The sequence below is a fragment of the Acinonyx jubatus genome, chromosome B1 (genome assembly GCF_027475565.1).
Source record: "Acinonyx jubatus isolate Ajub_Pintada_27869175 chromosome B1, VMU_Ajub_asm_v1.0, whole genome shotgun sequence".
NCBI classification, from domain to species: Eukaryota; Metazoa; Chordata; class Mammalia; order Carnivora; family Felidae; genus Acinonyx; species Acinonyx jubatus.
This window is the reverse complement of record NC_069382.1, coordinates 80,836,518-80,908,606: the sequence shown is the minus strand read 5'-3', so window position 1 is coordinate 80,908,606 and position 72,089 is coordinate 80,836,518. Positions and strand designations below refer to the sequence as shown.

General features: G+C 37.9%; 1 protein-coding gene and 1 pseudogene across 1 annotated transcript; both read right to left on the bottom strand.

Moving 5' to 3' along the window:
• Positions 1–13,485: 13,485 nt before the first annotated feature.
• LOC106983796 (protein SEC13 homolog) lies at positions 13,486–14,814 on the bottom strand (annotated as a pseudogene).
• Positions 14,815–32,872: 18,058 nt separating this feature from the next.
• Positions 32,873–68,129, bottom strand: GYPA (glycophorin A (MNS blood group)). The gene is made up of 8 exons (XM_053216917.1): positions 67,913–68,129; positions 64,544–64,614; positions 54,718–54,730; positions 44,600–44,638; positions 41,557–41,592; positions 39,626–39,711; positions 37,245–37,320; positions 32,873–33,299 (listed from the first exon to the last, which is right to left on the bottom strand). Exons 1-8 carry the CDS (start codon positions 67,953–67,955, stop codon positions 33,292–33,294), a joined length of 372 nt encoding a protein of 123 aa, XP_053072892.1. The 5' UTR covers positions 67,956–68,129; the 3' UTR covers positions 32,873–33,291.
• Positions 68,130–72,089: the final 3,960 nt, after the last annotated feature.

The window sequence follows — 72,089 nt, the reverse complement described above, 5'->3', positions numbered from 1 at the left end:
CAGGCATGTGATCCCTGCTGGTCAACGAATTGTGTTCATCTCTCTGGTCAGTGAGCTCAGTTCTGGAAGAGATAGGGGACCCCCGTCAGCACTGGACTTCTTTCACAACTATTGGGACAGAAGTACTGTTTCCACTGAGGTTGCGTAGCTGGTGGATGTGAGGCCGGAGAAGCTGGTGGCCTTACTGCCTTCATATGTGTAGGGCTTGCCAGTGAAAAACGGCCTTTGACGGAGGCAACAGAGTGAGGACAGTGTCATTTGATCTCCCGAATGCAAACGTGCCTCAAGTTAGATTTACTTCTGAAAAATTTTGATATACATAAAAAAGGCCTGACTACACGGAGAGTACCAGTGGGTATGAGGTGAGGAGATGAAGTGACATTTCAGGAGTAGCATCGGGAGGACTTGGCCATTTGATGGGCTGGGTTTGGAGGGTGTGGGAGAGAGAGGAGACAAAGGCAGATCTGAAGTAATTTGAGTGGAGTTAACCAAAGGAAAGAAGCAATTTTTCCTTTTACATATCCACTCCATGTAGAAAAACATATTCAAATAATAAACTATAAAATTGTAAATTAGAAACATGTGGCTGCTTTTTAGTAGTGTGTTTTTCCTTGTGTTACTACTGGCTTACATTTTTTGATAGGTTATATCTCTGAGGTTATTAAAAGTAATTTATTGAGTTTGTGCAATGCTTCATAGGTTTCAAATAATTTTGGAATTTTTTAAATCTCATTTAATCCTCATAAGAACTGTATGTGGTAGGTTGGATAGTTACTATCATCCCCCATTTACCAACAAGGGTGTTGAGGCACAGACAAGTTAAGATAATTAGTTAAGGAAACCGACACATAACTTGTAGGATTCCTATACATCATCCAGCTTTACTATTCCTAGTAGTTGTAGTTAGTTATATTCAGTAATAAAATTATAGGCAGCGACCAACGTATAAACAGGTGGCATTCCAAATATAGCATCTCATTTTCTCCAAAACATTACAAAATACATTTAATCCAATCAGAACTATTCTAAAAGAATACTAAATTAGAGCAATCTTGGGTGATTAGCCAGAACCCTGATGTGTATCTGAGGGATCACTGTGGGTCAAATTCACCTCTGGAATTCTGAAAATGAGGAGGACCCTGGCTTTGAAGAGAAGGTCCTATAAATTGGGAAGTGCCACTCTAGGGGGTGTAAACATTTCCTTTCTCGAGAAGTAATACTGATAGTCTCTTATTTTTCAGTTTCCAGGAAATGGAAATTGTTTTAATCTCATTGAAGGAAGCATACAGAGGCCTCAGGGAAGAACAAAGATAAGAGTCAGTTGCCTGTCAAATCGATGATATGAGTCAGCCATCCCACAGCCATTTGAATAAACAGGAGTTATTATATATATGATCTTTTGGCCAAGAAGGAAGTGTAGTTAGATTAAGTAGAGTGATAAAGAACAATGTACTGGGCCACTGGGCAAAGTTCATCATAACAAAACATCAGCGTCAATGGAATTCATCTTCCTAAATAGCCACACACATACTCAATTTTCAAGTGCTAACAAAATGGGGCTTGATTGCAAGTAATAATACTGAATAATTTTATGTCATTTCTAATTCTCATTTCTCTGTGGAAATGTAGGAGATGTTGAGACTAACACAAAAACTTTTTGGACATAGAAAAAGACCTCGTTTTGTAAAATTATGTGGCTTAATACTCTTTTGCTTTAGTGAAACTGTTGTTTATATTCTGTGGCTTGAGAGCCAAAATACAATGCTGAATTTCATCCAAGTCATGTAGTTAAGCCCATGCTTCCAAATGAAACTAATGGTCTGGCTGTATTTAAATGTATTGATTCTAGATTCATAAAGTTGTATCAAAATGTGATTATACATTCTTTAGTTTCTATATAACTCCCCTACTCTTACCCCTGCAAAGAAATCTTTGATGTAAAAATTCTTCATTTCATCTTAAACTAGTAATTAGGTAAGAAATATGATCATGATTATTTTTCCCCTCCCGAGAAAAAAAGGAAACAATAGACAAATCTGATAAATCAATGCTATTCTAAACAAAAACAAAAACCATATTCTAGAAATGTGTCTGTTCTCTAACAAGAGGAAATCAATGTTAGATTCTATAACACCTTCTGGAATTTAGGATGACTGAGATCTGTCTAGTATCTCAGATATCCTCTGGAATTCTTGGAGGAGGAGAAGGTGGAAATGGAAAGAGGACTCTGGTTTCAAAGGGGGAGGGTCTTACAATTTGAGAAGTGTTAACCTACATAGTTTTGAACACAGATAAAGCCTTACTTTGTAAGATCTATGGTTTGATACTCTGTTGATTTGTGAAACTGTTGTTTGTAATTGTTAGATAATATGATGTGTACATAGGTTCTTTATCACATATATAATGTGTATAAATACATTTGTAATTGTTAGAGAATAGAATGCATATATATTTTCATCACATATGTAATGTATATAATGTATATAATGTGTGTGTGTGTGTATACACACACACACATATATATGTGTGTGTATATATATATATATATATATATATACATACATACATACTGATACTCTGGTATATATATACTGATACTATATGTCTTTTCCTCCAGTTCCTGTAACAGAACGCCTAAAACCCATGTAACTTCCTAAAGTGATAAGAGCACTAGGATCATCTTTTGCTCCTGACACTGGGCTCCTGAAACCCTTGTAATTTTCTGAATAATGAGAATATCTTTTATTCTAATAAGGTGACTCTGGGTGAATTCCTGGATGGCTCCTGGATGAGGGCTGGTCATCAGTAAGTCCAAGCCATGATTAGAAGCTTGGAATTTTCAGTCTCCCACACCCATTCTCTTGAGACAGGAGAAGGGCAGAAAATGGAGCTAATTGTGGATGCCTATATGATGAAGCTCTATAAAACCCAATACTGTGGGGTTCAGAGAGCTTCCAGGTTGGCAAACACATCCACAGTGGGAGGATGGCACACCCCAGCTCCATGGAGACAGAAGCTCCTGCAACTCAGGACCCTTCCAGACCTCACTCCAGATCCTATGTATTTCTTCATCTGATTATTCATCTGTATCTTTTACCATATCCTTTAATAAGCCGGTAAATGTAAGTAAGTATTTCCCGGAGTTTGTGAGCTGGTCTCACAAATTAATCAAAGTTGAGAAGAGGGCCATAGGCACCTCTAAGTTTTAGCCACATGCAACAGAAGTCATGGGTAACCTGGGGACATACTACTCGAGACTGGCGACTGAAGTAGGTGGGGTCAGTCTTGTGGGACTGAGCTCATAACCTGTGGCATCTGACACTATCTTAAGGTAGATAATATTAGCACTGAGTTCGATTGTAAGATATCAGCTGGTGTCACAGAGAATTGCTTGGTGTGGGGAAAAACCTCCACACATCTGGTGCCAGAGGTTTGTGAATGTGGTGGCTGGAGAGCATAAAGGAGACACACGGGAAAGAAAGACACAGGAGGGAAAAACTGGGTGTTTTTTTCCGTAACTCAGTTCTACTCAATACATAGGTATTATACATCCGTAATATATAGAATTCTATATTATGTTATGGGAAGAGGGTCAGGAAAAGAATTGCTTTCTTATCAACCAACTGTCCTACACAATTCTCCCTTCCCTACTTCTTCTGAAATCAACTGTGTGAGGGAGCGGTAGAAGACGAAGCAGGTGGGAAAAGTAGAGATGGGGGACAAGAAGAGGAAGGTGAAAGCAGGTGATACTTTTCTTTTCGGTGCCTGGTTCAGAGGTAGAGGTACTGAGATTGCCAAAAAGATTGGACTTCAAGCTCCCCTACCACAGTTTAAAAAATAAAACATTCTTGTTTTAAATTTTTTTTTTCAACATTTATTTATTTTTGGGACAGAGAGAGACAGAGCATGAACGGGGGAGGGGCAGAGAGAGGGAGACACAGAATCGGAAACAGGCTCCAGGCTCCGAGCCATCAGCCCAGAGCCCGACGCGGGGCTCGAACTCACGGACCGCGAGATCGTGACCTGGCTGAAGTCGGACGCTTAACCGACTGCGCCACCCAGGCGCCCCAAAACATTCTTGTTTTATACGAAGTAGGGCACATCCCCAAAATACCTGGGTGTCCAGGTACTGGGCTCCTGCTACTCAGTAGGTGGGTTAATTGTAACTTTAGGAGATACCTCCATGAGACACCCCCTTCCCCCAACCAAGATGTCCATAGTAGCTGCTTCTGATTTTGCTCTAATCCTACGTATTTCTTATTCTAATAGAATATTATATATATATATATATATATATATATATATATATATACATATATATATATGTATATTTTCATTGTTGGCTTTGTCCACTCCATGATACATTTTACACGTGATACATCTATGATATAAATCTATCTTCTCTTAATTGCATATAATGTTCTATCATAAAAATGTACCACGTTTTATTTATTCATTCCCTGTTAACCATTTCCAAGTTTTGAAATTAGCAAATATGTCAATAAATAAATAAAAAAGATTGAAATGAAGTTTTTTTCTGTGTATAAAATCCTGAGTGTTTTTTTTTTTTAATGTAGATATCTATCTGAGTGTTTTGGATTAATTTTTAAAGGATAGGTATCTAAAACGTAAACTGTGGGTTCCTAGAGTAGAATATTTTCAAGTGTGCTACTACTGAGGTGACTTCCCTATTCCACTCTCATCTTCCGTCAGCAGTCTTTGAGGGATCTGCTTCCTCACAATCTCATCCTTGACATTTACAAACGATGTAAGTTTTGCAAATAAAATCAAATACGTGCATGCTGTTACCTAGTTTACACACAGCTATTTTGATGCTCTGGGCATTTGAAACCTCACGTCTTTGTCATCCTATTTTCACTTTGTCAGATTCTGCTCCTCTAGCTCACAGGCTCACTTACCTCTGTCCACACCTCACTTACTCTGGAGACTCCGGAGCGGCTGGTGCTGGGGAGAAGTTTCTATAGCATAAAGACTATTTTTTTTTTTTTTTTTTTTTACAAAGATGAAATTACCATGACTTTATTTAGGGCCATGGAATAGCACTCAAATCAAAGAGGGCATATCCAATATGACTCATAAAACAGTTATGTGAAATTCTCTACTTTAATCTTGAATATTTCTTTTATAATAAATACACTTCTCTGAGATAACCTTTAATGGTTGCAGACTATTTCATTTTATGGATGTTCCAGAACTTAATAAATAAATTCCTATTTATTTATTTGTTTGTTTTCCAAACAGTTGGATAGACTGTAATTGTAAAAAATCTCAGGACACATTCAACACTGGACTTACTGGTCAGGAGACCCTGGAAATACATTTCTCCAAGAGTCTCAAGAAAGTTTGGACTCAAAAGGAAATGGAATATTTTTTCCATGTGTTCAGGAAATTATATTTCTTCTTTTTGTGATTTTTCTGTCAATATTCTTCCTCTGAATTTTCATTAAATTAGAACAATTCTTTGGATTTATTATAAAAACTGAACAATTAGATTATGAAGCAAATGGATTTTGAGAAAGATATACTCGGTTTCATCTTTACAGAATTTCTTACCCAGAGCATAGTATTAACTGGACTAATTTACAATATTACTTTAGTATTGTTTCATTCAGGATAATACAGCCCACTTTGCTTGACCTCAACATGGCATTTTCTATTTTTACTGCCTTTATTTCACTCTTTAGGATCTCACTAACTTTTCCAACTTAGTTTTTTGCTTCAAAAGTAACATTTGCCATCATCACGGTAGCAAAATACAAGAAAATGCTTTTCTCATTTTTGCTGTTAATCACAGTTGGAGGTGATCCCTGAGTTAGCCGGAAAATATACAATTAATGCTATCTGTAGAGACTGCTATCTTTGTTCTTTTTTTTTTTTTTTTAATTTCTTAATGTCTATTTATTTTTGAGAGAGAGAGAGAGAGACAGAGAGAGAGACAGAGACAAAGCACAAGCAGGGGAGGGGCAAAGACAGAGGGAGACGCAAAATCCATGATGCAGGCTCCAGACTCCGAGCTGTCAGCACATAACCTGATGTGGGGCTCAAACCTATGAACAGTGAGATCATGACCAGAGCCAAAGTCAGACACTCAACCGGCTGAGCCACCCAGGCACTACTGTAGAATCTTCTTTGTAAGTAAAGCAAGCAACGGACTCTATTGGGTGCCTGACAAAGTGATGTGCCTACATGTGAGAATATCAGGACTTGTGAGTTCCAGACCCTGGCACTAGAGATTTTTTGCAGATGAGAGTGGTTTTGTTTGTTTGTTTGTTTGTTTTTTGTTTTTCTGTAAACCATAGAAGGGTAAAAAGGAGAAGATGGGTTTCTGCAGTTTAGTTTCATGACTTTAAGAAGACCCAAATCTCAGATTTATTTCTTCAGGGCAGGGAGCATGACATAGTAATCATCTAATTTTTTTTCTCACTTAACCTGATCTGTGATCTGTTGGACCTTATCTGTTCTTGCAAGCAGAGTTTTGTTGCCACAGTTCTGACATTCAATTAGAAAAATTTTATCCCAAAGCTTCTAATACTTGGGAGTTGGGCCAACTCCATATTCTATTTTCACAAGCACTTCTACACAAATCTTCATAAATCTAAATAGAATTAAAAGAAAAGAAGTATCCCATAGGTACATAACACCTCATGATGGACTGTCCTTTTATGAGGTGGGGGTAATTGGGAGCGTGGGACAGTAGGAGGTCTGTTAGAATAAAAAGTGTGAATAAGTATTATTTTTAATTGGGGCCACTTGGACACTAGGCTATTGTTGCCTTTTTAAGGGATATGTGTTCCTTAGAGCTGCTTTCCTTAAAGAACTCTTGCCTGTGTCGGTGTCTCCACCCACCAAAGTACCATAAGTCCTAGAGAATGAAGGACATAAAAACAGGGTTTAGTCAATCACTGTTCTTTTATAAACTAGGTCCCTGTTCTTCTGGTTTTGTTTTGTTTTTTTGTCTCCAACAGAACATATTTTGAAATTTCTGTTTAGACTATTGACAGATAGTAGAGTCTTTATAGTCTGACTGACAGTTTGAATCCCTATCAATCAAATATTTAAGGTACTTCTATGACACAGGGGAACGACGGCATTTTATGTTATTTACGTGTCTCTGGAAGACAAGAACATTTCTGTACACTGACAGACTACATATGTAAAAGTAAAAGCATCTGCCCTCTAGCTGGCCTAATCCTAGAAAAAATAGTAAAGAAGACCAGAATATTTCAAATTGGTAGTATAAGACATATAAAGAAAAGGCATGATCATCTAGATAATACAGATCAATTTCCTATCCGTGTTGTACTAAAACCTAGACCCCCCACAGCACCCTGAGGTAATTCAATTACCATGCTAAATTACTTGGCACTTGCATGGCCTTTTTATTTTTGTGTTACTATTATTCCTGGCAAATGAATAAATTTTGCTCAGCAGAAATAAATTAGACAGCTTGTCACTCAAGCTAATCACTCTGGAGCTTTCCTTTCCCAGTTCAAAAGATTGGTTGACACCTACTGGGCATTTATTTAGTCACTTCTTGATAACAGAGCATCTATTTGCACATGGATATGAGTAGAGTTATAAAGATTTAAAAAGTAATTATCTTCGGGTCTCTTTAGGATTTGAAAGTCTAATTAAAGAAGTTTAAGACACTATAAGTCTTAAAGAATTAAGTTTATAACATCCAATCCAATCAGAGTTTGCAATTAAAGTGAGAAGCAGGTATGTTAAAGATTGCAGAAACATAAATCTTAGCCAGGATTTAGTTGCTCACAAAACTGAAGTTTCAGAGAGATTCGGGTCTATAACTGTGCTGAACAAAGACAGGTAAGTCCAGATCCCCTTTTCTAGCTGGCATTAGGAATATACCCTGGCACACACTTTGCATTAATGATAAATGCTGCCTTGTTGGGTTATACTGGGTAGAAAATGGCCGTGAGACACAACTGGCAGAAGTCATGGAGAAGGGCAAGGACATGGGTTTTGAAACATCTACTCCTTTAGATGACATCTATACTTATGCATAAAATTCACTCCATCCTGTTTATTCCTATATCCTCTCTTCGCTTTGTTTCTTTCAGGCTATACATTTTCTTAAAATACGTGAACAAATTTATTGGTTTTATGTATGCATCAACCCAAGATCTAAAGGATATGAAGATATGAGGCTCCTGGGTGCCTCAGTCGGTTAAGTGCCCAACTCTCAGTTTTTGACTCAGGTCATGATCTCAAGGTTTCAGGAGTTTGAGCCTCACATAGGGCTGTGCGCTGATGATGTGGAGCCTGCTTCAGATTCTCTCTCTCTCTCCCTCTCTCTCTGCCCCTTTCCTACATTGTCTCTGTCTCTCTCAAAATAAATAAATAAACTTAAAAAAATTAAAAAAATAAAGGATATAAAGATCGACAGAATTTTGCTGTGTACTAAAAATTGTCCATGTTTTTCTCTTGGGAATGAAAAAGTTTTAAAGGTGAAAAATAAACATCTGAGAAGAAAGGGTAAAGGAAAAATGCTTTTGTTGATTATATGTCAACATCTAAAAACAAATCCTATCCTGAAATATCAGCAATTCAAGTAAATTGGCATAGGATGTGTCCAGAAGAACACGTTCTAGTAGGAAAAAAAATCAATAAACTTTATCTTAAAAAAATCAACTTTAGGATCATTTTTTGGAAGGTGTGCCTTTGAGATAGCTGAATATATTTCTTTCAGGCAGATGAATTATGACTTCTTGGGTAAAAAATAAAAGCTGTAGAAGTTTGTGACAATCACTAGAAGGGAGAATGGTGATATTCATCACTTTGGCTTTGGCCAGGGTAGGTAAACAGATCCATTTAAAATTTTGGTGGCAGAGGGATATTTGAAAAGCACTTCTAAAGTTATCTATTTTTCCAAACAATTTTCTTCATGTTCTACCACCTTGGGGGAGCTTTATGGAAACGAATGAGCAGTAAATAGACTCTGTATTAGAGAGGAAGAGCTTGCTACTAGCATACTAATTTACTTGTATTACTGAGATTTCAGGAGAGAATTTGCTTTTAGATGTTTACATATGATCAAAAAAAGTATTTTTCCTTTACTCCTTTCTCTCAATTATTTTTCACCTCTAAAGTTTTTACATTCCTGAGAGAAAAATATGGACTGTTTTCAGTATACAAAGCAAAATTCTGCCTTCTTTTTCAAGCCTGGCATTTCAAGTTTGACCCATACCACAGTGAAGGAGATATGTTTTGTCTGACATCCCTTTGGCAGCGCTAAAAGATATACCAAAAGTCACGTGAGCAAGTTAAGCCTTGTAGAATTTATTTCGATGTCTTCGAAAAATGGAAAAATGCTCACCAATCATGAAAAAAGAGACCAAAGGAGAATTATGATTTCCCCTTCATAGGTAGTTTTTAAAAAATGTTTTTTTTTTTAATCAAGCTCAGAATTATTTTGTTTACACCGAAGTGTATTGCTCAGTGCCATGGTAATAATCAGATGCAGAGTTCAACAATATGTATGATTCCTTACCGGATATAAATAAGAGCTTAATATCATTTCTATCTCTGGGTGAAAATAAATAGCTCTGAAAAGTCGATTATTCTCATTTTCTTGCACACTTGGCCTCTAATAGTCATTTTGTGTCATTCTTGTCAGGGTCCTGATACGAAGTTGGACTGTATGTGTCATATTAGCTGTAAGCCTTTACTGAAACTGAAATGAGAAATGCCTTTGCCAGCAATTCAGAATTCTAAATTGCCAGTCTTCCTTGGTTTTAGTTTGCCCCTCATCAACCAGCCTGTGATAGACTCACGCATGGATTTTGGAGTTAGATTGCAGGTTGAAACTTTACGCAGCCCCTTATATTTTTATTTGGCCTGTTATGCCCAGAATTCGTGATCCCCAAAGACCATCAGGGAGCCGAGTCTGATGCAAAAGCAAAGAGCCTTTATTCAAGCTAGCTGGAGCTCAATCTCTTACCTGCACCGATGCAGCGGTGAGATACCAGAGAGAAAGAGCGAGTTTCAAAAGCACAAAGGTTCTATAGGGATCTAGGGGTAATGGTTGTGGCCTTAGCTGATTGGCTGGGGAAGGGTCAGAGTCCCCTTGCGCAGGTTGCTGGGCGTGGTTTGAACTGGAAGTTTGAACAGGTGAGCGGGAAGTTACTCAAGGGGAGGGAGCGTGGTCTGAGGTTTGAGTGGGAATTTCTTTCTGTGGTTTTCCTGGAAAGGGGCCATGTCGGGGACATAGTCACTCAAGATGGAGGACACAGAACAAAATGGAGTCAGCCGGTCTAGGTCCGCTCTTTCAGGCCAAGTCCCTTTTGAAGCCTCTCCCCCACTGCCCGCTCCCCCCCCCCCACCCCGACTATTGGTAGAATGGGAATAATGAATATACTAGCTTCGTGGAGTTGTGAGACACAAAGGAAGTAACATGAGGGGTGGATCTAACTCAGGGTCTGTTACTGGCAGTAGCAGTGCTCCATGGAATACTGCAACTTTTTGTGACACTGCTATTGGTATGATAAAGGGGTATTTCAAGTCTCCTCTGGTTACCACAGGATATCTTCCCTGGGGATGAGCAACAAGCCAGAGGACTCAGAAAGCCAATGAGCTCTAATACTGAGATGTGCTCAGGAGGTGTGGTCATTGTCATTGGGTTTAATAATCATTAAAGAGAGTGACTCACTTCTTAGAAAAAGTGACTTCTAACTCCAAGGCCCTCAAAGACTGTGACCAGTAGGCACTGCCCTCTGATGTGCTTATCTAATTATAGGTTAGCTATAGTTAATTAAACACCTTAAATCTGATCATTTCTACCTAGGAATGTATATTACCTAGGCTAATATGCTATAGAAAACCCTGAGCCTGATACAGAACCTGGCAGAGGGTAAGCAGGTATTTAATATATATGTTAATAGCTTGTGGAGTAAACCCAGATCTTTCCTTGGTGCTGGGTTAGAACTCTGGGAGCATACCTTGATGGACCTTAGCTAATCTAACCTGCTGAATAATCCTTGAGGTGAGCTGAAACAGTTTGTTATTCCTTTATTTCTACTAACGTTTATTGAGTTTATATGGAAATGCTATAGTTGGCAGTCATATTCACAATTTTGCTTAATCCTTACCCTATTCCTTCAAAGTAAATATTATTCTTAGTTTCACATAGGGGAACAGAGACTTAGGTAAAATGACCTACTGACAGTAGCAATGTGTAGACTTATATGACACCTTGGCTACTATCCAGATAGTGGTGTGCCTTGCCCAGAGAGGATTTGGGACACCAAGTGCTGTCATATTCAGTTGCTTCCAAAATCTTTCTTTGAGAGTGTATTATTTAAATACATTTTTCGTTTTAGGCTTGGGCCATGTTATGGACTGAATGTCCATAACAAATTTATATGTGGAAGCTATAGCTCCTTATGTGACTGTATTTAGAAATGGAAGTAATTAAGGTTAAATGAGATCATAAGAGTGTGACCTTGATGTGATAGGATTAGTATTCTTATAAGAAGAGATACCATAGAGCTTGCTTTCTGTTTTTACCATATGGGGACACAGAAAGAAGGCAATTATCTATAAGTCAGGAAGTGAGCTCTCCCCAGGAGCTAAACACTGTTGGAAATTGATCTTGAACTTTCCAGCCTCCAAAACTCTGAAAAAAAATAAATTTCTGTTGTTTAAATCATGCAGTCTGTGACATTTTGGTATGGCAGCCTGAGCAGACTGAGACAGGCCAACACAAGGCACAGATGCTTGGATAGTCTCTTGTATGCTTGCTGGTTTACTGGTTGACAGAAATAAGGTATGCAAAAAAAACTAAAGGCATATTTTCCTTTCCATTTGTTTATTTAGACTTAAGATTTAAAAAAAATTTTTATATATAATTTATTGTCAAATTGGTTTCCATACAATACCTAGTGCTCATCCCAACAGGTGCCCTCCTCAATGCCCATCACCCACTTTCCCTCTCCCCCATCCCCCATCAGTCCTCAGTTTGTTCTCAGTATTTAAGATAGACTTAAGATTTTTTTTAAAGCACTTTTAGGTTCACAGAATAATTAAAAGGAAAGTATAGAGATTTCCTCTGCCCCCGCAATGCATAGCCTTGTCCCTTATCAACATCTTCTAACAGAGTGGTACCTTTGTTACAATTGATGAACTTACATTGATGTATCATAATCACCTGAAGTCCAGGGTTTACATAAGGGTTCACTGTTGGTGTTGGACACATGGGTTTGGACAAATGTATAATGACATGTAGCTATCATTATATAGTATCATACAGAATATTTTTATACCCTAGAAATCCTCTGTGCTCCACCTATTTATTCATCTCATCTCACTCAACCCTGGTAACCACTGATCTTTTTACTGCCTCCATATTTTTGCTTTTTCCAGAATGTCATGTAGTTGGAATCATATAGTATGTAGACTTTTCAGATGGGCTTCTTTGATTTTGTAATATGCATTTAAGTTTCCTCTATGTTTTCTCATGGATTGATAGTGTATTCGTTTTTAGCGCCAAATAATATTCTGTTGTGTGGATATACCACAGTTTTTTATCCATTCACCTAGTGAAAGACATATTGGTTGCTTCTAAGTATTGGAAAGTGTAAACAAAACCGCTGTAAACGTCCATGTATAGGTTTTTTGTGTGGATATAAGTTTTCAACACCTTTGGATAATTACCAAGCAGTGTGATTACTGGATCAGAGGGTCAGAATATATATGTGTTTAATGTTTTATAAGAAACTGCCAAACTCTCCCAAAATGGTTGTATCTTTTTTGCATTTCTACCAGCTCTACATCCTTGCCAGCATGTGGTGTTGTCAGTTTTCTGGATTTTGCCATTCTAAAATATATATATATATATATATATATATATATATATATATATATTTTATCTTTATATATAGATAAAATATATATATTTTATCTATAAAATATATATACTTCGATGAAGTGTCTCGTAAGGTCTCTGGCCCATTTTTTAGTTGGGTTGTTTGTACTCTTACTGTTGACTTTAAGGGTTCTTTGTACATTTTGGATATCGTCCTTTATCAGATGCATCTTTTGCAAATATTTTTCTCCCAGTCTGTGACGTGTCTTCTCATTCTCTCGACATTGTCTTTTTCAGAGCAGATTTTTTTTTATGAGCAATATGAGTTGATTTAACTATTTTGGAAACAACCCCTTCCCCCCCAATAATGTCTGAACCTAAAAGGTACGTAAAAATGGCAAAACATATTTTAAAATGGTAGATTTGAAGGTCATTGTAGCTTTTTCCTCATCACATGAACTCTTTCTGCAGGACAGTAAATTACAAACCATTTCAAACTGTGTTAAATCACATAATCAATCTGGCTGCATTTGTAGCTGCTTCTGGGAAAGTAATCTTGTTGGAGCTATTCCTCTGGGCTGTTTGGTCAGTTGGTCCAGAAGAAGAAGTCCTGGAGACAGCAGTGGGCCTCACCTGTCTTGTCACTACTCATTCTGCTCGTCCGCTGTGATGGAAGCAGGCACAGAATCCTGGGCCTTGTTGACATCACTGGTGCACACCCACTGCCCATTGATGGACTCCTTCCACAGGGCCTCCTTATTATTTCTGCCTGAGAAAGGCAGGATGTTGGCCGTGATGGACCAGCTCACATGCCACATATCATTGAACTTATGCAGCAGTTTGAGCAACCACATATTGCCTGAGGCATCGTCATGGGTCCAAATGAACATGTGACCATCCTGGGAGCTGCTAGTGATGGTGCTGGTGAACAGGCTAATGGAGAGGGCCCAGGCCACATCTCGAACCCAGTCACTGTGCACTTGTAGCTTCTGTTTCTTCTGTTGGCTGGTCTCCTCTTCCTTCCACAGCTTGATGAGGTTGTCACAGCCACTTGATGCAAACTTCTTAATACAGTTGGGCTTCTGCACCGATAGCTGGACTATGAGGCTTCCAGGTTCAAAAGGAGGGGGTCAACTGACTGCTTTGCAGCCAATAATGTGAGCGTTGTTGATCTTTTTCACTTCCCACTGGTCATCTCCTGTGTACGACAGCAGGGATATGGCCCCATCTGAGTTGATATAGGCCATAGTCATGGAAGGGCCCAGCACACAGAATTTACTGGGAAGTCGTATCCTATATGCTTGTCCATCCGTCTTCTCCCAGATGCCATTCTCCTCTTTCTCAATAAGGATTTTTTTGTCAAAGGAGCAGCATGCCAGGATGTTGACATACAGAGAGTGGTCCCAGGCCACTTTCCACACAGGATCCTCATGACCCCTGAGGTCACCAATGAGGATCTTCCCTCCATTGTGCACATTGAAGATTCTGATGAACCTGTCTGATGAGCAGGTTGCCAGGCAGGTGCCATAGTAATCCATTTGGGCATCGTGAAGCATGTCCTAGTAAGAGGTGTCTACAGTGTTGATTGCTGACACCATGGCCCTGATGGCAGCGGCTCCCGGTCTTGGATGTGGCAGCTCCTGGTGGTGCCCCTGAACAGCTCCTCCAGAGCAGAAAGTTTTAATTTTAGTGAAGCCCAGCTTATCAATAATTTTTTTCATGGTTTATGCCTATGGTGTTTTATCTATGAAGTCATCACCATACCCAAGTTCATTTAGGTTTTCTCAGGGTTTTATTGATTTGCATTTTACATTTATGTCTATGATTTATTTTGAGTTAATTTTTGTGACAGGTTTAAGTTCTGTGTCCAGATTTTGTTTTGCATGTAGTATGTCCAGTTGTTTGAGCACCATTTTTTAAAAAGACTATCTTTTTTTCCATCATGCTCCCATTGCTCTTTTGCCAAAGATCAGTTGACTATATTTATGTGGGTCTATTTCTAGGCCACTTATTCTGCACCATTGACCTATGTGTCTATTCTTTCACCAATACTACACTGGATTGGCTACTATAGTTTTATAGTAAGTCCTGAGATCTGGTACTGTCAGTCCTCCAACCTTTTCTTCTCCTGAAATATTGTGTCAGCTGTTCTTGGTCTTTGCCTGTCCATACAAACTTTAGAATCAGTTTGTCATTATCCACAAAATAACTTGCTGAAATTTTATGAGGATTACATTGAATCTTTAGATCAAGTTGGGAGGAACTGTCATCTTGACAATATAGTGTCTTCTTATTCATAAATGTGGCATATCTCTCCATTTACTTAGTTCTTACATTTCATTCATCAGAGTTTAATAGTTTTTCTTATATAGATCTTATACTTATTTTGTTAGAATTACACCTAAGTATTTACTTTCCTTAGGTGCTAATGTAAATGGTATTGTGTTTTTAATTTCAAGTTCCACTTGTTCATTGCTGGTATACAGGAAGGCAATTGACTTTTGTATATTATACTTGTGTCCTGCTCATTAGTTCCAGGAATATTTTGGTCCATTATTTTGGATTTTCTACATAAATGTTTTCCTTTTATTTTTAAGGTGGAAGTTTTAGGTCATTATTGACTTATTTGCTGTGGGAAATCATATTAATTGTGTGTATCAGTGTTGGTAAGAACTTATCTACAAATTTAAAATGATTTTTAAATCCTAATTGATTTCTAGATATTCAAATGAGAAGACAACATTTATGTATCGTCAGAAAAAGATTTAGGGAAAATAAATTAGTAAAATAATAAGTATTATATGTATATATATCATATAGCATCATATATGTATAGTATTGGAAGGATATATAAAAATATTAGTGTGATAATATGATCTCTTTGTGGAGATGCTATATGTAATTTTCTTTGCTTTTGTTTATATGAATTTTTAAAAAAGATTTCATCTTTTTAAAGTAATCTCTATACCAATGGGCAACTTGAACTGAAACATCAAGATCCAGAGTCAAATGCTCTACCAACTGATCCAGCCACGTGCCCAGTATGATTTTTTTTTATATTTCTGTCTTCAAAATATGTAAAAGAGAATGTAAGTCACTAACAACCAAAAGCAAGTCAATTTTATAGATGGGTGAAATACACTTGATCCTTGAGCAACATGAGGGTTGGGGCGCTGACCCTGCCATGCAGTGGAAAATCTGCATATAATTTTTGACTCCCCCAAAACTTAACTACTAATAGCCTACTGTTGACTATTAGCCTTACTGGTAACATAAACAATTAACACATATTTTGTGTGTCATATATATTATATACTGTATTCTTACGATAAAGTAAGCTGAAGAAAAGAAAATGTTATTAAGAAAATGATAAGGAGGAAAAAAATACATTTATAGTAGGGTACTCTAAAAAAAGTCCACATATAAGTGGACTCACACAGTTCAAACCTGTGCTGTTCAAGGGTCATCTCTACATATCTTCTTCCAAAGAAGGACAAAGAATTGCAAATAAATGTTTAGAGGTATAAGAATTAGCAAGTAGGATGTGTCTTTTGTCCAGAAGATCTATGGCATTAATTCACAGATACAGGTGTAAAAAATGAAACAAAACAAATCACTCAGAATTTCCACAAAATGTTGCTTCCGTAAATATACTATCAACACTAACTTTAAATAAGCTGCACACAGGATATCTTTTAAATGGGTGACTGAGTTGTTCACATTTTGTTGTTCTTATAGGTGTTACCGCACAACTTTAGCTTTGTAGAGGACTCTGTGGGGAGTTCTTGGGATAGTGTCCTGAGAGAAAGGACAGTGGCTTTGGAGTCAGCAAACCCAGAGTTGACTCAGGTACCAGCTGTGTCACTGAAAAATCATTTAAGCTCTCAGAGACTTCATCTTCTCATCAGTAAAGCTGACTTCACAATTCTGTGTCCTTTGCATGATTTTTGTCAGTATCAAACCAAATGAAAATAATATACGCAGTGCTTTATGACTCATAGCACTCTATGCAAATTCTAGTTATCATTATTCTGAAGATGGCTATTACAACCAAAGTTACCCAAATTATAGAAACATAACAGAAGTAGTGCTGGAAATATTAATTTAAAAAATTTTTTAAGACTTATTTATTTTTGAGAGAGAGAGACACACGCACACAGTGTGCGAGCAGGGGAAAAGAGAGAGGGACACACAGAATCCAAAGCAGGCTCTAGGCTCGAAGCTGTCAACACAGAGCCTTATGAGGGTCTCAAACTCATGAACCATGAGATCATGACCTGAGCTGAAGTCGGATGCTTAACCAACTACTTAGCTTAACCAACTACTGAGCCACCCAGGAGCCCCTGGAAATGTTAACTTAAGCCCCTGGAAATGCTAAGCTTAGCTTAACTTAGCTAGCTTAAGTAGCTTAACCAACTACTGAGCCACCCAGGAGCCCCTGGATATGTTAACTTTCAATGTTGGAGTCTTAATTAGGCTAGGGCATGGCCTTTTCATATTCTTAATTTCTGCTCTGATCTTAATTAATGTATACCACTGTAAGTATTTTGGATTTCTGGTAGATGGTGAAATTTGAGGTTTAAGAACCCTTTTGAGCAATGGCTGTCTAACCAGGGTATAGTTTTGCAAATTCTAATTTTCATTCATTCAATATTTACCACTGAAATCTATTGCTTACGGTATTCCAAGTTTTGTGGTCACAGCAGCAAATAAAACAAAGCACCTGCTGAAATGGAGCTTACAATTTAATGGGGGGGGTGTTGTGGTCCATAATACAGTGGAAAATGAATATCTAATAGGTCAGTAATGAATATAGGATAGAGCAGGAAGTGTAAGAAGTGCTATGAAGAGAAACAAAGTGGAAGAAAGGAGGTCGTCCAGGAAGCAGAAACTGGGATGGAGATTAAATGCAGAAAGTTTACTGAAAGGATCAACACTTGTCAGAGAACAGGAGGAGGTAGGGTTGTTTGGGGGGAGAACTTGGGCTACAAAGTAGACACAACTAGGCCTCCACTAACACCCTGGGAGCTGGGAAGCCGAGAAGGGCCTTCAGAATAGTGTTGAATTGTGGCAAAGGAACCCAGGTCTTTATGCTCCTGCAATGACCAAAGAGTGGTTGCAAGCTGTCCCTGGGGAAGGGAGTGTGACCTTGTGAGGTGACTTTCTTCTGCGCAAGGCAATTCCCAGAGACAGCTAATAGCAGTAATCAGCCAGTAGCACTGTATCCATTAGAAGGTGTGCGTGGTGGGGGGTGGGGAGCAAGGGATTGCTTATTTTAAAAGATAATCAGGGGAGCTTCTCTTAAAACTTTTTTGAGAGTATATTTGAAGGATATGAAGGAGAAACCAAGTAGACATCTAGGGGAGGAGGATTCCTAGGGAAGAGAATTTTGACCTTCATTTTTAGATTTTTCTTCATGTAATTTCTATGCCCATCTACTGCTTTTCTACTCACAGTAGAAATAATAATGCTACTCTCAGTAATAATAATAACAAAAACAAAACCAATATCATTTTCCACTCTGTAATTGCAAGCTTTAATTTTAGAAGCTGATGTAAAATGTAAATGTTTCATAAGATTTCACTAGAGTTTTAATAAACCAATCCATTTATTCATTCAGTTACACAGTGAGTATCTATAAATGCCCAATGTATGCCCGTTACCACGTGAGGTGATATGGGTTTAGTGGTGACAGGTGAATCAGTCCCTGATTTGAAAGCAATTGACTTGGGGAGACAATTGAAACACGCTATTTGAAAACACAGCATAAAGAGTGACTTGGTGTGGTTAAGCACAGGGAATGAAGATACAAAAAGCAAGTCATTACACTAAACCACGATGAAACCAGCGTACATGATGGGGAAGGGTGGGTAACTAAAACAAAGTCAAAATGAAGCTTTCTTTGAATAGGGGAAGAATGGTGTGTTCACAACAAAGCTGGTAAAGATAGGGGAGGTAAGTTTCTTTGCAAAGGGAAACCATGTTTTGTTCACCTTTTAAGTTGTAGGATGGGTTAAATCCATAAGGGTCTACAAAGATCAAACCACCAATGCAGAAAACACACATTTCTGTAAGAAATCAGTTGTGTGAGAGGTTTTCATTGCTAAAGATGGACTTTGAGCATAAAAGAGACTTAGGTAAAACATGTATCAAGGACTGAGCTGGCATCTTTATCAGTGTGGCTGCAAGTTTGAATAGAAGTGTATTGATCAGAGGTAGGATGAGTTCTGAAAAAGTTCGTTTTGAAAAGCAACATTGAATGTGTTAAATATTTTTAGGGGATGTGATCTGCTAATTGCTCTAACAAATTTTATACATCCTAGGGAAAGGTTTGAAACTTTCCTGTCAGTCATTCCACCACCTATTTATTGAGTGACGTCTCTCTTCTACTCACTAGTCTAGGTATATAGGGACCCCTACAGTCGTTGCTCTCAGGAAACTTAAATCCTGGTGCCTGTGGGGCTGTAGGTGGCTTATGACAAACAAGGAAGCCAATGTTATAAGCTGTTGTGAGATATTCCCATTCTCTCATAATTGGCATCCATGATGAGAAAGACTGAGTACCACCTGATTCAAAAGAGAACCACTGAACTGCTGCTCACTTCTGGGGCCCAGCCACCTCACAGGAGTCTCTTAGACTTTACAGAACCAGACTTTCTACTGGCCAGGCTCATAGAAAGTGAGCAATGTGGAGGGAAGAAACTCATCGGGGATTCCTGGTCAGTGATCTGGTAGGGAACACATGGAGGAGGAAAGAAGGGTGCTTTCTATTCCCAGAATCTAAGTGGGGAAGGGAAAGGGACTCTGAAAGAAAAGCTTATAAAAGTTGAGGACGTCTGCAAGAAAACAGGAGAGACTGACATTTTGCTTACTGTTGGAAGGCTATGTGGGCAGCATTTTGCCGATATGGCCCTATTTTTATATGAGTAGGGGAGAGACACCTGAATGGAACAACAGGGCTTAGAGAAGGGCAGCGCTTGAGCAGCTGAACTCCATCCATTTGGTGTGTACAGATGCCAGAATATCCAGCAGATCTAGCAGAAAGTGTCGCTGGCAAAGAATTATGTCGCTGACATCTGGCATAAAAGCAAAGTGACATTAACAGTAAGAGCCTTGGGACAAGAAGTTGGGGATGGGAGTTGAGCCAGAATGGAAGAGGTAGAGCTGGTATAATCCCCATGTGATGTCAAAATCCTCTGAGATTCCCCCATGCCTTTGAGAGATCCAGCTTTGTACTTTGACTCCCAGAGTCCACTGGTGGCCAGTTTGTGTAAGCCAGATTAGCAGCTACAACCATCAGGCAGAGAACCACAACCTGGAACAGTTAAGTACAATGAATTTTGTACTTCACATTTTGAAATTGAAATAGCTTTACTAACAAAAGAGACCAGAAAGTTTATTAAGTTTCCAAGATGTCTGGAAGTAATAGGAAATGTATATTCCATATAGCGTAAGTGAATAAAAGATTGAATGTTTTGGGGCACCTGGGTGGCTCAGTCAGTTAAGCGTCTGACTTCAGCTCAGACCATGATCTCTGTCCATGAGTTTGAGCCCCATGTTGGGTTCTGTGCTGACAGCTCAGAGCCTGGAGCCTGCTTCGGATTCTGTGTCTCTCTCTCTCTTTGCACCTACCCCATTCTCTCTTTCACTCTCTCTCTCTCAAAAATAAATAAACATTAAAAAATTTTAAAAAAAAAGATTGAACGTTTTTTAGCCAGGTGAATCGAGACTTACCAATAACCAGTTATACAAATAAAGAGTCCTAGGAACTGAGTGCTATGAAGAAAATAAAGGAAAAAAGTGAGATAGAATTAATGGAGGAAGGAGAGAGGCAGCTGCTTTACTTTGGGTAGGCAGGAGAGACCTATTTCATTCAACAAAATGTCATTGTTTTTCTGCCCACTCACTATTCCCAGCTTTGGGGATATGGTGGTAAACAAAGCAGACAAAAAGTAAAACCATCAATAACCTTTGAATGTGTGAGACAGGAATGATATGCAGGAGGCAACCAAGCAAAGATATAAGACAAAAAGGAGAAAAAGGTAGAACAAGAAAGGAAGAAGCATAGCGTGTTGGAGTTTCAGGAGAAAAGGTCAGTGGCTGGGGCCTATGAATAAGGAAAGGGTTGAAGGGGGTAGGGGAGGGAGAGATAAGATCTGGCCTAAGGAAGGTGAGATTCTTGAAGTTGAGATCCTTGAAGAGCATGCTGAAGAGTAAGGGTTTTGCTCTGGTGCAATGGGAAGCCTAATGGAGATTTTTAAATAGGGGTAATAGTTTATGGGTTTTTTTAAAAAAAATTTTTTAACGTTTATTTATTTATTTTTGAGAGAGAGAGAGAGAGAGAGCATGAGCAGGGGAAGAGCAGAGAGAGAGAGGGAGACACAGAATCTGAAACAGGCTCCAGGCTCTGAGCTGTCAGCACAGAGCCTGACACAGGGCTCGAACTCACGAACCATGAGACCATGACCTTAGCCAAAGCCAGACGCTCAGCCGACTGAGCCACCCAGGTACCCCGGGAAGTAGTTTATGTTTTAATTTATGTTTTAAGTTTTAGAAAAATTACTCTGATTGCTTTGTGGTAGAGGGAGTTGTAGGAAATAAGAATAGAGTTAGGGAGATAAAATGTGGGCTGTCACTGTGTTCCAGACAATCTCATCTATTTTTTGTAGTAAGAATAAATGATGTTGGTCACTTTTCAGTGCTCCCTTTTCTAAATTTCAAAATACTTAGGGATGGAGTTACTTTGATCTGAGAAAATTACAATATTCAGCACTTTTGTGCTTTAGTAGGCCTAGAAAGAATTGCATTGATTTAGGGTAAGTAAGACTTACATTAAACGGATTGCTTTTGATTTAAAGGTATTATGTTTCATCGGAGAATGGAAATTATTTTCACATGGTTGGCAATATTTGAAATAATTACTCAACTTCAGTTGATAAATGGTCTAAAAATTATTTTATTAGCTTTCCTCAGAGCACATCTCATTACAAATAACACTACCCTCAGGAGAGAAGAGCCCATGAGAAGGGTCAAGGACATCCTGTGAGTAACATAAGTAGAGGCTGAAATAACATGTTCTAATATATGATGCACTGATAGCATTTGGCAAAAACATCTGGAAGAGACCCAAAATGAGACAACAATCCCAGTTAATAAGCTCCACTGAGTGATGTTCATCAACTGATAATGTGAACTCAGGTTGAACTCTAGTCATAAAACTTGGAAAGAGGGAGGTTTGAGAAATTGTATGTTCTTTATTGCAAAATGACTGGCCTGAGCATAAGATCAAATCTAGGAATGACTCTTAGGGTCATATAACTTCAAGGCCAAGCTCAAATAAATAGAAAACACTCAGCACGTGCTGATCATCTCAAATTCCATTCGCCAACCCATCTATACTGAAGAACATTTTGGATACCCCCTGAAGGACTGAAATTCTTGTCCCTAATTTGAACTGAAGTCACAATTCTCTGTAAACCACAATTAAGCAGTCACCAGAACATATTAGACAGGCAAGCAACACAGTCTAGGAACTCATAGATCTAGAGGACTGTTTTTATTATTTGTAAGTAAAACCCCATGTGGACTAATGTAGTTTATCCATTAAAGAAGTGTGAGTTAGCAACTGTGTGGTCATGATTTTTTTTTTTAACTTCGAAAAAGTGATTTCTATTGTAGTTTTTCTTTAAAGACGTAATACAGCTTATTATAGAAAATTTGAAAGCTAGGCAAATGTAAAAAAAAAACACCCTAAAATTAGCTATAATACCATTTCTAACCACACACATGCATGTGCTCGTGTGTGCACCTGTATACACACACACACACACACACACACACACACAATGAGCTCTTACTATTGGACCCCTTTGTAATCTTTTTTTTTTTAATTTTTAAACATTTTTAAAGTTTATTTATTTTGAAAGAGAGCAAACAGGAGAGGGGCAGAGAGAGAGAGGAGAGAGAGAGAATCCCAAGCAGGTTCCTCACTGTCAATGCAGAGCCTGACATGGGGCTTGAACCCACAAACTATGAGATCATAACCTGAGCCAAAGTCAAGGGGCGGATGTTTAACCAACTGAGCCACCCAAGCACCCCCAGGTTGGTAATCTTTTAAACATGTAACAAACCACATTCCTTGTCATTAAATCTAACAGACCCATCATAGTGTGACTGTTAAGTAATGTTCTGAGATTTCCAAAATACACTAGAACTTATACATTCTAAATTGTCACTTTGGGAGTTCATGGTATGCATTTAGGCAAACGATGCTGCTGAGCAACACAGATGTGCCACAGTCTTCCTATAGTCTATCAAGGGAAGGCATGTGATGTGTGGCCAGGGCCCTGCCATACCCTGTCTCTTAGGACGGGAGACATGAAACCTCAGACATCCCTTACCTTCACTCCTAGGGCAAGGCTGTCGTGGTGCATCTGGTGTGAATAATAGGGAGGGGGAGGACTACATGTTGTGACATTAGACCCTTTGGTTTAAACTTTACGTCATACACCTGAGGGACTCATGCAGTCTGTCAGACATTTCTGACCCAGGATCTGCCCTGTCCTTGAGATGACAGGTACTCTCCAGAGATCATCTGGATGTCTGGCCTTCCTCTGCATGTTTCTACCCTATGCTTGTCACTCTCTTTACTGTTAAGGGAAGACTCTAAACTCCAGGCAGGTGAACTATAATTGAGATCGCTTCATACCAATGGAAGCCTAACAAAAACTGTGCCTTGGAGGCAAAGACTTGAATTAAACTCATTCCCTGCCCTCAAGCTGCTCACAGAATAATAAATTTGGCCTTTTGCTTGTTTTATTTATTTAAAAAAAATTTTTTAAATGTTTATTTATTTTTGACAGAGAGAGAGAGAGAGACAGAGCATGAGTGGGAGAGGGCCAGAAAGAGAGAGGGAGACACAGAATCTGAAGCAAGCTCCAGGCTCTGAGCTGTCTGCACAGAACCCGACACAGGGCTCAAACTCACAGAGTGTGAGATCATAACCTGAACAGAAGTCAGCTGCTCAACTGACTGAGCCACCCAGGCACCCCTGCTTGTTTTTAATCACAGTGCAGCTTTATCAGCAGGCACCTGGGGTACTTGAAAGTCTCAGTTTTTCTATGGCATTCCTTTCCCATCCCTTACATGTTATTTCATTTGTGCCCAGACAGCCACACAGTGAGAATACAGGCTGATGTCTTCCTCATGCTTCTGCACATTCTCTGCTCTTGGCTTTGTTCATACCTTCATTCGTTCATATTTATCCTCCTGGGATGGGCTTAAAATTTTGAAAATAATAAATCATCAAGGTAATACATGTACATTTTTAAAAGTCTAATGTCTTTTCATGGGATTATAATAAAAATCGTAACAGTTGATATTAATTGATCACTATTCTAAATGTTATATATATATATATATATATATATATATATATATAAACTCATTCACTCCTCACTACAGCCCATTGAGAAGGTACTTCTGTTATTATCACCCTATTTTGCAAATAAGAGTAATGGGGCACAGAGAGGTTAAATAGCATTTTCAAGACCTCACAACTAGTACTGGTAGAACTTGGATTCAAACCCATGTGTCATGGCCATAAGAACTGTGTTTTTAACCACTATGCTATTCTGTAACAATTCTTTGTTCCAGCCTCTCCCCACTGCTCATTTTAGGCCCTAGAAACCAACACTCACACAGGTGGTCTTGTTATTCCCCAGGTAGCTTACTGTTTTTTGGGAAAATTCTAATATACAAATCATGTTTCCTCTTCCTTTCTAATTCATCAGTTAACCCTTTAATTTCTTTTCCATTTTCCAGATCTTTACTGAAATATTCATCTGTTGTTATTATTATTTTTTCTGTTCTTTCCATTTTGCTTCTTATACCTTACTATTATTGTTAGATGGCGTCTTAGAAAAGAGAAAATAGTCACATGTCCATTGTACCATCTTGAATGAAAAGTCTGCTTTTACATGACCTAGAGAAGTGGTATTTGCATTAGGATTCATAGGGTATAACTTGTGATCCACCCCCAGCCTTCTCTCCCAAACTTGACTTTGGGCTTACATATGCTTCTTATATATGCTTCATATTTTTCTGAGTCTGGTGTCTAACCCTTTCAGTCTTTCTTGAAACCTACAGCTGAACATGATCTTTCTCTCTCATCTCAATTCCTGGAACACTTGTGGTGTTTCTCTGGAGGCAAGATGTGCCTCATGATTTCTCTTTTATTACCATCATTCCTATGCATAGTTTTATTTCCATGTTGCACAGAAGCTTCTTAGGAGTGGCTGCCAAACCCTTTTGTAGTGGAAAAACCTGGGCTTGAAATCAGGTGCAGTTCTATTCAAGCAATAATTACAACAGTAAGAAATATTTAAATTTACAAATTCTCAATAGCTGAAGAAAAAAAGCATTTGATAGGATTCAATAACTGTTGCTGATGAAAAAAATATCCCCTAGCAATTAGGATGGAGCTTTCTTAAACTATAATGGTTGTAGACAAAAAACTTATATTGTTCTTCATGGAGAAACTTCAGTTCAGACATATTCCCTTTAAGAAAAAGAGTGAGAAGGATGCCAACTATCACTGCTACTGTTTAACATATTACTGAAGATAGTGGCTAAAACAACAAGTCTTAGCTTCCATGACCTTTAGTTGTGGTTATGCAACTAAGTCTGGCCAATGGCATGTGAGTGAAGGTTACCACTTATACCACTTGCCAGTCTGGCCCAGAAAACCTCAACTGAGTGTCCTTCCCTTCTTTTTCCTTGCCACTAGGTGATTGGGAAGATGACTTTGCAGACCAAGAGGAACTATGAGCCTAGATCCCTGAATGACTTTATGGAACAGAAATCTCTCCCCTTCCCTTCCCAGATTCACACTGGACAGTGACCAAAATGACAAACTTTAATTGTGCTGAACCCTAAAATTTTTGCCTTGTTATAGCACTTAGCCTATCTAATACAGAAATAGAGATTCTACCACAGCAAAAGCCTGAAATATATGTCATTGGCTTAGTATTTGGGTGTCAGGAGACAAAGATTTAGATATTACTTCCCCAAAGCAGACTATTCATGCTATGCTGAAGTAAGTAATCTGGTAAACATTGTTTACAATAATTTGGAAGGGATACTGTGTGCCTTCTGCATCTATAGTTTAGGAGAGTGGTTAGAGCCCAAGTTTTAGTGTTTGTTAATTGTTATTGCTTTTAACAATATTATAACAAAAAATGACTTTAGTTAGGAAAGAATTGCCTGATTTTCAAGAAGAAATTAAGAATCTCAGAGTGTTGGGAAAAGCAAACGCTTCTGAGCTTAAAACACTAGGATAGATAAGACTGTCAAAGACTTAGAGGGAAAAGACATCAATGCTTCTCATTAACCAAAAGAACTCGGCCCTAGGGCTGAGATCACATCAAGAATATTGCTTTTCATCATAGCCCATTATTTAAGATGCCTCAAAGGAGCTGTCATTAAGTTAGAGGCAAGGATTAATTCCAGTCCACAAAGAAAGGAAAAGATGTAGAATTTTGTCTCAGAAATAACTTTGGGTGTAGTTACAGGCAAATGGAGCTGACTGAAAGTAAACTGACTACAAGTCACTTAATTTTCTAGGGAATTTGTGTTGCCAGAGTTAAGTGTCAGCCTGGCTTGAAAAAGCTTTTGCCTGTTTCTCTAGCCAAACAACCCTAGCATCATTAGAAAACGTGTTACAAAATTTGTATACTCACAAGCTATACACAGGGCACACTGTTCAACACTCAGTTCAAATATGGCCATGGAATTTAATGACCAGGAAGAACTTACCAGGTACAAAACCAAATGTAAGTGCATTGCCGTAGAGAATAACGGATCTTTCCATATCCTGGGCAGGAGTCTTCACAGTGTTGCCCATCAGATTCTCTCATTGCTATGGACAACTGACTGATAATGTGTTTCAAATTCATCTCTTTTTTTTGCAGATATCTTAGTTCCACCATTGTGTATTAGGTATAGCAGTAGGCAGAAAACTTGTCTTCTTAGTTTATTGACTGTCTGGCATGAGAAAATACATTGCAACCTGATGAGAAGACTGTACATCCTAAGACATCCTGGGCTTTCTGTACATGCAATAACAGAGGGAAAAAGAGAAGAGTGTGATACATGTGTGGGAATGAGGGTATACATGAGTATGTCATGACCAGAGGCCTGGGTTGTGGAAGGGACAGCCAGATGTCCAATAAAATCCATTCTACCTTTATTCCTGGACCTAGGGCTTGACTTTTCCCAGATCCCCTTGCAGTTAAGTGTGGCAACGTGACTGAATACTAGTTAATGGAATGTGAGTTGAGAAATGGCCATTCCCCATCCCTGTCCTTTTGGTTCTTGATTCATGGGAAGGACGGATGAAACCTCCCACATATGCTTCTACATACTATTTCCCTCTTCTGGAATAATGAGGTCCAGGGAAACTTTGGAAACCATGTGTTGACGATGGCAAAGATGCCATCAGCTTAGATTCATGAACAACTATGTGAAGGATAATCTCTATTCCCCACTGACTTGGAATATTTCTGTATCTTTACCCAAACAAAAAACAAACTTTTTTATGTGTTAGCATCATTACATTTTGGGGCTTAAACTGCGCTAATTAAAGCCACAGGCAATCTGGTGGGTGAGATAATGTAGCAGTAATTTCAGACAGTGACAATACTCAAACTCAAATGGATGGCAGCCTGAGTAGGCTTGGAATCACCATCACATCAGGCCCTGAGGATACAGAGAAGAGGGCTATCTGGTCAGCAGCCAGATGAAAGAGGTAGGATTCAAGTCCATTTTTCAATTAGTGGAGGAATTGTGGGAAAAGCCCTTCTTATAAATCCAAAATCAGTATCAGTCACTTGAAGAAACTACCAGGAAACACAGTACTGTTCTCATTTCCAAGTATGTCTTCAGAATACTTGAGGACAAAAAAAAAATACATGAACTCTTGGTCTGTCCCAGTTTTGATTTCAAGAAGTTACCAGACGCCTATGTAATAATGTATCATTGTGGTGGGCTCTATTCTGAGCACGGTGAAGGAGTTAGACGTGAAGATCCTCTGTATTGCCCTGGAAACTCTGCTGGTACACACTGGAGGTAAGAGAAGAGTAAAACACATGATACTGGAGGCAATACTATACAGCTGTATTAAATAAGAATAAGGGAAGAAAGCTGGGAACTTGGAGCTCCCATATATTGGAAGCTTTGTGATAACCCTGAGGTAAGGAGATCAAAGCAAATAATTAAAAGTTGTTGTTGTTGTTTTTAATACTACACGGTTATCATTTCTTAGAGGGTTGAGTTTTGCTTTAGAAGTAAAAAGGAACTGTTATATGTCAGGGGAAACGGACAACATAACTCCCATGCGTTTTGTTCAAACGGTCCAGTAAGAGACATGATGGCTTCTTTTGCTTTCTTTTTGGGTTTTCTTTATAAGGCCTCTGTGGGAACCATGGTCCCTGTTCCACTGCTGCATGGGGTGGCTAGCAGATAATCTGGAAATAAACACTATTCACTAGCAGACTTATTGGGAGGGGTGGGAAACAGATGCACGATTTTCTGTCTTCTGTTGTTGGGATGATCTGCTATGGCTTCCTTGGGTTTCTAAGAGGGAGAAGTAGCCTGATTCTTTCAAACAAGGATTTAAATGATGTAAAATTTGTTGAGCTCATGAATTATCATATACATACGTACTCCTAACATTGCACCAAACTGATAGATGTCTGAATAGGAAAAAAAAAATAGTTTTTAAGACTATAGCATGTTAAAAAAAATGGGATCACGTTCCTTTTAAAGTGTACAGGCCAAGTTATTTTATTGATGAATTTTTCTGTTTTTCACTTTCTTTGAAACAGTTATCCTTCAAGTTTCAAGGACGAGTTTTGCAGAGTCACAGCACGTTTTGAGCACACCCAAAAATATGTTTCATGAGATATGAACCATGGTGCAATACCAAGGTATCGCTGGTGTTCAGGTTTAAAATAGAACTCTGGCTTAGAGATATTCAGCAGGACCCTGCAATGTTGGTTTCACTAGCGCCGCTTAACAACAAAGAAAAAGAAACTATTAAGTATCCCTGAACATTTTTTCCGAACTTATTAGTTTATGTACCTGTTTTTTTTTTTTTTTAGGGGAAAACATACTGTCATCTACCTTTTCAAGAATAAACTAATGCCTGTCTTAAAGGTTTTGTGAAGGTCACATTAAGCATTTCAAGCAGTTTGACATATGGCAAATGCTCAGTAAATGTTATGTTAAGGTATCATTATCCATGAAGTTTGTGTTTCAAATAAATTTTATTTATTTATTTATTTATTTATTAATTTAACGTTTATTAATTTTTGAAAGACAGAATATGAGTGGGGGAGGGGCAGAGAAAGAGAGAGTCACACAATCCGAAGCAGGCTCCAGGCTCTGAGCTGTCAGCACAGAGTCTGATATGGGGCTCGAACCCACAAACTATGAGATCATGACCTGAGCTGAAGTTGGACACTTAACCCACTGAGCCACCCAGGTGTCCTGAAAATAAACTCAAATGGTAAAATATTTATTGAATGCATAATTGTACTACGGTGCTGTGGTAAGAAAAAAGAAAAAAAAATCAATCTTGTTTCTGCTAAGACCTTACAATCTAAGATATATAATGCCAGTGTTCACATTTATGCAGGCAGGAAAGTGAAACAAATCATTGTTATAATCACAACCATGTCATTTAAGGAGAAGAGACAGTTTAGGAAGGTTTATGGATCTAGAAAGCACCTGGAATTAGAAAAGAGAATTCTCTTTTCAAAGAGAATATGTCAAAATGATCAAAACTTTCTGGCTTTAAAAGTCAATAGAATGAGTAATTCTGAAAAGAATGGCTATGCTTCTGTCTGTTTAATAGTCATTTAATATCTAAAAAGTAGTGACTTCTTACTTTGAGGAAATGTTTTTCCTGGTAAATTGTATGCACTGTAACTGGCACTTAAGAGTTATGCAACACTTAACTTGTAGGGTGGTTCCGTTATTAGCTGTTAAGTACAAATGGTAAGAATATTTTTCATAACACTCTGAATCTCCATATGCTTTCCATCTAATTCTCTAAGAAAGGAAAGAAAGCAAGTCAGAATTATGAGAGGGGAAGGGTTTTTTTCCAATTACAAAACCTACGGTGAGTGAGTGTGACGGATATCTAAAACATGAGGAAAATTAGTTGATCACTACTTCCTTTTATCATTGAGATCCAGTTTTTCTAACTCTATTGTCTTCAAAACAAACCTACTTTTTCAATTTAATCCCAAGTAACACTTCAAAGCTATTTAGGAGAACTGAAATCGTAAAAGGCAACTGATTTCGTTTTGTACATCTAATCAGTGAAAACACATATTGTAACATTCCAGTGACAAAGGATAAGAAATACTACCTTTCCTGTTTTTCACAACAAAAAACTGAGATGGCAAAAAGAAACATAGGAACAGACTTTAAAAGGTACATATTTCCACAGGGCATTTAAAGAGGATTGTCTCTAGAACTCTATGCTGCTTTGTGGGTAGCAAGTAAGGAAGACTGTCACAGGTGATATTAATCAGAGCTGCCTTTTTATTGAGCACCTCCTTGGTGCTGAGCACACCTTACATACCTCATTTCACACAAATGTCAAGGCATTTTTGCAAGGTAGTTATTCTTTTCTTTTTTTATCTTTATTTTTGAGAGAGAGTGCGAGCAGGGGAGGGGCAGAGAGCGAGGGAGACACGGAATCCGAAGCAGGATCCAGGCTCTGAGCTGTCAGCACAGAGCCCAATGCGGGGCTCAAACCCATGAACCATGAGATTGTGACCTGAGCCAAAGTCAGATGCCCAACTGACCAAGCTACCCAGGTGCCCCTCAAGGTGGTTATTCTTATCCTCCCATTACAGGTAAGGAAACTGAAGTTATGTGAATAAACAAGCAAGGGTTCAAACTCTGGATCCAAAATTGATTCTCTTTCCATACCATGCCAGACTAAGCCTTTCTATCGCTATGAATAATGTCATTTTAAATATTAAGAAAAGCATCATGGAATAAGAGCACATTTTTTCAGGCCTCACAGGAGTTACAAAAATGAATTAAAGTCCCTGCTCCCAAGGGATCTCAGTTAAGTAGGGGACAGAATTTAGATCATAGTAAATGCAACGCAAGATGCACAGGTGCTGTGAGAATTCAGACCACATGTTTCATTCTAGAGACTGAAAGTGGGTTACCAGTTAGTTGCCAGTGCACATATTCTAGCTGAACAGAGCTGAGGGCATAAGCTTAGATAGATACCTGTTGACACAAGAACAGGTTCATGCATGATTTTGGGTAGAATTTTGTATTGATTTTTGCTTGGATGACATGTGGCTCTTAGGAGTTTCTTATGAGAAATGTGCTACATTTGATAAGACAAATGCTTAGAATAAACCAGAAGGCTCTTGCTCCACTACTGTATATGAATATCACTAAAATAGCCCTTACACCACGGCGTGCCTCGGTTCCCCATGTTCTTCGCAAGTGTCTCAGCTTTCTCCATTCTTTTCCCTTTGCATGGCCCCTCTGCTCACACCTACATGGGCAAATACCCAGGCCTGGAGGATAGAATTTTCTAATCAGCATCACTCCCACCCCTGATTCTAGTCTCAATTTTAAGAAATTCAATATAAACCATTCATGTTGGCTTCCAAGGTAAGATTTCTTTACTATCATTATAGGCTGGTTTAATTATAACAACATGAAGAGAGTAAAGGTAATTTCTTCCTACAAACATTAAATTGAAATGTGAAAAGTCCACAGATCGAAGTACAGAGAAATTAACTGGAAAAGTTCCAGGAGTGTAAAGCAATTCATACTTTCATTATTCTCTGAATTCTCTTGCTCTTGCTGAGATGGTACAGTCACTCTAGTCTCTTGTCTTTGACTTGTAAATTGCGTTAGCAACAAACCTAGTCTGTTCTCTTTTGGTTCAACATTTTATTTTTATTGAAAAAAGTACATTTAAAATTGCCTTCGTGCAAAAAAATGAATAAAAAAAATTGCCTTGGTGCTTGAGTCATTCATTTGATTAAATTAACCCAATAATACTGTTAAAACTACCTTAAAAAATACATACTAACAGAAATATCCTATTCTTCTTTTCAGCTGAATGATCAATTTAACAAAGTAACACTCTCAGAAAAAATGTGTATGTTAAGATTTAGATTTCGTAATTTATTTAAAAAAAATGTAAGCTGCCAAGCCCAAATGTGTACATAATATTATTTACTTAACTATCACAATGAAAAGCCGTATGGATTTGTAGTAATTTGGAAATAGAATATCACAGGAGGGCACTTCTTTGTTTTTATATTGCCTTTTAAATTTTACTATAAATGAGTGAGAGCTATGTAGTTACAAAGCCTTAGTCTCATGTCTAGAAATTTCCTTTGGATTATTTAAGCTAATTTCCAAAGCTTTATTAAGAAGAGAATGTGGGACTGGATGGATTAAAGAATTCAATTGAGAACACAGTACAAATCATTAAAATATTCACCTGCTTGTCAAATTGGCACATCTTACTGAATTTATAGGGTTATTAACTCTGCAAGGTAAAGTCATTAATTCCTTTCTTTGTCAGGACACTGTGACCTCTTACATAAATAACTCTTCCAGTGGAACACAACGCATCTGTCAGTGCCCTGAAAGAGTTAATGCTCGACTGTCAGACAAACTCTTTTAAATAGGTCATTTACACACATGAAGCTTCCTTTTAACATGGGAGAAACTTTTTGTGTTGTTTTATGTATGAGAGAAGGAATGTGAATGTCATTTTATACATCTATATCTACATTACATATAACTCATGATTTTATGCATGTGTGTATGGAAGGCATCTCCAAACACAAGGTTTACTCATGTGACTAAAATATCATCATCATCATCATCAGTGTAATCCCCTATCTTGCAATGAGGGAAATATTAGGATTTCAGGTCCCTTACTATATGTAAAACAATGACAAGATGCAGAAGTTTGGAATGAGAACTTAGATTTCATCTAGATGTGACAAGCCTTTCATTCGACAGCACGATCATTAAAGTATAATAAAATAGAATAAATCACTTGTAAATAACTGCGGATGAAGCCAACCAAAGTTTGGGGATCAGAATTCCAAATCAATTAATTATAAAAATAATGCTAACACACAAAAGCAAGCATGAAAGAAAATATTTGTTCTACATTTTGAAATAGACACCTAATGAATACAGACATTTTCCATCACTGAGTCACTGGACTCATTACAATGAAATTTTCATCCCGAAGTACGTACAGCTTAGGAAGGTATACGCTATATTGGAGTGTGTAATTCACACATTCATTTTTCACTTGACTGAAGTCTTGTGTCTTTGACTTCTTCCAAAATCTGGCTTGATGAGCAGATTCTCATGAATTACTGTTCTGTAGAAGGATTATAGAGGGGAAAAAAAGCAGTAGTATGGGGCATAGTTATATTTAAGCACAATAGGAAATGAATACATAAAATATACTTTAGAATTCTACATTCTCACAGAGTTGTTCTTGAACATAATTATTAGGGAATGAAAGGAATTTTCTTTCAGATTAGCACTATTAGAATAATATGTAGAGAAAGAGAGAATTTTTTAGAAAATGTATTCCAAAAGCCTTAGATAAGGCACAAACGTAATTACTCTGCTCCTAATTTCTACAGAGATGAGAAACTAACACAGAACTTGTGTAGGAGCCGAGTACAGTGGGAAGGCAGAAATGATAAGTGAGTTGAATTAACATATATGTCTTTGAATCTAAAGCAACCTCCCTAGTCTATAATCTCTCTTGAGAATAACTTTTTTCTTTGGACATAAACAAGAAGAAGTCTGTACAACAACTCATTGCTAAATTTCTCTCTGATACTACCACATGGGAAAAGGGTGTTGGATTGGTCTCCTTCATCAAATCTGACCCTCCACCTTTCTTGGCTAGAAAGTTGGATTTATGTTACTGCTGGAGAGTGTGTTAAATGGATGAGAAGAGTTTTGCTCTTATTAAAACAGAGTGTTTTCCACAGTTTTCTTCTATTTGGGTATAATGGGAACTGTGTATCCCAAACATTTTCCCATGAGAAATGAGCTGATGGAGTCACATGCGCCCACCACCATGGACAGCGAACTCCGACTCACTTATTCTCCTTCCCCACGAGGCATAAACAATGTGCAAGTTCAAGGGGGCTAAAGCAGTTCATACTTTACACTCTAACATTTCTAGTTCTTGTTAAGAAGGCATTGTCACTCTACTGTCTCTTAGTGCCTTTGACTTGTACATTTCTTTGTAGCAGGATTCTATGAAAACAGGACTAAAACATTTTTTAATAATTGTGTGTGTTTCCCAATGTTTCCTGTGAGATGGATCAGATTTTATAACCCATTTCACTAACTTACTAAGACATATTTAATAACCTCATTTGCACAAATAGGGGGAAATAAAAGAAGCCTGAAATTTGGCTCATCTGACTTGCCACTGGTTCTTTTCACTGTCTTTCCATATATTTGAAACATGAATTGAGAACCAAAGCATTAATCTTGCTAATATAGAAATGCACATAATTCCTTGAGTACAGCATATTCTGTCTTCTTCCATGCCTTTTGTCATATTGTCCTTCAGCCTGGAACTGCCTTATCTTGCCCTGGGTAATGTTCATCTCTCTTTTAAGACGGGCCCCAGGTGATTCTGTCTCCAGAAGCCTCTGCTACCTGCTCCAGTCTCTTTAGATGGTATTGCCCCTAATATCTTAAAATTTGTTCACTGCAATGACCACCTTTCACTAGATTCTCAGCTTCTAAAGGATAGAGACATTAACTGGTAGATCTAATTAAGTGTGGTGCCTAGCCCACAGTAAGCATTTGGTAAATATTTGTTACACTTAAACTAACAATGGTATTTTAATGTGCTTTGGTGGATTAAATTTTCCCAAACTTTTGCAGACTATTGTACAGAGAGACTCAATATTGTATAGGAAGAAATGGCAGAGGAAATGCTAAACACTAAATTTGTCACCAAAATACATCAGTAGTTAAAAGCATATAGCAATAGAGTAACAAACAAAATTAGGCTTTGGGTGGTAATTGCTCCATTTTAGAAATAGCATCGAAACATTTTTTTGAAACCATGCACAATGTAGATTAAAAAATACACATGTTAGTTCCACCTGCAAGTTTTATAACAAGGTAGCCTAAGTAAATTAAGTAAATCTGGCACATGACTGAAAACTTTGTTAAGTATAGGCAGATTGGGTTTTATTAATCCTTTTAGCTGAGAACTTTGTATATGCCATTTAAAAATTTTTTAAATGTTTATTTATTTACTTTTGAAGGAGAGAGAGACAGAGCACAAGCGGGGGAGGGACAGAGAGAGAGAGAAGGAGACACAGAATCCGAAGCAGGCTCCAGGCTCTGAACTGACAGCCCAGAGCCTGATGCAGGACTTGAACTCATGAACCATGTGTGACATCATGACCTGAGCTGAAGTTGGGTGCTTAACCAACTGAGCCACCTCGGTGCCTCCTGTATATGCCATTTACTCTACATAGCATGACCTTCCTGGGACTAAGTAATTACGTGACAACCATGGTTAAGCTTTAAGAGCAATCCACAAGATAACCTGACAAGGCAAGTCCTGCTTATAGGTTATGTAGCTGGAGCGAATCTTTAAAACTTCCTTTCCTCACTCCAAAGTCTAGGAAACCTAGCAAGGCCTTTGAAGATAGGTGCTTGGTCCCAGGTTAAAACTAGAATCCAAAAATTTACAGGTCTTCAGTTCTGTCGTAATTTTTTATAATTATGGAAAAACCCCAGTCAGTTTTGCAGAAGGCAGAGTCAGGTCCTCTTTGCTTGAGTCTTAAAGCCCATTTCACAGAGATTTGTTCTTGGTGGACATCTCCCAAAATAGACATTGCTTGGGTTTATGCTTCAGGCAACATTTAATAGGAACTATGCACTTAATTATAGAGGTTATACAAGAGGCCATAATGAAAAAAATAAATGAAATTGGCTTGGTATTTAAACCAATAGCTCAGGCTGCAAGCACTCCTCGGCTCTTATGAATTAATTGCTCTCATGCTGGTATAGAGGCTCCAGCATCGTTACAGTTTATATTTTTTTCTGTAAGGGAGCATTAATATTTGGATGTTTTTTAATGTACAAATCTCCCACTTTTTAAAGTTGGCAATGAATGCTGTTTTAAAAAACCACTGTGTGGGTTAATACTGTTCTATGTAGGGGTACCTGGGTGGCTCAGTCAATTTAGCATTTGACTCTTGATTTTGGCTCAGGTCGTGATCTCAGGGTCTTGGGATCGAGCCCTGCACGGGGCTCTGTGCTGAACATGGAACCTGCTAAAGATTCTCTCTCCCTCTGCCCCTCTCTCCTGCTCAGGTGATATCTCTCTCTTAAAAAAAAAAATATGTTCTTTGTGAAAAAAACTGACCTGCAGTTTTCCACATGTTGTGTATCTACATAGCACCTGCAAGTGGAAAAACAGGGGGCCACGTGACTAGCCAGTTGTGTAGAGGAGGTCATTTGCTCATGGAGCCTACATTACTTATTAGAGCTAACAGGCATGAGCACTTACTATGGCCAAGAACTGTTCTCAATGCTTTACTTGTTATAGCTCATTTAATCCTCATAAAATTCCATGAGGTCGACATTATCATTATGTCATTATTAAATTATCTCCACATTAATTACCATTATCTCCATATTAGTAGCTTCTTCATGGTTACGTAGCTAGTAAGTGTTCGGAGTATGGATTCAAACCCACGTCTGGCTGCAGATCAGGGGTTATTAAATTGTATCCTCTATAGGGCCTCCTAGATATAACTTTGCAGTTTGGAAAATGAAAAGTATACAGAAGATCTTAAATTTTGCTTTTAGTTATAGTATGTGTTTTATCTTGTTTTTTAAAATGTTGTTTATTTATTTTGAGAGAGAGAGAGAGAGAACAGAAGCGGAAGTGGGGGAGGGTCAAAGAGAGAGGGAGAGAGAGAGAATCCCAAGCAGGCTTCCCACCAGCAGTGCAGAGCCCAACTCGGGGCTCCACCTGAGCAACCGTGAGATTATGACCTGAGCTGAAATCAAAAGTCAGACGTTTAGCCAACTGAACCACCCAGGTGCCCCTGTTTTACCTTTTTTTTTTTTTTTTTTTAAATACTTTGTGCCTAAGGGATAATTTCATTATGCTGAAGACAAATGTTTACATAAAAAAATCTTACAGAAGTAGCATCGATAAAACAGAATACAAATGAATCTTACTTGGGCATACTTCTCCCAGAAGTAACTAATTTTTTTCCCTCACCAAAACGCAAAAGGCATTAAGAATATTAGCACCAACCTGGATTTCTTGTTTCTACAGAACTTTCAGGATCTGCGTCCTCTGGTTGTGCAGTTTGCACGGGAGATGGAGTTTTCTATGAATAAAAACCAGATAAATATTAATGCCACAATTTTCTAAAGTTAAGACCTTATAAAGAAAGTGCCTCAAGTTAAAAATATTTTGGGGGGGTGGGGCTCCTGGGTAGCTCAATCGGTTAAGCTCCTGACTTTGGCTCAGGTCATGAACTCGACGTCCATGAGTTCGAGCCTCATGTAGGGCTCTGCGTCAGGCTCTGTGCTGACAGCTAAGAGCCTGGAGCCTGCTTCGGATTCTGTGTCTCCCTCTCTCTCTGCCCCTCCCCTGCTTGCGCTTCTCTTTCTCTCTCAAAAATAAATAAACATTAAACAAATTTTTTTTAATATTTTTTGGGACTGAAGTTTGTTTCCTTTTGATTAATATGTGCTTTGTAGAGGTTACTTTTGGAAGAATTTATGGTTTCATAGATATCTACAAACTTTGATTTCAATTTGTATTTGTCTTTCTAAATAGTATTTGATGTTTCCATAGGTGAATTATTACCCCAAACATTGACTCTCATATTTCCATGCTGTAATGAAAAGCTAAAATGGAAATTTTTTAAAAAAGAGGTAAGGGAGCCCCTGGGTGGCTTAGTTGGCTGAGGGTCAGACTCTTAATTTTGTCCCAGGTCATGATCCCAGGGTCGTGGGATCCAGCCCTGCATCGGGCTCTGCACAGAGTGTGGAGCTTGCTTGAGATTCCCGTCCTCTCTTTCTCAGATTAAAAACAAAAAAGAAGTAAGGTCTCTTAGCATATTAGACATGATCCAAGTTTTCTATATACAAATAGAATATTTTCTCTGAATTTTGCCAACTAAGTATTTTATTGATTTTTTTTTAGGTTTTAGATCGCCAGCCAAGAGAGAAGACAACTCATTTTGCCATATATGCCCAAATACAAGGAGATGATTTTCTCCCAATATTTATCCTGCAGACAAGAGGAGTCATCTTGCATTCAAGTCTTTACAAAATTTCTCACATTACAACAGGCACTCTCAATTACTTTTATTAAGAAGTATTATTTAGACAAGATACATTTACATGGAGTGTTATAATCCATTATAGGTTTGGATCATTACAGAAGTCACCTAATAGAAGTCGTTAAAAAAGAAAAAGGCAGGGGTGCCTGGGTGGCCCAGTCGGTTAAGTGTCCAACTTGGCTCAGGTCATGAGCTCGACGTTTGTGGGTTCGAGCCCTGCGTCTGGCTCTATGCTGACAGCTCAGAGCCTGGAGCTTCAGATTCTGTGTCTCCTGCTCTTCTCTCTGCCCTTCTCCTGCTCACACTTTGGCTCTCTCACTCTCACAGAGAAAATAAATAAATAAATAAATAAACATTAGAAAAAAAAGAAAAAAAGAAGAAGGCAAAGGAACTTAATGTGAATTTACTATCAGTCTTGTTACACCCCTGTCATAGCAATGTTGTAACCCTTCTAAACAAGCCTTTTTAAAAAATATATATAGTGGTTATGGTGTGGAGATCACAAAGAGAGATCAAGAGCAGAGGATGAATGAGAACTCAACCGTACCATTCTTTTGTGACTAGGTCTTTAATGATCTAGGATCACAGTTCTAATTATAGCATCATAGACACACACAAATGTATCTTAAACATCTTAAAAAGAAGGGGCCCCTGGGTGGCTCAGTCCATTGGGCGGCTGACTTCTGCTCAGGTCATGATCTCACGGCTCATGAATTCAAGCCCCGAGTCGGGCTCTGTGCTGACAGCTCAGAGCCTGGAGCCTGCTTCGGATTTTGTGTCTCCCTCTCTCTCTACCACTTCCCTGCTCACACTCTGTCTTTCTCTGTCTCAAAGGGAAGTAAACATTAAAAAAATTTTTTAACATCTTAAATAGAAAGTTATAGTAAAGGTTATGTGCTTTGGAATGCTGTATCATATGGACATAAAGTTAGCTTTTGTGATGAAGAAAAGAAAGTCACTCATGCTGGAAAACACATAGATGGAGTTTGAAAAATTTGTATAAAGAAATATGACAATGAAAACCAGCAAAAGTGTTAAACATATGTAAATATATCATGTTATTTTAAATATTTTGCACACACAAGTTAAAGTATATACTACACTTAGAAATTTGACTCTTTCATCTCTATGCATCAAAGTATATTAAGTCAAGTGAGACAAAACTTTATAAAATTTTTCATTGGGAAATGGAGGATAGTTTTATATTTCAGCTTCCTCTATAGGGCAAATGCAAAAAAAAAAGTGTCCAGTTGAAAAAGATGGAATGAAATTTTGTTTCTCTTTGACTTGAATTGCACTCAGAGGAAGCGCACTTATAGCAAAATTAAAAACTGAATCTCACCTTTGTTAGTCGTTTAATACAGAAGGCAATTGAGAGGATAGTTCCGATGATACCAGCCATTACTGCATACACAATCCCTGTTATCTCTGTGGGAGAAAAAGAGAGCAGAAAATTGCAAAAATATGCAATAAGCTACCACAAAGCAACTGAAAAATAAAACAGGTAAAATCATGGTAGTATCACTTTGCGTTTTTACGGAAAATATATTAATATACTTTTAAGTATATCTTATATTTTAGAAGATTAGGTTTCCACAGTAACCATGTGGGAGACTGGAACTTTGAGTGCTAAAGTCTTTGTCCAAGGTCACACGTCTAATGACAACCAAGACTCAAGAGTTCCAACTCACCTCCATTGTTCTACAGGACCTCACAGGCATAATTATGGATAAGAGCTATGTGGACATTCTACCTTGATATGGAAAAACCCCACAAACTCTTTCACAGTTTCAAAGTTATGAGAGAAAACAATTCCTAAACTATACTATATGCTAATATAATATATAATGTGCACACTGATTAGTATATTTCTAATGTAATAGACAAACTATATGACATTGTAAATATGCTAAAAATATTTTTCAAATCTTTTACTTGTTGAGAATGAAACACAATTGAAGTTACAGTTTCTTGCGTATTCATTCATATTTGTACTGCTTTCAAATGAGGTAAATAGAACTGAAGGCAAGACATAGAAGTAAAATGGCATATCTATTTGGCTAATTTATACTTAAAAGACTTATTATTGATTGAAAAAAAGGTAAAAGTGTTTTTTCCTGTCCCTGGTGTTGTCCAGCTTCCTGTCTATTTAGCTTTAATTCATGAATAGGGATTCGGTTCTACCATCCATTTTTCTTGTGCGAAGTAGGGATACAGGCCAAGTGTGAAGGGAGGCTGAGAAATGCAGAATAGTGAAGGAGCACATGAATCAACTAAAGCCAGGTCCACAGCAGCACCTCAGAAGTGGGGGTGACGGTCCTCCAGTCATAGAGGGTTGGGAGGATAACCCCAAAGTGGTAGCGTAGGCCCCAAAATAAATCAGGATTGAGATATAAATGGTCTATGTTTATTCTTGATGTGGTGCCAATTAATCAGATGATTTTAAGCTCCTTGCTTGCTTTACAAGTAGGAAACAAGGAAGTTCAATTGTTTTATAAGCTCTTATGAGACTTTGCTCAAGTACCCATGGTTGGTTAGAAGGCTAAAATATCTAAATTAAAAGAAAAATTAATATCAGATTATGTATTGCTAGTTCCAAAATGTTTAGGAAAATAAGAAATGCATATTTTAATTTTAAAAAGAGCATATGTTGTTTGCCTTTACAGTTTTGTATGATGAGAGTTAACAACATATGCTCTTCTGATTTAAAAATTGATGCTTTTTTGGGGCACCTGGGTGGCTCAGTCGGTTAAGCGTCCGACTTCAGCTCAGGTCACGATCTCACCGTCCGTGCGTTCGAGCCCCGCGTCGGGCTCTGGGCTGATGGCCCAGAGCCTGGAGCCTGCTTCCGGTTCTGTGTCTCCCTCTCTCTCTGCCCCTCCCCCGTTCATGCTCTGTCTCTCTCTGTCTCAAAAATAAATAAACGTTAAAAAAAAAAATTAAAAAAAAAATTGATGCTTTTTGGGGCACCTGGGTGGCTTAGTTGGTTGAGTGTCTGACTTTAGCTTAGGTCATGATTGCATGGTTCATGAATTTGAGCCCTGCATTGGGCTTGCTGCTTTCAGCATGGAGCCTGCTTTGGATCCTCTGTCCTCCTCTCTCTCTGCCCCTCCCCTCCTCATGTTCTTTTTCTCAAAAATGAATAAACATTTATTTTAAAAAATTGATGCTTTTTATTTTCTTAGGCAATCGCAACTAGTAATGTGTCTAGTTGATCTTAAATCAATAGTTTAAGATGAAATTATTATTATTCTACACCAACTGTTAACATACCTCCCGCAGAAAAAATGTGTTCAAGTAGTCTGTTTCCTAAAAAAAGAAAATTACAAAATAAAGTCAGAATACATAGAGTGTGTCTTTACAATTCCATATTGGAATTAGATTGTTGAGTGGGTTTCTTTTTATTAACTGTGTTTTGCAGCCACTGTTAAATTTTTTTAAATTGTTTTTAATGTTTACTATTTTTGAGAGAGAGAGAGAGAGAGAGAGTGTGAGCAGAGGAGGGGAAGAGATAGAGGGAGACACAGAATCTGAAGCAGACTCCAGGCTCTGAGCTGTCAGCACAGAGCCCCATCCAGGGCTTGAATTCACGAACTGCCAGATTGTGACCTGAGCTGAAGTCCAATGCTTAACCGACTGAGCCACCCAGGGGCCCTGCTACTACTCAATCTGAAGCAGTTAGCTAGTAAAATTTATGAAGTAATGTGTCAATATTAACAGTAGTAATTTCAGTGTCTACTTTCAAGCACTTATCGACTTATATCAAAAGCAGTGCATTTTCAAAAATATGTAAAAATGGTGAGGAAAAAGGAGACACAGTGAGCCATTGCCCCACACGAACTGTAGCTCATCCCCAAGAGAGGTCATGTTGCTATGAGTTTTCCAGATTTATACCACGGTCACCATCTGGATCCAAATCCTTACTGTGTCTCATTTGAGCTTTTATCAACGGTTGCACCGGATTCCCTATCTGCAGAAGTTTCTAGTAATGTTGCCTTAATGCACCACCAGAGTTAACCTGATGAGTCCACATCTTAAATTTCTTTCTCTGCTGTCTCCAATGTCACTTTAAATCATGAAGCCATATGACTACTACAGCCTTACAATTTTCTTGAATTTAGTTGTTACAAATAACATTATACCTTATTGTGTCACATACTCAGGGACTTGGTTATATTTGATCATTCCTTAGAAGGTATGTTTAAAGGTTATTTGGGGCTTGTCTTCTCTTTCTTCATGATAGTTGGTGGTTGTGGTTGGTGTATGAGCTCTGGAGCAAAACAAATGGGGTTTCAGTCATAAGAATCTCTTTTACTAGTTGTGTGACCTTGGACAAGTTACTTAATTTCTTTGTGCTTTAATAATTTCTTGGGCAAAGGAAGATCATAACACCTGTCTCTCTGGATTCTGCAAAGATAAAATTCTGGATGTCTGCAAAGATAAAATTAGATAATGCATGGGAACACTTACAATCCCCCACCATGCTAGCCATTATTTTTAGGATTCAGGGCATATAGCACTGGGTGTCTATATTTGACCTTTAAATGCTTTCCAGTTTGACACCATCATGTTGGCTTCACATTGAAGTCACTTTGAAAATTAGATTGTCTCACTGAATGCAGAAGCCTAATAATTAGTTCCAAGCACTTAGCCTAATTTTCCTCTCCTGGTCTCTGTTCTTAAAATCTGCTGCTTCCATTTATCTCAGTGTATTTTCTCAATGTTTCAATTAGCTAATGATCCTGCAGCCACTCTTAAGTTTTTTCTGAGCCTTAAAAAAAAATATCTAGAGTATCTTGCCTAAATCCCACCTGCAAAAGACACTTTCCCTTTCTGCATTCAGCCAGCTCTTGTGAAGTCATCTTCTTTTTCCTAGAAAAATAACCGGAGGGGTGTCTGGGTGGCTCAGTCAGTTAAACATCCAACTCTTGATCGTGAGATTGAGCCCTGGGTCAGGTTCCATGCTGAGAGTGGAGCCTGAAAAAAAGAGAACAGAATGGAAGGGAAGGGAAGGGAAGGGGAGGGGAGGGGAGAGGAGAGGAGAGGAGAGGAGAGAAGGAAAGAAAGGGAAAGAAAAAAGAAAATAGAAAAGAAAAGAAAAGACAAGAAAAGAAAAGAAAAGAAAAGAAAAGAAAAATAACCAGACATAGTGAATGCCACCTGACTACCCTTTTCTCAGCACTCAGCCTGGCTTAAGAGTTCTCATTTACTAGGCAATTATGCTATGTCAGGCTTGGGATGAAGCAATTTTGCCTACGTTTTCTTATTTGATCTTTAGAGAAATACTGTAAGATGAATGTTATGGGCCTATTTTAAAATTCAGGGGACAGAAACCCCTTAGGGAAATCCACTCAGGGTCAACAGCTGGGACAGCTGAACACTGCTTGGTTTGACCACAGACCGTCCTCACCACTGCACCGTGAGATCCCTTTTACCTGTGTGCACCATTTTGTGGTCGCATTCAGCATTTATTCACTCTGATAGATTGTTTTAATTTTTTTTATCCCACAGTAGTATTTCTGGCAGGTATTCCAGAAGTGAGAACTCCTCTGGAATAGGGATTGCATCTACTTAGCTTCTGTTTCTCAGTGTTTGTCACAGTTTTGCCACAGTGACAAGTCTAATGAGATAGAGTTGCGTCAGAACAATGACTCCAAAGTAACTATTTTAAAATATGAACAAAGCCTGTTTTTTCGTTGTCTCTTCTTTGTTTTTGTTTCTTAAATTCCACCTATGAGTAAAATTATATGGTACTTGTTTTTCTCTGGCTGACTTATTTCACTTAGCCTTATACCTTCTAAATCCACTCATGTTGTTGTAAATGTCAAGATTTCACTCTTTTTTACGGCTGAGTAATATTTCATTGTGTATGTATACTACATCTTCTTTATCCATTCACCTATGGATGGACACTGGTTGCTTCCATTTCTTGGATGTTGTAATTAATGCTGCAATAAACATAGGGGTGCACATATATTTTCAAATTAGTGTTTTGATTTTCTTTGGGTAAATATTCAGTAGTGGAATTGCTGGATCATATGGTATTTTGATTTCTATTTTTTTGAGGAAGCTCTATGCCGTTTTTCACAGTGGCAACACCAGCTTGCATTTCCACAAACAGTGAAATAGGTGAAGGGATAAGAGTACAATTCTTGTGATCAGTAATCACTTCTTGTGATTAGTTTCAGACCTGAAACTAATATCCTACTATATGTTAATTACACCTGAATTAAAAAAAAATTAATGAACAAACTTTGTTCCCCATCTGAGAGATACTGGTGTATAGTAACTAAAAATTCTTGTCTTATTTTCTTACCATGAATGTTGAATGGTAAGTCCTCTGTGGTAACCACATCTGTATAAAACAGAAGTTAAGAAAAAGATCAGAAATAAGGTGACTGAGTGGACTCCAGAACATATCGTAAAATAAAAATTTATTCCATGTCTCTCCCAGTGGCAGCTCTGGAATTTCTACATCAGGGCTTTACAGCTGAGGAAAATGTATCTTTATTTCCTCATGTGTGAGATGATAAAACCTGCCTCAAAATATTATAAGGACTAAATTAGTTTAGTGTGTGTGTGTGTGTGTGTGTGTGTGTATGTGTACACACATTAACAGAGTACTTGGCACATAATGAGCTTTAAATACATGTTGGTTATTATTGTTATTATTCTTATAAAGGGGGGAAAGACTGGAAGCTGTTTTTGCACAGTATTTTCCATAACTTTGAAAAATTGTTGAAAGGGGGAGAATCGTGATGATTACATAGGACGAAAGTTCTGCCTCATGCCTCCCTGTCTCCACCTCCTTGGTCCAATTCTACTTTCCTGGTAAAAATTAAAACAAAGGCATGACCGAATTCAGTTTTCTTCTTGCTTGATAGAGGGTGAGTCAATTCTTTTTTCTCTTTCAAAAGTAGCGTTTCAGAGTTGTAATAGAATTGTAGGAAATGCTGGCTCCAGTCTGAGGTGACTGGCTGAGGACGTGGATAACCAAGTGATGTAATAAATTCTAGGCCATGGTTATTCTTTAGAATAAACATAAGCACGCAAATATATTCTCATATGTCCTTTTAAAATCTCATGAAATGCATTATAAATTGTTTTTTAACATTAAACAATTATACTTTTAAACTTTATAAATGTAAAATTATGAATTGTTTCATCAAGTTTGATAAATTAAATAGGATTTTTTATTGCAAAAATAATCTAGGTTCAATGAAGAAAAGTTGGGAAATGTGAGGAAAGCAAGAACAATATAAAAATCATCCATTATCAAACCACCCAGAGATGGGCACTTTAAACTTTTTTGGTATATAGCCATTTGAACTTTTAGCTACTGCATCTAAATACAGGATCATTGTGTTTTAAGTATGTATAGATATGTACATAGTGTTTAAAATATTATACCACAGACATGCACCGTATGCCACAGATTATTCTTCTATGACAAGATTTTTAATGGCTGTATACAATTCCATTGTATGAATGTACCATTGTTCAGTCATCAATCACTGACTTTGAGCATTTCTGTTATTTATGCTTATGAGAGTTATAAATCATTCTTAGATAAATATCAGTGAACTAAACTCTGTGGATGTATCTCTGCTTATACCTTTGAAACTTTCTAGTGAGAGAAATGGGGCCCAACCACAATGAAGAGTGAGTGGAAAAGTGCCTCCAGACGTTCCCCAGAGAGAGTGTCAAATGGCGCTTCAGCTAAATGCTCAAGGTTTCCTGGGGAATCTACAAAGAATTGAAAATGTCTGACATTTCTGGTCAGTCTACTCAAGGTCAGAGTACCAAGACCTGCCTCTTCCTACCAGCTGCCAGCTAATCCTTACCCCCAAATTGTGCAGGCAGGAAACATTATCCCCAAACTGTTTTCTGCAATGTTTTCTCCTCTTTTATAAATCCTATTTTCACCATGTTCTTCAACTTGGTCCAACCACCTGATTCATCACATGTATTTAAAAAAACTGCTGTACAGATTCACTACATACGATAAATGAAATACACCTCTAAGTTAATCTTCAACACGCAGGTGTGATGATTTAAAAGATAATATAAGAAAAAACATTTTAAAACAATAACCTGGTGATGGTATTTGAAGTTCCAGCAAATATTAAGATCAAAATTATGGAAAGAAATATTTTTATTGAGGATCAATGAAAGTGTGTAAAAATTATAAAAAAGGATAACTAATGAACGAACTTATCTATAGCTCTTAGTTAATGTTACATCTCCTTTATACCCTTCAGTTCAGTATAATTATTTACATGTAGGGCATTAATTTATAATTGCTTTAGGATACCAAATAGATTCTTTTGAGATGTAAAACTTGTTTCCAGGGCTGCTAGTTCCCAGGGCTAGCTCATTTTGAATTCCCTCAGCATTAGAAGAGTGCTTTGTACATAACAGGTATTCAGTGAAATACTAATAGTTATACACTTTTTGGCCAATTTCTTATAGAGAAACAACTAGGTGAGTTTCCAGATTGCATCTAAAATGAACATAACAAGGAAGTAAATAAGCCCTACTCAAAGTGGCAGGCGCATTCACAGAAGACCAACAAAATACTTTAAACATTTCAATAACATTCACATATTTTAAGCCCAAGAAAAAAAATCTAAAAGTGAGAAAGAAAACAAACCACACCCAAATTTTTAAGGGTTAAAAGTGTTAAAATGCTAAAAACTTTAACTGAAGCCAGTGAGGAGTTTTCACTGTGAGCACAAATACGCCCCTCCTCCAGGTTTCCTAAGTCTTCCACAGGACATCAGGGACTGCAGGAGTCTGGGGCCAGTGAGGGAGGTGTGCTCAGTCTAAGGGCCGCGGACCCCCTCCTCTTTATGCACACCTATAAGGCCTTGTGTGATCCAGCCCCCCCCCCCTTTTCTCCACACCTCATTGCTTGCCCCCAACCTTCTCTCTTCAGGTGCAAGCCACACTAAGACGCCTCTTGGTTCCTGAAATGTCCTGTACTCTTTCGATGCCCACACCTTTGTGCTTCCTCTTCCCTTTGCCAGAAATATCCCTTCCCAGCCTCGTCTTGCCTAGTTATCTGCTTTTCAGGTCTCAGTTTAATACCATTTCCTTTTGGAGGTCCTTTCTTATTTTCCCTACCTAGCCCACAAACTCTACCAAGTCTCCAGGGTTTGGCATGGTGTGGTAGAGTCCCAGTGAAACCTTATGATTGACTATTTGTAATCCAAATCTGTCTTACCAGGGCCATCATGGTTACAGGGAACCTTGGGTATTCATTCATTTATACATTAATTTACAAAAGTGTTTTAGCATGTTTACAAAGAACACAACAAACAAACCAACAAACGAACAATTCACGGTCTTCACAGCAAGGAAATTCCAGTTTAGTAAAGAAACCCAAAGATTTAACCCATGTATAATAAGGTGTCTTAGGGTGGCAGGGAAGTGGGGGCACAAAGGAGATTATGGTCAATTCTCTGGGAAGGAGGAGAAGGTGGAAAGGAACACCTCCATGAGGTGTTCTCCTCTTGAGAGAACTCTAGGATTTCGACTGTGTGGCTATTTAGGTATAGAGTCGTTAGTGTCAGCAATGTGTTGGAATTTGATACTATTAAGGGAACTGCAAGTATCTATGCAACTGCAGCACAAGATGTGAAGAGACCAATGCAGCAAACAAGGGAAACAGCTGAAGAGGTAGTGAAGTGCGATGTGGTGTGGGCTGTGGTAGGGAATTTGGACTATATCCTTAAAGCAGTGGAAAGACCATAAAGGGTTTGAACCAAATTTTCATTTGGGGAAGATCACTGTCGATAGCAGGCTGGATGATGTGGGGAAAAAAAAAGCATGCCCAGAACTCATCTTAAGAGGATCCCACCTTGTGTTCAGTAGTGGCCAAGATAAGCAGTCCCCTGGGAACCCAGCCACACCTCCTCACAGAGCTTCCTTATCACTACTTTGCATTGCTTTTGGTGGAGAAGGCCTGTAGTCTAAAGGCTTAAAGGAGGAGAAAATGACAGCAAGTTGTAAAAAAAATATGGCAAAGACCCAACAATAGTATCTAACATTTCTTAAAACTGGTACATTAGTGCTCTGAATTTTAAACAAAGTCAGAGGAGGAGAAAAAAGTATTTTAAATGTATAAGCAAAGTACATGTAACTTTTAAAAATTTTTTGATATTGAAATGAGAAGATGCTTAGGGAAAGAGACCCTGTCAAAATAAGTCTTGAACTTTATCAAAACCATTTTAATTCTCTAGCAAATAGACTTTTTTTTCTTTTCCAACAGCTATTTCTCAGAGGAAAGCAGAGTTTAGTGGAAATTTTGTTCCGAAGAAGTAGAGGCTGAACCCCAAAGCTCCAAATTGTAGTCAGAGCTCAGGAACATCTAACATCAAAGGCAACACATTGTTTAGAGGAACAAAGTCCTTGAGGCAATTTCCAAAAATTGCATATACTTTATTCAAGTCCCAATTGTGAATGTTGTGTTTTACTTGCACCCTTACAAAACCTGAATGGTGGCCAAATTGATTTGAGGCTAAAAATTTCCAGTTATGTTCTTAGAAATACCTGCTTTAATTCTCCAGATTTAGTTGTTTTGATGCAATTTCTTACCACAGTCACCTAAAGTCACCAACACAGTAAGTAAATACTTACAGTAAATAAATAAACAAATGTCTTAAGAGCAACTTAATAAAAAATGCTTTTAAACTTCTTTTGCTCAATAATCAAATATCTGGAGCTGATCTATAAAATGATCTTTGTCACGGTTTTCCTTCCATTTTCAGAAAGAAAAATAGATTATCTTGTAAATATTTCAATAGTAGTTAATACTTGTGCTTGCTTAGCAGTATGAAGAGGACTCAGATATCTGTTACTAAAATACATAGTTTGCAAAAAAAAATGTCAGCTTGAAAGAAAAATAGCTCTACTCATTCACATAAATTTTTATATTTTCTAGTACTTAGTTAAATTTTACAGAACTTGCTGGTTATTCTAAGATAGATTCACATGGGACAAATTGAATAAGTTTATCAAACACTTCAAATTAAATTAACTAGCCCCTGGTTGAAAATGTCACCTAGGAGAAACAAAAGAAGTATCTCTTTGTACATTCCCAGGTGCTTAAGCTACTTTCAAAATTCAAGGTAAGGAAACCAAGATCCATAATATATACCCGTAACAACCATTGGGAGTATTTTGATGTTTACATTTGACAGCAATAGCTCTCCAGTCTATCTCGCTCTCCCACGTTCCTTGGACCTAATCAGCTAATGGACATCTGAGGACACATGCAGTTATGCAAAGCAGCAAAATTTCTGTGAATAAGGGGATACACAGGGCTTTTTACAATAGAATCTTCAGTTAGATTGATTAGGTAGAAAGCATCCAAACAAATTTGCAACCATTGAACAACAGATGTGGTTTGCCTAAACCCCTTAGGGATGGGCTTATGAGAAAGGCCTCTCTCTTTCTCTCTCTCTCTCTCTCTTTGTCTCTTGTGCTCTGGGCCCCCAGATTTCTGTAAGTAAATTGGCTTTCAACAAATCTGATTGCATCATTCGCTAATGAAAGGTCAATTTAAATACTGTCCTTTTTAACTCAGAAGGTACTTTTACATTTTATATTACAAGGTCTCTTGGAACAACTAATCCGACTTCCTTACTTTACACATAAGAAATTTGATATCATAAAAATTAAATGATAAGCTCAGTTTAACACAGCTGGGAAGGAATAGAACCAAGACCTAATTCTGCTGGTTCCAATAATGTTTCCATTTCCAGATCTGTGACTGGTCAAAATCTTGTCAGCAAGATTTCTTGGATATATTAGCATATTAGCTGGTGAACATTGGGGTGCATTGTACACACACACAGAAAAGACAATTAAATTCTGGGATCCTAGGGCCAAGGAGTTTTAAAATAGTCATGTATTATTCATTTTGACTTTTTCACACCAATTTGTTGTACTAATTACATTATATCACTTAGCCCTCAGTGTCCTCTTGCTATAGCCTCTTGCTACAACCATTACTGTTCTAGTAATTTTGACACGAGGGTCATTTTTTAAATCTGTTCACTTTTCCTAGGAAGAGCACAGCCAGACTATTCCTGAAAAATCCCACTGCCATATATATGTGTATATATATTGAATATATATATATATTGAATATATATATAGAATATATATAGAATATATATAGAATATATATATATTGAATATATATAGAACATATATATAGAATATATATATAGAACACATATATAGAATATATATATAGAATATATATATATTGAATATATATATGTAGAATATATATATATTGAATATATATATGTAGAATATATATATATTGAATATATATATTCAATATATGTAGAATATATATATTGAATATATATATTCAATATATATAGTATATATATATTGAATATATATATATACTATATATATTGAATATATATATATATACTATATATATATGAGGTATTATGGAAGGTGTGTCAGCATTTGGCTACCCAATATTACACATTTCCTTAGTTGCTCTAAAAAGTATACTCTGCAGTCCTTACCCCATGCTTACTTACAATGACTCGCTGGTCGAAACTGGAAGGATGGGAAGAATTTTAGGTAGAAATGTGGAAAAGGAGGAATGAAGGTAAAGAAATAGCATGTGAAGACAAGGACGTTGCAGTGTGCATTTGTGTGGAGACCAGGAGACAGGCGGCAGGCAAAGGCTGGCAAACTTCTCACATTGACAAGAATTTAAAGTTTAAGTAGAAAATTAGTGCAAGATAAAACACAAGGGTAGCTTCAGCAGGGCCTCAAATTCCTCATTTAAAATTTTGTTTCAGTCCCCGAATACTGAAATGGCATTTGCTATGGCACTTTGTACAAAGTACATTACAGAGACAGAAACTGCACATAATTTAGGTTCTGGAAGGGTATAATGAATGAATTAATATACCACCCAGAATATTAAAGATTCCAAATTTTCATGACTGTATCATCTCACACTTATAATATCTGAATTGTTCCAGAACATTCACCTCCTTTCTTTCTTACCCTCACAGCTCTGCCCTCACAGTTGTGCACTGAAACAGACCGAGACATCTGTATATTGAGGCAGGGAACATGAGAAGGTGCCTGTCACTATTCCCAGGGTACCAAGAAGGAGGGGCAACTTGTGGGCCCAGGACACATTTAGGGATACAATGGGGAATAGAGGTCCAGTCTCCTAACACCATCCTCTGTGCTCTATCCACCAAATCACACGGCTTTCCCAAATAGTTGACATTCTAACATGAAATGTTATTAGAAGGAATAAAAATCAAGTGCAATGTTGGACAAATAGCCTGCAATTTTGCTTTATGCCAAAACTTCCAGTAGCCGAGCTCCTGTCATGATGTGATAAAGTCAGCTCTTACAGCTGTTGGTTTGGGTTTGGTTCCCTCCTGACTTACAGTTGATAGAAGTCTTATCTTACGAGAGCAAACTCTTACAAGGACACATCCTGCATATGAAATGCCTTAGTTTCCAACTCAGAAAACTAAATTTTCTAAGTGCTATAGGTTTTTTTTTTTGTTTTTTGTTTTTTTTTTTTTTGGCACTGGATGACCATGAATATTGGTTGATACATTTATTTGTGGAAGTTTTACATAGCTAATCTGTGGTAAAACAGTGACAAAAACTCACATCCGCTGACTTCCAACCCAGTGTCTTTTCTGCCAGGCCCTATTATTTTATACAGAATGAATGTATAAATGGGGATCTTGCCTGCCCACCCCCACCCCCAAAAAAATGTTTGGAGAAGGCTTTGGCTGTTAAGCAATAATATACTCAATTTTGCTCTTGAACCAAAGGATTGACAAACTCAATCTGGGTCAAGTTGTCATTCATTTTTCTTTTTTGGAAGGGTTTTAGTAAGCCAAAATAGCCAGTTACAATTCAGAAAAAATGAGCTTGCTAAAGAACAGAGTGGTTGTTGTGATAATATTTGAGCCTAGTGTTTTGAATAGCCCTCAATATTCTGTTTGAACTTTCTGATCCCTAGCTCTTAAGGAAGGGAACAGCCTGTTAACTGGTGCATTTAGCAGGTGAGCTGTCAAACGCAATGACCAGCTTCTGTTCGTCTATAGAGTGACATGCTCTGGTAGTTCCCTTGAAGCGAGGTAGTCACACTTCTGCCTTTCCTTAACTTGATAGTATAATAGCTCCTCATTGAGTCTGACTTGAACCTGTGGACTAGAATGACAACAGCTTTCCTCAGGAACCTTGAACTTTATAGCCTGGTTCTGTACTACCCAGCTGCTGGCCATTCTCGTTGTCCCAAATCATTGTTGAGGCAGCGGGGTTAGAGAGATAAATCAGCCTATAATCTCGGCCACTGCACGTTCTTCAGCCCAGACGGAAAGAAAGCAAGGGATGTTCATCTACATTGTCCCAGTGAGAAAAGAGGTCAGAGTTCCAGTCCAGTCCAAGCTTTGCCACTAACTGGCTGAGGATCTGAGTAAGTCACTAAACTTATCTGAGCCTCAGTTTCTTGCTTCTAATATGAGAGTAATGGAACAGATATCCTGTAAAGAATGTCACTACTCCAGAATCATGGAAATATATAATAATATTCATATTTAACACATTATGTATTCACTACATGCTGGGTATCCTCTCTTGCCACCTTCAAAACCTGAGAGCATATTATTATATATTAACCATTATTTGTAGAGGAGAAAAACAAAGATCAGAAACATTGCCTAACTTGCCTAAGAGATTCAGTTGATAAATGGCAGAGCTGGGTTTTAAATTCAGATCTATTTGACTGCAGAGCTGTCTGCAAAGGTCTACTATGATCTATGCAGAATAAAAAGAATGAGAGCCCCAAGTAAGTTGCTTTGAGAGATTAAATTCTCAACAAATTATGTAACTACTCTCAAACAAGTCTTCACTTATGGCAAAGTAGGGCTAAGTGAAAAGATACAAAAATAATAACTCACCTGGTGTGTAACCTGAGGTGGGTGGGGGGTACCTCTAACACAGAAGGGCAGGGTGACATGTAGTGTCACAGCCATGTTATGGAAAGACAGATGTTTCTGGTTAGTAACAATTTGTTAGCTGAAACCTCCCTTTTTTTGAGCCAAGCATCTTTCAATCCACTTACTATGCCTATCCCAAATCCTCAGAACAAAAGAGGATCACGTATTTTAGATGTGCTAGCTTTATTTAAAATATTGGCATTTTGGCAGCTGAACTTCCTGCACACATTAGGTTTGAACTTAAGGAGTTAGGGTGGATGAGAAAAATTCTAATTAAAAGTGAAGGGGCGCCTGGGTGGCTCAGTCAGTTAAGCATCCGACTCTTGATTTTGACTCAGGTCATGATCTCAGCAATTGTGAGATGAAGCCCTGCATCGGGTGTGGAGCCTGCCTGGGAGCCGCTTTCCTTCTGCCCCTCCCACAATGGTGCACTTGCTTGGGAAAATGAAAAAAAAAAAAAAAATCTTATCCCAAGGTTCTCACACCACTGATACTTTCTGCCACTGGTTGAACAATGACAAATAGCAACAATAAAAACTAGATCAACATTCTCAATCCTGACTGCATATTGGAACCATCTGTGGTGCACAGGCATGAGATTCCAGTGTGCTGCCAGTGGCGGGAGCCATTGGTCCAGACTAAATCCACATGTAGAAGCTTCATTTTCCAGGGCTTTGAGAGCTACTCTTAAATTTTCTGAGGTTCTTATGGCACCCTTATCTAGAGCTTGAACAAATTCAGAAGACAATTGGATAGTAGCCTGATCTGCTTGAGAAATACTAACATTCACAATTTTCCATATTACATGATGGTACGTCTTGTGGTTTTGTCTTAGAAAAGCCCCTCTCCCCCTGCAGTTGATTTAACTACATGCAGTTTGCAAGGGTAAGCTCCTGAGTGTGTGAAACAGACGACAGGTGGAATGGCTCCACTGGGAAGGTGGGCAGTAAGCCTGGAGCCTCGCACCCTGTGTCCACTGCCAGCTAGAGGCAGCTCCAAGGAGCTCTGCGAGAACTTAGCTAGGAAATCCTCAGTCTCAAACTGACTTTTCAAATTGCAGAATGAAATCCCTTGTGCATGAGTTGGCAGACTTTCTGTAAAGGGACAAAGAATAAATATCTGAGGTTTTGTGGGCCACGTGTTGGTCTCTGTTACAGCTCTTGTCGTTACAGTGCAAAAGTAGCTATAGGCAACGTGTAAGCCAAAGCATAAATAAATAAGTGTGGCTTTGTTCCAATAATTATTGATAGACACTAACATTTTATTGATTTTATAGATTTTATTAATTTTTTTTAACTTTCATTTATTATTGAGAGGCAGAGAGAGACAGAGCATGAGCAGGGGAAAGGCAGAGAAAGGGGGAGACGCAGAATCCGAAGCAGGCTCCAGGCTCTGAGCTGTCAGCACAGAACTCGACATGGGGCTTGAACCTACGGGCCATGAGATCATGACCTGACCTGAAGTCGTTCCCTTAACAGACTGAGCCACCCAGGCACCCATTTTAATTTTACATAATATTCACATGTCACAAAGTATTATTATTCTTCTGATTTTTTAAAGCACTTAAAAAAGTAAAAGCCATTGTTAACTTGCAGGCTATCCAAGACCAGTGGTGGGCTGGGTTCGGCTCCCAGGCTGTAGTTTGCTGGCTCCTGCATTACTGTATTTAGAATCTCTGGCTATGGAACTCAGTTGTCAGTATCTTATAGAGACAGTCCCTCAGATAATTCCAACATGTAGTTAAGATAGTGAATTCCTTCATTAATGGGCCTTGAAATCAATTCACTGTGTCATTACTGGCATTAAAATAGTAAATTGTACAAAATAGAAGAGACTGCATCACACATAATAAGGACACTTACTATTTTGTGGAATTTTGTTTCACATATGTTTATGTATTTGTGCACAATGGCTTACAGTATACATTCACTACGTCCTAATCACATGTGAATGTGTCCTAACGTTGATATACCTTGCTGTACCGTACCTGAATACCTGGCCTCCGGAAGGGCTGAGGGAATCAACATCCCATGACACAACTGAAATCCATTCAAGGCACCCATGAGCTGTTGCCGAGTTGGCTCCACCCTAGAACAATCTTATCCAGCTTTTATAGGGTCCCTAAAAGCAGTTACAGTTTCTAAGTGTACTGCATCATTAAAATGATTTAAGAGTTCTGAGAGAGAATTCTTAAGAACATAAAGTTAACCACTGGGATAATTACATATAGGTTATATACATTCAAAACAGGAGGAGGATAAAAGCAAACTGACCATAGTGTGTATGTCAAAACATCAGAAATAAATCATTAAAAAAAGAAAAGTGTGGAATAAAGGCAACAAAAGATACTACATGTCACTTGTGAGCCCATAAATGTACATAAATTAAATTTCCATATTAAAATACAAAGACCTTTAGATTGAGTCAAAATAAGATAAAAGGCACCAACAAATGTATGCTAGATCACAAGGAGCACAAACAAAACTAAAGAATGCAAAATGTGTAAAAAAAAAAGTGCGAAGGTATGTTAGACAAATAAAAATAAATAAAAACAGGAATCAAAGATTTAAGATTAGACAAAGTAGAATTAAAGGCAAAGACACTTAAAAAGACATGGAGGATTAATTTATACTGTTAAAGGATCTATTACACAATGATTCTTAGGTAAATATGGGCCATTATATCCCCAAAACAGAGCAACAAGAAATATAAAGCAAAAGAAGGAATTGACAGAATTACAATGGTTGTGGAACAATTTTAACAGTGATATATCAATGAAGCAAAAACAAAACAAAACAAAACAAAACACTGACAGGACCTGAAAAATATCTGACTTGCAATCACAAGTGATTGATGTTGACTTTTCTGGAGTAATAAATCAATGAGAATAAACTTTATGGTGTGTCCCTACATTCCTATAGACTCATTTTGAAGTGAGGTTGCTGAATTGCCTGACAAGATGGCTTTGAGATCTGTACGTGACAGAATAGCTCAGAGGACACCAAGAGGCATATTTGTGCAGTGTCTCTCCTAGCAAGATGCAATTTCACTGCCATGGTTCATCTTTCCAGTTGGCTTCAATAGATGGGCTATACTCACTTTTCGTACTTTAGGATTATTTTCTTTCATTTGATTTTTAAGTGCAATCATGACTGAGAAATAAGTGGTAATCATCAAAGGTATGATCCTTAGATTAAAAGGTACCTAGCCCAGATTAAAAGGAGCAAAAGGCTAACATCATAGTCCCCCAATTAGGGTTCATTAAGTGCAGCAGCAGAAGACAGACCATCAGCTTTCATTATAGGCTCCACTTTAGTGAAAGCATAAGCAGAACACTGACAATGTTGCAAGAGTCAGAAGAGCCAAGCCTGAAACAAGCCCATATGACAAACGAGGTAGTTTAATGTATTGATTAAGTGCATAGATTCTAGAGCCAGCCTTTGTGGGTTCAAACTAATTTCCTTACTAGTTGAGGCCTTGGGCAGGTTGGCTAATTTCTCGGTACCCTTGTTTCATCTTTCGTAAAATGGGGATAATAATTGTTGCTTACCTTATAAATTACTGACTTAGTAAAATGAGTTAAAATATGTGTAAATTTTTGCACAAATAGAAAAGCTGTTCTTAAAATTCCTATGGAATTTCTAGAACCACAAATAACCAAATTAATCTTGAAAAAGAACAAAGGTGGAGGACTTACACTTCAAAATTTCAAAACTTATTACAATGCAACAGTAATCTAAACAGTGTGCTGCTAAACTTCTTACTCAACACATCTCTGGAGGCAAGGGAAACAAAAGTAAAAATGAACTACTGGGACCTCATCAAAATAAAAAGCTTCTGCACAACGAAGGAAACAATCAGCAAAACTAAAGGCAACTGACAGAATGGGAGAAGATATTTGCAAATGACATATCAGATAAAGGGTTAGTATCCAAAATCTATAAAGAACTTATCAAATTCAACACCAAAAAACAAAGAATCCAGTGAAGAAATGGGCAAAAGACATGAATAGACACTTCTCCAAAGAAGACATCCAGATGGCCAACCAACATATGAAAAATTGCTCAACGTCACTCATCATCAGGGAAACACAAATCAAAACCACCATGAGATACCACCTCACACCCGTCAGAATGGCTAACAGTAGCAACTCAGGCAACAACAGATGTTGGTGAGGATGCAGAGAAAGAGGATCTCTTTTGCATTGTTGGTGGGAATGCAAGCTGGTGAAGCCACTCTGGAAAACAGTATGGAGGTTCCTCAAAAAACTAAAAATAGAACTACCCTACGACCCAGCAATTGCACTATTAGGCATTTATCCAAGGGATACAGGTGTGCTGTTTCGAAGGGACACATGCATCCCCATGTTTATAGCAGCACTATCAACAGTAGCTAAAGTATGGAAAGAGCCCAAATGTCCATCGATGGATGAATGGATAAAGAAGATGTGGTATATATATACAATGGAGTATTACTCGGCAATGAAAAAGAATGAAATCTTGCCATTTGCAACCCCGTGGATGGAACTGGAGAGTATTATGCTAAGTGAAATTAGTCACTCAGAGAAAGACAAAAATCATATGACTTCACTCATATGAGGACTTTAAGAGACAAAACAAATGAACATAAGGAAAGGGAAACAAAAATAATATAAAAACAGGGAGGGGGACAAAACAGAAGAGACTCATAAATATGGAGAACAAACTAAGGGTTCCTGGAGGGGTTGTGGGAGGGGGGATGGGCTAAATGGGTAAGGGGCATCAAGGAATCTACTCCTGAAATTATTGCTGCACTGTATGCTAACTAATTTGGATGTAAATTTTAAAAAATAAAAAATAAAATTAAAAAATAAAATAAATAAAAAATAAACTCTGAGGACCAAAAAAAAAAAAAACCCCAAAAAACAAAACAAAACAACAACAACAAAAATCCCACAACAAAACAAAACAAAACAAAAAAGCAATGTGCTGCTGCTCAAAGAATCAAAGGAATAGAATTGGGAGTCTAGAAATAAACCCACATTTTTATCAATCAATTTTCAACAAGGGTTCCAAGACCATTAAATAGTGAAAGAACAGTCTCTTCAACAAATTGTGTGAGACAACTAGTATCCTAATGCAAAAGAATGAAGTTGGATTCTTATCTCACATCATCTAAAAATATCAGATCAAAAAAAGGACCAAAGACATAAATATGAGTTAAAATCATAAAACCCTTAGAAGGAAACATGGGAGTAAATCTTTATGTTCTTGGATTTGCAGTGGTTTTCTTTTGCAATATAGGACACCTAAGGCACATGCAACAAAATTTTAAAAAATAGATAAATTGGACTTCATCAAAATTATAAACTTTTGTGTTATCAAAGGATGTTCTCAAGAGAGTAAAAACATGATCCACAGGATGGGAGAAAATATTTACAAATCATCTATCTGATAAGGGTCTTGTATACAGAGTATATAAAGAACTGTTATAATGTAACAAAACCACAAACAACCCAATTTAAAAATGGGCAAAGAACTTGAGTAGACATTTCTCCAAAGAAGATACACAAATGGCCAACAACCACATGAAAAGATGCTCAACATCATTAGTCACTAAGGAAATGGAAATCAAAACCACAATGAAATATGACTTCACACCTACTAGAAAATAACAAGTGTTGCTGAAGATGTGGAGATATTGGAATCTCATACACTCCTGGAGGGGCTGTAAAATAGTGAAGCTTCTGTGGAAAAAGTATGGCATTTTCTCAATAAGTTATACATAATATACCATATGACTCAGAATTTCTACCCCTAGATACACTCAAAAGAGAATTGAAAACAGGTGTTAAAAAAAAACTTGTACAAGAATTTTTATAACAACACTATTTCCAAAAGCCAAAAATGTACACAAGACCAGTCTATCAACCGATGAATGAATAAATAAGATGTGGTACATCCATGCAATAGAATATTATTCATTCATAAAATAGAATGAAGTACTAACACTTGCTACATGCTAAGTGAATGAAGCCAGACATAAAGACCATGTATTTACGATTACATGTATATGAAATATTCAGAATAGGGAAACAGAAACAGAAAGCAAATTAGCTGTTGCCAAGGCTGGTGGGGGTGGGGGGTGGGGAATAAGAGTTTAATGCATTTGGTACTTCCTTTTAAGCTTATGAAAATGTTCTGAAACTAGATAACAGCTATAGGAGTACAGCATTGTGAATGTATTAAATACCACCACTGAGTTGCACATTTAAAAATGGTTAAAATGATGAATTTTATTACATGTATGTCTCCACACACAAAAAATTAAATATATGTACCTGGCTTAGAGTAGTGCTTGGCAGTAGGTAAATGCTCTATGAATGCTGGCTATTAATCTTTGGAATGTAACTGTATACAGAACCTAATCTATACTATACCCATCTAGAGATGGATGCACCAAAGTTGATTAGCTATACATAGAATTTTGTACGCTAAAAATAAAGATGGCACCTTCTTTTCTGGTGCTTACATATAATAATTTGTATACAAAGAAACTCTTAACAAAAATCCCCAAATAGAGAGGCACCTGGGTGGCTCAGTCGGTTAAGCATCTGACTTCGGCTCAGGTCATGATCTCGCAGTTTGTGTCTTTGATCCCCACGTCAGGCTCTGTGCTGACAGCTCAGAGCCTGGAGACTGCTTCAGATTCTGTGTCTCCCTCTCTCTCTGGCACCCTCCCCTGCTCATACTCTGTCTCTCTCTCTCTCAAAAATAAAGATTAAAAAAAATTAAAAAAAAAATCCTCTACTATAATTGGAAGAGATGATTCTTCTTCAAAATATCTTTCACTTAAAACTTGCACATAGTGATTAATGAATTATTTTTAAATAAAATGGGCAAAAATTCTTTCACTTTTTGATAGCAAATGCATGTGTACTCACAAAGGTATTTCAAAAAAATATATATATGACAAATGTAGGTAAAATGATCCTAAGACAAATATTAAATTCAGCACGATATTAAAAGAATACTTTACAATAGCCAAGTGATTAATACTACGATGTGAGGTATAGGGCAATGTGATAATATCCATTGATATAATTCATCATTCAACATATTGAAGAATAAAAATACTGTGAAATAAATAGAAACTAATAAGATGAACAGACATTCTTAAAGAAAACCAAACAAAAGTTTAAAAAGTATTTCTGTTATGTTAGGTATAACAGATACTTTCTTTCTTGTGACAACTGTCAGGAAATGTATTATTTTACCATTAAGCTATGGAAGTCAACTTTCAAAGTTTCAACAATGATGCATAAAAGGCATTTTAGAGAATTTAAGATATTTTCTTTTTCTTGATTAAAGCTCTTTGTTTAACGCTAGCAAGAAATTTCTTAACATAAGGATTATTTGCTGAAAGCCGCAGACATCATAATTAATGGCGAGACATTCATATTGTAGACAGTCTCAAGACAAGGATGACTATCACGACCATTATGCAGCATTAACTAACATAAATAACATTTAGAAGTTCTAACAAATGCAATATCATAAGAAAAGCAGCTATGAACATTTATTTCAAGTGAAGAAGAAACAAAATTTCACTTTTATAAGGAATATGATTCTTAATTTTGGAAATTGAAGAGAATCAACTATTTTAACCAAATAAGGTTAGCCATGTCACTTATAAAATGAACGTATACAAAGTGATAAATTCATCTTAGGCCATTGATAAACAATTTGAAAATGTAATGAAATATATTTTAATTAAAACAATAAAAGGACATGTAAAATATCTCTTCAAAAGGAAATACATAAAATTTATCTAAAGTTTTTTTCAGAATTTTTTTCCGAATTTTTTTCAAACTCTTCAGAGGACATAAGATAAGGCTCAGTGAAAAAACATGATATCTTCCCAATTCAAAGATTTACTATTACAAAATGTTTTATTTGCTCTGAGTCAATTTATTCATTTCATTCTATCATTCATTCCATTCTAGCCAAATAACCCTGGGAATATTTTTATGTTGCACAAGGGATAACTTTCCCAAATGATTCTGAAACTCATCTGGAGGAATAAACTAAAACTTCTGGCTTCCAGTCAAGGCAAACTAGCTTCTTGCAGATCAAGCCTCCTGTCCACAACAAGTAGAAAAGCTGAGCAAATTTAACACATCTAGAGAGGGCATCAGAGCCTACCAAGACAGTAGGCTCTGAAGGTGGAGAGGAAGTACAGAGAGGTGAGCTTGCCATTGGCTTTCCCCTGAAGACATTTGTCTATTTTCAAGTGAGACCTGAGAGGCCCTGAAACTTGTGAGAGATTTTAATGGTCTCACAGAACTAGGGGTTCAGGACCCACTGAGGAGGAGTGGGAGTCATGACAAACTCAACACGTGTAAAAAGAAATTTTTTTAAGTTTATTTATTCAAGTACTCTCCATACCAAACATGGCACTCAAAACTCACGACCCTGAGATCAAGAGCCATATGCTCTACCAACTGAGCCAGCCAGGTACCTCTTATTCTAAAAAAACTTTTTAAAATAAACGCCATGAGATTTTTAAGTTGGGGCCTCCAAAGTGCTATTCCCTAGAAGTGTGTGTGTGTGTGTGTTGGGGGGGGAGGGAACAGAAAGTGAGCTTTCAAAAAGATGGATTGCTAGCTGCAACTCAGTTGCTCAGTTGCTGAGTGGATTAAGATGTTTCTTCTCAGTAACTGCCCACTGGAAGCCAAGATCTGACCTGGCACTGGTTTGCCTCACCTCACTCACCTCACCTCAGACCTGACTCTGATGGATCCCAGCTATGTTTAAAATTCTGCCATGTTATTCATCATTGATTTTTTGAATTAATTTTGAGTTTTTAAAAAATACTTTATGAAAGTATTTATCTTGATGACTAAGGTTTTGGTGCCCCCTTAAATTTGGTCCTGAGGTGAGTACCTCACTCCCATTCTAATCTTCAGCCCCGAGTCCTACACTTGAAATTAGTGAATTTCACTGCATGCAAATTATAACTTGGTAAAGCTGTTAAATACACACACACACACACACACACACACACATACACACACATACACACACACACAGAAATGGTTTGTTTTCATTAGCAATCAAGGAAATAAAAGTCAAAACATAAATACACCATATTTCACTTAACCTTAATTTCAGATACAGATTTCTGGGACACAATTTGGGAAGAAGGTACTGAGACAAGATGCTTTCAAAATTTACTGATGGGTATATACTTTGGCATAACTTTTGGGGAAGCAAATTTAGCAATATTCATCAAAATCTTTAAAAAGTACATATTCTGACACAGAAAGATGAGTCTACAAGGATGTCCATCATAGTGTTGTTTAGGTATTAAGGAAGGCACTTGTGATGAGCACTGGGTGTTGTATGTAAGTGATGAATCACTAAATTCTACTCCTGATACGAATATTACCCTATATGTTAACTAATTACAATTTAAATAAAAACTTGAAACAAACAAACAAAAACAGACTGTAAAGTAGAAACAACCTAAATATTTGAAACACGGCATAGGTTAAACAAACCATAGTTAGGCATCAGATGTAATATTGTGGAGCCATTAAAATGTTTTGTAAGTGTACTCATTAATATGGAATAGATGTTTTTTAAGTGAGGAAAAGTCAGGTTTCAGAATATTATATACAGTAATTTAAAAAAAAATTTTAACGTTTATTTATTTTTGAGAGACAGAAAGAGACAGAGAGCTAGCAGGGGAGGAACGGAGAGAGGGAGACACAGAATCTGAAGCAGGCTCCAGGCTCTGAGCTGTCAGCAAAGAGCCCCACGCGGGGCTCGAACCCGTGAACCGTGAGATCATGACCTCAGCCGAAGTCAGTTGCTTAACTAACTGAGCCACCCAGGAGCCCTTACAGTAATTTTTGAAGTACATATTTATAAACATGCCTAGAAAAAAACATCTGGAATATTTGTACCAAAATATCAACAGTGCTTATTTCTGGATAGCAGATCAGGAATGATGCTCTCCTCTCTTGAGGAAGAAAGTAGAATATGTTGGGTAAGGCTGAGGGTTCTATGGTCAAACCTCCTGGATTTGTATCCAGCTTTCCTGCTCACTGACTGTATGTCCTCAGGCAAGTTTTTAAAACGTTTCGAACCTCTTTTTTTCATCTGCACGATGGGAATAATACCTATTCCACAGAGTTATTGTCAGAATAAAATCCACGTAGAGGGCTTAGCATAGTGCCTGATATACAGAAAGTGTTCAGTTTGAACTAATACTTTTCTCATTTTTCTTGAATGAATACATGAAAAGTTAAATATATGCCATGACCCTTGTTCCCTCTTTACATATGGTTTTTGTAAAGGTGACAGTTCATTGTCTCTATCACTGGGTAAATGCTTAAGTTTAACACTTCTGTCAGTTATGTCGGTTTCTTGGTAAGAAACCCAGGCCTTTTGCTTGTATCTTCAAAGCAAATCGCTAAATTTGAGTCTGATTCCAAAATATCAGAGGAGATGAAGCTTTAGCTGAGATGATGTCAGGAATCTCCTCCAGCACCTTTGCTCTGGCAGTTGGTATGATGCCCGGGGACAGAGAGAAGAATGTATGGTATTTTATGATTTGGGGCCTACAATGGTTTTAGAGTCATTTAATTTTCTGAGACAGACATGGGCCTGGCTCCCATGATGTTACAGAAGTCTCTTAGTGAACAGTGTCCCAAGGTTCTATGCATCTGACACTTTTCTGATACTCTTAGCTGCTGGAGTATGGCTGTTGGCGGCTTGGGGTTGTATATCACAATAGAGTTGTGTGTCATAACAGATATGTATGAGCTGTGTATTGTAACAGATGTGGACAAGTTGTGTATCATAACAGAAACAAGCCCTATTAAAAATTGAAAATGGGAAAATTCGTAATGATGGTGTATCTCCTCTGTTTGCTGACAATTCTTGCTTTTTTCTCTATCAGATTCCTGAAATAAGAGTCAGCAGACATTCTAACCAAGTTTATTTGAGTAACCACAATGAAATGCATCTGCCAGTATCTTGGTTTTCCTGTTCATATTTGTCAGCATTGCTTAATGACAGAGGCCTCTTAGAAAGCAAAGATTATTTGTTCAGTTTACCTTTTACATTTTTTTTTACCTTTTCCTAATTATGTTTTTTTTTTTTTACCTTTTCCTAATTACATATGCAGAAATGATGATAATGGCTGGAAATCTGTTACCCATCTACTTTTGTTGGCAACTTATGTGATGATTGAACAGTCATGGCCCTTACTGGTGTTTCGTGAGTCATTGAGACACTTTCAGTAGTTAGTTGAGAGGAACTATAGCCTATAAAGACAAGTTGAGGAAATTACTTAAAATGTGCTTCCCCAAAAGGTTCATAGATGTTTTCAATAATCTTCTAGAAACCAAAGTAAAAAGAAATCCATCACAGGAATGCTAAATCTGGTTTGCCAATTTAAAATTAGTGGGTGTCAGTCTTGAGGTACCGTCTCTTTTTTCCCTTCTTAGAGGGATCCTTCCCCAGGCATTCATAGTGAGGTGTCCGTTTCTGCCTAAAAACCCAATTTTACCCCAAGATTATGAGATTTATAGGTTTGGGAACAAGGCTACAGGTCATCTCAGGCTGACCTTTGGGAACTCATAGAAGTTAAGCGATGGAAGGGATTTTAGATACTATCTATTCTGTGTTTTATTCAATAGGGACAAGGAAATGGATGCCCATGAGGATGAATTGATTTTCCACAGTGAAACTAGTCTGCTGCAAAATTCTGGTCATTTGTTATTTCTGCAACTATTATTTATTGAGTGCTTACTATGTGCCTAGCAATGTGTGGGATGCATAAATAAAGACACAGGTTTTACTAGTAAGAAATTCAAGTAGTCCCTGAAACCCAGCTCAGAACTCTTCCCTACAACATTTACATGGACAGAAAGGCTCTCTTTTTGGATCGCTGAGAAAACGGAGATGGCTGTTTCTTTACTTACTCCTTCTAAGCATGTGCTTTTCAAACTGATATACCTGCTGACATATGGAATAAGATGTCCAGGGTATCATGGTATACCTACACAGAGCTCTCATTTTGCCTAAACAAATGAAAACAAATATTCTTTCCTTCCTTCTCCTCCCTCCCTTCCCCTTTTTCTCCCTCCCTTTACTTGCTTCCTTGCTGATTCACCCGATATCCTAAGACATGTCAAGAGCTGTGCTAGATTCTGGAGATACACTAACGAATAAAACCTGTGATAATACCTGTTCCTTGGGATCTTCCAATTAAATCAATAAATTATGGCCTAGGATGCAAATTTTGCACAAATTTTAAAGTAAAACCAGGAAACTGAGGGTTTACTTTAGAGGGTCCTGGTTTATGAATTTCCTGGTTGAAGTGTTACAATAGTGCATTCTCAAATTCCTTCTTAGTGTCCGAGTCTGATTTTCAAATAAAAGCATTGAACACACTCTTGTCCAGTGTCAGAAATGTTGCCTTTGTCCTTCCCCCAACTTTTGCGAGGTCAGCTTCTTCCAGTCGTTCACCTCTCTTCATAAATGTCACTTACTCCAAGAAAAATTTCCTGCTACCCTTTTGTAAATCAGCCTTCTGCATTATGTTTATCGCTTTTCCTGGTTTAATTTTATTGGTGTTCTTTATCATTGTTCTTATGTTAGTGATTTACTTATTCAGTTTAGGGCTGGTGCTCCCTCTCACTGCCCTGACTGTGTGCTCCACAGGAGCTCACTGCTCCTACTGGCGTGGCCTCCGTGTCCAGCACCTGACACACAAGTGCCGAACGAACAAATGAGTAAATGAATTCAGGGATTGGGAATCAAATAATTTCAAGAGAACTTACTCTCCATTTGGAGAATGACATCTGATAAATTTAGAATTAGGAATAGTGGCTTTACCCTCAAGATCTCCAGGGAAAGAAATATCATCTTTTCTTTATTTTTTCCCTAGCCAAAGGTGTTTAAACCACTTTCCAGGTTCTCTACTTAAACTAGTGAGTAAGGGGGTGCTCAAACACCTTTCCATTATTCCATTATTCCAGAGAATGTCTTTGGATGGTTTCAGAAAACGCAAAGATGATGGCAGCATTTGCAATGAGGGCTGCGGGGGGCCTTTGGGGGTCGCATGGCCTTGATGACCTCTCATGAACTGTCATTGAAGACCTTAGTACACTATCCACTTGAGCAGTTGTAGACATGAAGCATTTATTTCTTCTCCAGGAATCCTTTCCAAATATTCCCCACCCCCCACCACAAAAAACTGGGTAACGTATCTAGTTCGATTGAGTAGGCCTTCTTTGCCCTCTGAACAGCACAGTACCTCTTTTCTTTTCTGTGTAATAGCTCTAGAAGTATTGGAATATATTTAAATATTATACTACATCCCTTCTGCTTGTTTTCTTTTCTTCAAGCTAAATGTTTTCATATTTTGCTACTTAAAAAAAAAGAGAGTAATTTTGTTAGTCTCCTGTTTTCCTGTTATTGTCCCATTTTCCCTGACTTCTCAGAAATCATCCTTACACACCCAGATTTGTTCCCTAGCCAGTAATTACTATCATAGCTAAATTATTTACTAATTTGCTATTCCTTTGTATAGTCCCTATTTCATTAGTAGGAGGCAGGTACCAACACTGTAGACATTTTACAGATGAAGATAGGGAGGTGAAAAGAGGATAATTTGCCTTAATGTCCCCCAGCCTTTCAGATGTCAAACCAGGTTTGAGCTTAGTTCTGTCTCTTCCTCATCCCTATGCTTTAACCATTACACTTTTTTATTGGCTAATATATCTTAGAAAATGCTGGCTCCCTTCTCTATCTCCTAGAGTGTCCAGTAGATCCTTAGTACGTGCTCCAATGTGAGTTAGAGCCATGTCTGAGGGCTTCATACATTTCAAGTAACTGCCTACTCCTTATCTATGCATTTCCAACACGTAGACAATGCATTTGAGAAGACATTAACCATCACATCCTCAGAAAAGGGCTCCAAATATTGCTAATTTAATACAACTTGGTAATACTCCACATTATTTCTTTATCTTAATGAATTGATTTTGATTTCTCCCCAAACCACCTAACACTTAAGCCAATAAGCTGCTTTTTCTTCTTCCTCCATCATACCTCAGTAAAAGACCAAAGAGTGGGAAACAGCTCCCCCACGGATGCAGACTTCATGCTTGTAGCTTGTACTTTTTTGGCAGGTGAAGGAGATTATAATTTTTCACAAAACGTTTTGAAAACTGAGGATCACATATCCACCATCACTGTCACTAATGACCGTTTAATTTAGAAGTTAACCTCATTAAGCACAAATAAGGCAATAAATTTATTCACAGAGACATTTCTCATTATATTTGGTACAATTCTTTTCACTGCGGCGAGGCTTTGAACTGAAGCATGCTACTGGAAAATTGTGATCCAGCCACAATTACAGAACTCCTTAACCCAATTCCCTCCACCTTACCAGCTGAGTCCCAATAGAAATCCATCCACCAGACTGGGCTCTGAGATACTACCCATTTATTCATTTAAGTAAGATAGAACTAAAATCAGGTAGTTTACATTTTAACCTATAATCTGATATCCACTATAACAGCATCATGCTACAAAAAGAAATGTACTTACCTGAGAGTAGTAATACAGTTAGTATTATTGTTTTTTCATACATCCTGAGATCATGAGCTGGCTCTCAAAAGTCAGTACGAGAAAACCACCAAAGACAACTGGAGTGCAGTCTGTGGCCCCAGCTGGGACTCTGTTATCTTTCCGACACACCTTTCTGAGGCATCAGTTGATAGGCCTGGGAGGCATTTTAAATTATGCAAATTTGTGAAACATCTGTCAATAAAGATACATGGATAGCGGCTTCACCGATTAAAGTGTTAAGTAAAATCTTCACTTCAGGGAACTGGCTGTTACATGTTAAGTCTACTTTGCATAAATTAAGTGGGCATTGCAAGGCAGTGGTCTCCAGAAACTGCCCGTTTGAACGAAGAGGAATTGGACCCTGATGGCCTGAGACTGGGACCCTGAGCAAGGCTGGGGTAGCTATCAGGGAGCTAGAGACCTTCTTGGTTTTCATGTAGGTGTTCTCCTGGGCCAGGACGACAATGACTTCTTACACGTGAAATAAATGTATTTGAGAGGTTACCTTACCACTGAGTGCTCTGGGGTTTGAAAGAACTCTCCAACTCACGACAAGCCACACAGCGATATGAGAGTACATGAAACACAGGGAAATTTGAATTCAAAACAGCATTTCAATTCAACAGCTAGTGCCCACATGGCTGCGGTCAGTGAATCATCTCTCTCCAAAATATGCCTCACTAAGTAAGCGTGAGTGAATGCCAAGGCAATAAATGCAAACGCTCAAAACCAAAAATAGACAACACAAAAATCTTGTAAAGCAGGTTAAAATGTGGGTTATGGAAGGCTGAGGCATATCCATTTTAAAGGGAGGCATAAAAAAAACAATCATATGAATTAAATCTGAAACAGCTTAAAGAAGGTGATCTCCTTCCTGTGAAAGCCGTGAATATCTTTCCTGTTTGACCCAGAAAATCAATTTGCTATGTCAGCAATTTGTCAAATAAATTATATGTACATTTTTACCCAAAATGTGGTTAAGAAACTATTTAGGAAACTAGTGGTTTGCAGCCACAGGATGTGGAGCCACAGACAAAAAAAAAAATAATCATTTACTGGGGAAAATATGGAGATAAATGTTAGCTAACATCCCAGAGAGGGGTTCTGAGGGGATAGAGAAGGCACTGAGATGCAGACCTGAGGGGGAACTAAGACTGAGGGACACAGAGGGGTCTCTGAGAGACAGCGCAAGAATGTGAAAGCCCCAGAATCCTGAAGCCCCTCTGAAGCCTGTGCCAATTCATGCAAAAACAATTACAGCAAAATTTACAAATCATTAAATGTAACCAATATTCAGTAAATGAATAACTTGCTTAATTTAGTATTTGCTATGGCTGGATATCAGATTGGGTTGCAGAAACTGTTTTCAACAGATACTCAAATAAAGGAGATTTATTTTGGATATTATTATGATCAGTAAAGATTATGTCACATGATTTCATACTTTTAAGGAGAGAACAATTATCATGAGCCTTAAAAATGCTATTGCCCTTTGAAAATAGGTAAACAAGGGGCTCAGTCGGTTGAGCGTCCAACTTCTGCTCAGGTCATGATATCACGGTTCATGGGTTCGAGCCCCGCATCGGGCTCTGTGCTGACAGCTCAGAGCCTGGAGCCTGCTTCAGATTCTGTGTCTCCCCCTCTCTCTGCCTGTCCCATACTCATGTTCTATCTCTCAAAAATGAATAAACATTAAAAAAAAAAGAAAATAGGTAAATAAATGAGTCACTATCCTCACAATGGATTACTATGCAGCTATTAAAATCATGTTTTCAAAAAATAAAATCAAATAATATTTTCAAAAACAGTTGATATGGAGACTCAGGATAAAAAAAGTAAGCGGAAAATGGCAAGATCCAAAACTGCATATGCAAAAATAAAATCCTGTTTGATTCTTTTTTTTTTTCTTCTGTGCTTATTACCTCTGTTTGGAACACACTTACTGTCTTTTTACAGGATCTACTTCTATTATGCTTAGGATCTCAATTTCAGAGTACTTCCTCCAGGAAGGTTTCTCTAACTTCCTGTCTGCATCAGGGGCCCCGGTTCTGTACTCCTATTGCACTCTGCTCTTCTCTTATCATAGGACTTAACATATTGCACTGCAGTCATCTTTGTGTCCTCACTGGACTATGAATTCTAAGTGTGCATGCCCTGCCTGTGACTATCTTATTTACCACTGAGTGCTTGGGGCACAGTTGACAATAAAGATTTGTCAAATCAATCAATAAATAAATATTGCACTGCAGAGAAAAGAAATTTCTTTCGGGCAATCTTGAGGAACAGAGGTGGATCTATCATCTATCTATTATCTATCTATCCATCTATCTATCTGTCTATCAACTGTCTCCTAAATTATATCTTAGTTTCAGGCTACCCCCAGCATGGAAGTCTCTTTCTAAGGCAGAAGGAGAAAAGGAAAATCAGTCTAAAATCCAGCCTTCATAACTTCTTCCACCTGGACTGTTTGGCCGTTGAGAACACTTTTCTTCATGTGACCTCCTGCTTTCCTAGCAGATCACTTCATTAACCACCCTCAGAACTCCTATAGCACTTAGGCTAGTTCATTTGTTTTCCTGCATGGTCCTTTTCATTATATTTGTAAGTCTTATCTCCCTTGTTCTACCTTCAGCATCTGGCAGAATACTCTACAGAGGCTGAAGGGCAGTCAGTAAATTGTCATCAGTGCTGGCCACCAGATGACATAGGTAGTCACCTACATGAACATGAAGCCACAGGAAAGAAATGGGTGCTTTGCTCTCCGTCACTTGGAAGGACTAGTTAGCTCTTAATAATGTGGGGAGTGGGAATTGACCTTGGGTCAAGTATGGGTTTGTAGCTTCCTTCAGGCAGATATGTTGACACTAGCTAGTTTGATTAAAGACAGGCAAAACCTGTAAGGGTCTCAGTGTAGAAACTGGAGGTCAGACCCAGCATTACTTACACGCAGGGTGCGCGGAAGACTGTACAGTGACCTCTAGTGGCATGTCTATGTAATGGAAGGAAAAATGTGAGATCTCGAGATGCAACGGAAAAAATATACATCGGATTAATACTTCTCCCTTGCACGCATTTCCACAATCTTCTTAACATTCTTACTGAAACACATATTCAGAATCACCATGAAACCCTACTTGTAAGATACATCATGCAAAAGGGTCAGACAAATTTACATATCTTTTGAGAATTTTGAGTCTATGCCTAAAGTAAAAAAACAAATACTTTTAAGACATTTAATCACACATAGAAACCTTATCTCAATTTCTTGCTACTGGATGTCTTTAGGCTATTTTTTTCTTGAGTGTCACTGGCCCAGACGAAGGATGAAGTATAATTTGGCAAAGTAGGAAAGTCAATCTGGATCTATCAACTTAGCTCGAACTTGTTTCATTCACCATGGGGGATTATCCCTTTTTGCCAATTACTTATGTCCCAACTATTTCAGGATCACACTCTCCTGATTCACAATGATTTCATGCTAGTCTGATCTGCCTGTGGAGAAGCCTACTTTTTACGTTCTGCATGGAGAACTGAAGAGGAGGGTAGGGACAGGAAAGTTGAGACAGAGTGGCTTCAACTGCGGGCCTCCTTAGGAGCCTGTTGGCTTGAGGAAACTTAAACCACTCTGCTTTGCCAGAGTGGTTTCACTTCTTTCCTCGACCTTCTTTTGTTATCTTACCATTGCAAAATTAAAATAAATACAAATTTAGACCAATCCGATGTTCAAAATCACCCAATTAGGGAGGCAGAACAGATACAGGTTTCCCTGCCATCGGAAACTAGAGCGTTCTCATGAAACTTTTCATAGGCTAAAATGGCATTAAGCAAAGAAGCAGTTACTATCTATATGGAAACATACCTGAGCGTTTCCAGAACCGCGCCCCTCCAAAAACCTCCCTTAGGCTTTTCTAATACCTTAGGACACATCTTGTTAAAGGATGCACAAAATAAATCGAGATAAAGCACAAGTGCTCAGGGGTGCAGTTCAAGGCTGGGGTGGCTGTGTGTGGGAGATGCTGAGAGGAGTTCCAGTGGAAGGAGCTGGGCTGGGCCGCTCTCGTTGCTCTCCCTGCTCAGGCTGCCTCCACTGCTGTCAGCTGTCCGACAAACACTGGATGCTATTTTCACTTTTTGTCTTTTTCCCTAAAAGCGAGAA

Bases quoted from the DNA above. Each gene is read 5' to 3' on its own strand.
- GYPA (XM_053216917.1), bottom strand. From the start codon at position 67,955: ATGTATGAAAAAACAATAATACTAACTGTATTACTACTCTCAG. The intron at 41,593-44,599 runs GTAAGAAAATAA...TTCTTTTTTTAG, and splicing joins CTTACCATTCAACATTCATG to GAAACAGACTACTTGAACAC. The intron at 37,321-39,625 runs GTGAGATTCAGT...TTTTATTCATAG, and splicing joins GTATTAAACGACTAACAAAG to AAAACTCCATCTCCCGTGCA.